The 70,669-nt window shown below is 39.2% G+C and overlaps 3 protein-coding genes across 4 annotated transcripts; all 3 read right to left on the reverse strand.

Moving 5' to 3' along the window:
* Positions 1 to 966: 966 nt before the first annotated feature.
* On the reverse strand, positions 967 to 24,709 carry DSN1 (DSN1 component of MIS12 kinetochore complex). Its single transcript, XM_033083693.1, has 12 exons — positions 24,548 to 24,709; positions 24,420 to 24,465; positions 21,838 to 22,131; positions 20,232 to 20,305; positions 16,157 to 16,229; positions 15,414 to 15,501; positions 12,864 to 12,923; positions 11,752 to 11,823; positions 11,213 to 11,352; positions 9,081 to 9,167; positions 4,682 to 4,811; positions 967 to 970 (listed from the first exon to the last, which is right to left on the reverse strand). The coding sequence occupies exons 1-12, from the start codon at positions 24,707 to 24,709 to the stop codon at positions 967 to 969; spliced, it is 1,230 nt and encodes a 409-aa protein (XP_032939584.1).
* A 1,448-nt stretch (positions 24,710 to 26,157) lies between these two features.
* On the reverse strand, positions 26,158 to 50,085 carry LOC117009577 (pre-B-cell leukemia transcription factor 4-like). Of its 2 annotated transcripts, none has more exons than XM_033083830.2 (10): positions 49,782 to 50,085; positions 45,463 to 45,536; positions 43,203 to 43,555; positions 41,671 to 41,781; positions 41,221 to 41,300; positions 33,183 to 33,318; positions 30,680 to 30,833; positions 28,771 to 28,862; positions 27,740 to 27,808; positions 26,158 to 26,956 (listed from the first exon to the last, which is right to left on the reverse strand). In XM_033083830.2, the coding sequence occupies exons 1-10, from the start codon at positions 49,988 to 49,990 to the stop codon at positions 26,864 to 26,866; spliced, it is 1,371 nt and encodes a 456-aa protein (XP_032939721.1). In that variant the 5' UTR covers positions 49,991 to 50,085; the 3' UTR covers positions 26,158 to 26,863. The 2 variants fall into 2 exon arrangements, with proteins under 2 accessions (XP_032939721.1, XP_032939722.1); XM_033083831.2 differs by having other exon boundaries at positions 41,221 to 41,285; positions 41,656 to 41,781.
* Positions 50,086 to 54,265: 4,180 nt separating this feature from the next.
* Positions 54,266 to 59,620, reverse strand: LPAR2 (lysophosphatidic acid receptor 2). Its single transcript, XM_033083803.1, has 2 exons — positions 58,888 to 59,620; positions 54,266 to 54,546 (listed from the first exon to the last, which is right to left on the reverse strand). Exons 1-2 carry the CDS (start codon positions 59,618 to 59,620, stop codon positions 54,266 to 54,268), a joined length of 1,014 nt encoding a protein of 337 aa, XP_032939694.1.
* Between the last annotated feature and the right edge of the window lie 11,049 nt (positions 59,621 to 70,669).

Genomic DNA, 70,669 nt, shown 5'->3' on the forward strand with positions numbered 1-70,669 from the left:
TGGCACCACAAGGACACAGAGGGGACACGGAGGGGACACCACGGAGACTTGGGGACACCGAGGGTGGCGCCGTGGGAACATGAAGGGGACACCATGGAGACTTGGGGACACTGAGGGACACGGAAGGGACTTGGGGACATCGAGGGTGGCACTGTGGGGACTTGGGGACACTGAGGGTGGCACCATGGGCACATGAAGGGGACATGGGGACAGCGAGAGTGGCACCACAGGGACACTGTGGGAACTTGAGGACACGAAAGGGACACGGAAGGGACTTGGGGACACCAAGGGTGGCACTGTGAGAACTTGGGGACACAAGAGGGACATGGAAGGGACATGAAGGGGACCTGGGGACACCGAGGGGCACAAAAGGGACCTGGAGGGGACTTGGAGACACCAAGAGTGGCACCGTGGGAACTTGGGGACACCGAGGGACACAGAAGGGACACTGAGGGGACTTGGGGACACCAAGGGTGGCACTGTGAGGACATGGAGGGGACACAGTGAGGACTTGGGGACACCAAGAGTGGCACCACAGGGACACAAAGGCGACTTGGGGACATCGAGGGACACAGAAGGGACCTGGGGACACCGAGGGTGGCATCATGGGGACATGAAGGGGACTTGGGGACGTCGAGAGTGACACCGTGGGGACATGGAGGGGACACAATGAGGACTTGGGGACACCGAGGGTGGCACTGTGGGGACACGGAGGGGACACCACGGAGACTTGGGGACACTGAGGGACACAAAGGGGACTTGGGGACACCAAGGGGTGGCACTGTGAGGACATGGAGGGGACACCATGGGGACTTGGGGACACCGAGGGACACAGAAGGGACACAGAAGGGACTTGGGGACACCGCGGGTGCCACCGCGGCGACACTTTGGGGACATGGCGGTGTGGGTGGGGGAGGGGCTGTGGCCGTTCCCATTCCCATTCCCAGCCCGGCCGGTCCGACTGGTTCAACTGGGAGTGGGGGAGGGGCGGGCTGGTTAAACTGGGAGTGGGGGAGGGGCGGGCGGGGCGCGCCCGGGCTGGGGGAGGGGAGGGGAGGGAGGGGAAGGTGGGGGAGGGGCAGCGCCCCCCGCCCCTCCCCCCACCCCCCCTTTGTTAATCCGCGGCCTCCGGGCCTCTTAAGAGGCCTTAAAACGAACCCGAGGGGGGGGGAGGGGTGGGAATTTGGGAGCCGCCCCTCCCCCACCCCAAATTCCCGCCCCTCCCCCACCCCCACCCCCCAATTTCCCCTCCCCCCACCACAACAAAAAGCCCTCCCCCTCTTTTTTCTCTCCCCGGAATTTATTTGGCCAGATGTTGGGGAGGGGGGAATCCAGATGTTGAAGGGGGGGAGGGGCTGCCCCTCCCCCTCCCCCCGCGCTGGAGCCTGGTCCAGATGTTTTTATTGTGGGGGGGGGTCCCTCCCTCGCTGGGCCAGGCCCCTCATCCAGATGTTGGGGGCGCCATCCAGATGTTGGGGTCCTCACACGAATTTCAGTGCCCCCCCCCCATCCAAATCCAGATGTTTTGGGGGGGTCCCATCACCCCCACAGGGTCCTATCCCACATTTTGGGGTCCATTCCAGATGTTGGGGTCCATTCCAGATGTTGAGGTCCTCATCCAGATGTGGAGGTGTCCCTCCCCCCATTCCAAAATCCCCATTCCAGATGTTGGGGTCTCCATTCTGACCTTTGTCTTCCCATCCAGATGTTGGGGGGGGGGGATCCCCATCACCCCCCCCAGGGTCCTTCCCCAGATGTTGGGGTCCCCATCCAGATGTTGGGGCTCCACATTTCCAGTTCCCTGTTCCAGATGTTGGGGTCCCCAATCCCAACTTTAGGATCCCTGTCCAGATGTTGGGGGCTCCACCCTGACCTTTGTTTTCCCATCCAGATGTTGGGAGGGTCCCATCAGCCCCCCCCAGGGTCCTTCCCCAGATGTTGGGTCCCCATCCAGATGTTGGGGTCCCCCCCACCCTGACTTTGGGGTCCCCATCCAGATGTTGGCCCCCACATTTCCAGTTCCCTGTTCCAGATGTTGGGCCCATTCCAGATGTTGGGACCCCCACCCTGACCTTTGCCTTCCCATCCAGATGTTGGGAGGGTCCCCATCACCCCCTCAGGGTCCTCCCCCAGATGTTGGGGTCCCCATCCAGATGTTGGGGCTCCACATTTCCAGTTCCCTGTTCCAGATGTTGGAGTCCATTCCAGATGTTGGGGGCTCCATCCTGACCTTTGCCTTCCCATCCAGATGTTGGGGGTCCTCCCCCCCCCCCTCCAGGATCCTTCCCCAGATGTTCGAGTCAATTCCAGATGTTGGGGTCCCCATCCAGATGTTGAGGGCCCCTCCCATAATTCCAGTTCCCTGTTCCAGATGTTGCCCCCCAAAAAAAATAAAACACCCAAACCAAAAATTCTATTAAAAAATGGAAAAAATTCCAAAAATCCCCCAAAATTAAAAAAAAACACCTTAAAAATCCCCAAAAGTCCCCTCAAAAATCCCAAAAAATTAAAGAAAAATCCCCCTAAAACTTCCCAAAAATCCCTACAAAACCTCCCAAAAAACCCCAAAATATTAAAAAAATCCTAAACATTCCCCAAAAATCCCTCAAAACTCCTAAACAAACCCCCCCCAGAATTCCAAAAAATTCCCAAAAACTCCAAAAAATCCCAACCCCCCACCAAAATCCCTAAAAAAACCCCCCCAAAAATTCCCCAAAAAGCCCCCAACAAATTCAAAAAATTCCAAAAAATTTCAAAAAAATCCCCCAAACCCCCCAAAATCCCCCCTAAAAATTCCTGAAAATCCCCCCAAAAATTCCAAAAATATCCCAAAAAACCCCAAAAAATCCCCAAAGAAATACCCCAAAAAACCCCAAAAACCTTCCCAAAAATTCCAAAATAACACTTAAAATCCCCAAAATTCAAAAAACCCCCCTCAAAAATCCTCATAAAATTCCAAAAAATCCCCAAAAATGCCCCCAAAAACCCCAAAATTCCAAAAAAAAATCCCAAAAAATCCCAAAAAATCCCAAAAAAATCCCAAAAAAATCCCCAAAAAACCCCCTAAAAATTCCCCCAAACCCAAAGACCCCAAACCTCCCTCCCCAAAAATCCTAAAAAACAAAAAAAACCCCCTCAAACTTCCCTAAAAGAACCCAAAAAATTCCAAAAAATTCCAAAAACCCCCCCCAAAAACCCTAAAAACCCCCAAAAAAATCCCAAAAAAACCCAAAAAATTCCAAAATAACCCCAAAAAAACCCCCAAAAAATCCCAAAAAACCCTAAAAGATTCCCAAAAAACCCCAAAAAATTCAAAAAATCCCAAAAAAATCCCAAAAAAACCCCAAATAACCCCCCAAAAATTCCAAAAAAAATCCCAAAAAATTCCAAAAGAACCCAAAAAATTCCAAAAAACCCCCAAAAATTAACAAAAAAAATCCCCAAAAAACCCCAAAAAATTAAAAAAAAAAAATCCCAAAAAAATCCCCAAAAATCCCAAAAAAATCCCAAAAAACCCTAAAAAAAATCCCAAAAAAATCCCAAAAAATTAAAAAAAAAACCCAAAAAAATCCCGAAAAACCCAAAAAAAATCCCAAAAATCCCAAAAATTCCAAAATAACCGCAAAAAATACAAAAACAAACTCCAAAAAAAATCCCCCAAAAAATCCCAAAAAATAAAAAAAAAATCCCAAAAAAATTCCTAAAAAACCTCAAAAAATCCCCCAAAAAATCCAAAAAATCCCAAAAATCCCCAAAAACCCTCAAAAATTCCAAAAAAACCCCCAAAAAATCCCAAAAAAATCCCCAAAAATTCCCAAAATAACCCCCAAAAAATCCCAAAAAAACTCCCCAAAAAACCCCCAAAATAACCCAAAAAAACCCCCAAAAAAACCCCAAAAAACCCCCAAAAATTAAAAAAAATTACCAAAAAACTCCCAAAAATTCCAAAATAACCCCAAAAATTAAAAAAAATCCCCAAAAAAAATCCCAAAAAATCCCAAAACCCCCAAAAAAATCCAAAAAACCCCCCAAAAAATTCCCCAAAACCCTCAAAAAACCCCCTTAGAAATCCCCAAAAATTCCCTAAAAAACCTCAAAAAATTCCAAAAAAAATCTCCAAAAAATCCAAAATAATCCAAAAAAAACCCCCAAAAAATTCCAAAAAAACCCCCAAATTCCAAAATAACCCCAAAAAAAATCCCAACCCCCCTCCCAAAAATCCCAAAAAAACCCCCAAAAATTTAAAAAAAAATTTCAAAATACCCCCAAAAATTCCAAAAAAATCCCCAAAAAATAAAAAAAAATCCCAAAAAATCCCAAAAAAAACCCCAAAAAACCTCCATAAAATCCCCAAAAATTCCCTAAAAAACCTCAACAAATTCCAAAAAAATCCCCCAAAATCCCAAAAATTCCCCCAAAAAAATCCCCAAAAAAATCCCCAAAAAAATCCCCAAAAAAATCCCCAAAAAAATCCCCCAAAAAATTCAAAAAAAATCCCAAAAAAACCCCAAAATTCCAAAATAACCCCAAAAAAATCCCAAAAACCCCCAAAAAATTCAAAAAAAAATCCCCAAAAAAAATCCCAAAAAATCCCCAAAAAATCCCCAAAAATTCCAAAAAAAAATCCCAAAATATTAAAAAACAAAATCCCAAAAAAATCCCCAAAATTCCCCAAACAAACCCAATCTCCCAGGTGTGGGTGTTTGGAATTTGGGTTTTTATTCCCCGCCCGGGCTCCGGCTCCCGGCGCCGTTTCCTCTCCAGCAGGCGCCGCGCGGGGGAACTCGGCAGCTTCCGGAACGTTCTGGAGGCTGGGAGAAAAATCCTGAATTGAACACAAAAACCTCAGAGGCTGGGAAAATTTGGGGGAATTTTGGAAATTTTTGGGAGATTTTGGGAGATTTTGGGGGATTTTTTGGGAAAGGTTTTGGAGGATTTTGGGGAAATTTGGGAAAATTTTGGGGGAATTTTGAGAAAATTTTGGGGGATTTTGGGGAGGATTTTTGGGGGAATTTTTGGGAATTTTGGGAAGATTTTGAGGAGATTTTGGGAAAATTTGGGGGATTTTGGGGGAATTTTGGGGAAATTTTGTAAATTTTTGGGAGATTTTTTGAGGATTTTGGGGGAATTTTGGGATTTTTTTGGGGAGATTTTTGGGAAAATTTTGGGAAAATTTGGGGAGATTTTGGGAAAATTTTTGGAGGATTTTGGCAAAATTTTGGGGGATTTTGGGGAAATTTTTGGAAATTTTGGGAGATTTTTGGAGGATTTTGGGAAAATTTTGGGAGATTTTGGGGGATTTTTTGGGAGATTTTTGGAGGAATTTTGGAAATTTTTGGGAGATTTTTGTAAGATTTTTGGGGAATTTTGGGGGGATTTTAGGGAAAATTTTGTGAGGGATTTTGGGGGATTTTTAGAAGTTTTTTGGGGGGATTTTTGGAAAATTTTGGGGAGATTTTGGGAGGATTTTGAGAAAATTTTGGGAGGATTTTGGAAATTTTGGGAAAAATTTGGGGAGATTTTGGGAAAATTTTTGGAGAATTTTGGCAAAATTTTGGGGGGATTTTGGGAAGATTTTTGGGGAAATTTTTGGGGGATTTTTGGAAGAATTTTTGGGAAATTTTGGGGGAATTTTGGAAATTTTTTTGGGAGATTTTAGAGGATTTCGGGAAATTTTTGGGGGATTTTTTGTGAGAATTTTGGGGGGATTTTGGAGAAATTTTGGGAAAAATTTGGGGAGATTTTGGGGGAATTTTGGAAATTTTTTGGGAGATTTTTGGAGGATTTTAAGGGAATTTTGGGGGATTATTGTGAGGGATTTTGGGGGAATTTTGGGGAGATTTTTGGGGGAATTTGGGAAAAATTTGGGGAGATTTTGGGAAAATTTTTGGAGGATTTTGGGAAAATTTTGGGAAATTTTTGGGGGAATTTTTGGAAATTTTGGGAAATTTTTGGGGGATTTTGGGGGAAATTTTTGGGAATTTTGGGAAGATTTTGAGGAGATTTTGGGGGGATTTTGGGGGAATTTTGGGGCATTTTTGGAGGAATTTTGGGGATATTTTTGGGGGGAATTTTGGGAATTTTTTGTGAGATTTTTTGAGGATTTTGGGGGGAATTTTTGAAAATTTTGAGGAAATTTTTGGAGAATTTTGGGAAGATATTGGGGGGATTGGGGAAGATTTTAGGAAAATTTTTTTGGGGAATTTTTGGGGGATTTTTGGGAATTTTTTGGAAGATTTTTGGGGGAATTTTGGAAATTTTGGGAGATTTTTGTAAGATTTTGGGGAATTTTGGGAAGATTTTAGGAAAATGTTGTGGGGATATTGGGGGATTTTTGTGAGGATTTGGGGGAATTTTGGGATTTTTTTGGGGGGATTTTTGGAAAATTTTGGGGAGATTTTGGGAGGATTTTGAGAAAATTTTGGCAGGATTTTGGAAATTTTTGGGAAAATTTGGGGAAATTTTGGAAAATTTGGGGAAATTTTGGGAAAATTTTGGAGGATTTGGGGAAAATTTTGGGGGATTTTGGGAAGATTTTGGGGAATTTTTGGGGATTTTTGGAGGAATTTTTGGGAAATTTCGGGGGGAATTTTGGAAATTTTTTGGGAGATTTTTGGAGGATTTCGGGACATTTTTGGGGGATTTTTGTGAGAATTTTGGGGGGATTTTGGAGAAATTTGGGAAAAATTTGGGGAGATTTTGGGGGAATTTTGGGAAATTTTTGGGAGATTTTTGGAGGATTTTAAGGGAATTTTGGGGGGATTATTGTGAGGAATTTTGGGGGAATTTTGAGAAGATTTTGGGAAAATTTGGAGGGCATTTTGGGGGATTTTTGGAGGAATTTTGGGAAATCCTGGGGGGAATTTTGGAAATTTTTTGGGAGATTTTTGGAGAATTTTGGGGGAATTTTCGAAAATTTTGAGGAAATTTTTGGAGAATTTTGGAAGATATTGGGGGGATTTGGGGAAGATTTTAGGAAAATTTTGTGGGGAATTTTGGGGGATTTTTGTGAGAATTTTGGGGGAATTTTGGGGGAATTTTGGGAAAAATTTGGGGGATTTTGGGGAGGATTTTTGGGGGAATTTTTGGGAATGTTGGGAAGATTTTTGGAGGATTTCTGGAAAATTTTGGGAAAAATTTGGGGAGATTTTCGGGAATTTTGGAAATTTTTGGGGAGATTTTTGGAGGATTTTAAGGGAATTTTGGGGGATTATTGAGAGGATTTTGGGGGAATTTTGGGAAGATTTTGAGGAGATTTTGGGAAAATTTGGGGGATTTTGGGAGGAATTTTGGAAATTTTTGAGGGAATTTTGGAAAATTTTTGGGAGATTTTTGGAGGATTTGGGGGGAATTTTGGGAAAATTTTGGGAAAATTTTTGGAGGATTTTGGGAAAAGTTTGGGGGAATTTTGGAAATTTTTTGGAAATTTTTGGGGGATTTTGGGGAGGATTTTTTGGAAATTTTTGGGAAGATTTTGAGGAGATTTTGGGAAAATTTGGAGGGGATTTTGGGGGATTTTTGGAGGAATTTTAGGAAAATTTTTTTGGGAATTTTGGGAATTTTTTGGGAGATTTTTGGAGGATTTTGGGGGAATTTTGGGATTTTTTTGGGGAGATTTTTGGGAAAATTTTGGGAAAATTTGGGGAGATTTTGGGGGATTTTTGGAGGAATTTTGGAAATTTTTGAGGGAATTTTGGAAAATTTTAGGAGATTTTTGGAGGATTTTGGGGGGAATTTTGGGGGATTTTATTTGGAGAGATTTTTGGGGAGATTTTGGGGGAATTTTGGAAATTTTTGGGGAGATTTTTGGAGGATTTTAAGGGAATTTTGGGGGATTATCACGAGGATTTTGGGGGAATTTTGGGGAGATTTTGGGGGAATTTGGGAAAAATTTGGGGAGATTTTGGGAAAAATTTTGGAGGATTTGGGGAAAAATTTGGGAAATTTTTGGGGGAATTTTTGGAAATTTTTGGGAAATTTTTGGGGGATTTTGGGGAGGATTTTTGGGGGAATTTTTGGGAATTTTGGGAAGATTTTGAGGAGATTTTGGGAAAATTTGGGGGATTTTGGGGGAATTTTGGGGAAATTTTGGAATTTTTTTTGGGAGATTTTAGAGGATTTCGGGAAATTTTTGGGGGATTTTTGTGAGAATTTTGGGGGAATTTTGGGAAAAATTTGGGGAATTTTAGAGAGATTTTTGAGGGAATTTTGGAAATTTTTGGGAGATTTTTGGAGGATTTTTGGGGAATTTTGGGAAGATTTTAGGAAAATGTTTGTGGGGGATTTTGGGGGATTTTTGTGAGGATTTTGGAGGAATTTTGGAATTTTTTGGGGGAATTTTGGGGAATTTTGGAAATTTTTGGGGAGATTTTGGGGGAAATTTGGAAATTTTTGGGAGATTTTTGGGAGGATTTTAAGGGAATTTTGGGGATTATTGTGAGGATTTTGGGGGAATTTTGGGAAGATTTTGAGGAGATTTTGGGAAAATTTGGGGGGATTTTGGGGGATTTTTTGGTGGAATTTTGGGGAAATTTTGGGGGGAATTTTGGAAATTTTTAGGAGATTTTTGGAGGATTTGGGGGGAATTTGGGGATTTTTTTTGGGAGATTTTTGGGGAATTTTAGGAAAATTTTGGGAAATTTTTGGGGGATTTTGTGGAGGATTTTTGGGGGAATTTTTGGGAATTTTGGGAAGATTTTGAGGAGATTTTGGGAAAATTTGGAGGGGATTTTGGGGAATTTTTGGGGAGGATTTTGTGGAGATTTTGTGGGAATTTGGGGAATTTTTTGGGAGATTTTTGGGGAATTTCGGGGAAATCTTGGGAGGATTTTGGGGGATTTTTGGGGAAATTCTTGGAGAATTTTGGGAAAAATTGGGGGAGACTTTGAGGGAATTTTGGGAGGATTTTGGGGGTATTTTGGGGGTATTTTGTGGGAATTTTGGCAGGAATTTTGGGATGATTTTGGGAGTTTTTTTGGGGGTATTTTGTGGGAATTTTGGGGTGATTTTATGAGGATTTTTTGGGTATCTGGGGAGGTTTTTTGGGGTAATTTTTGGGTATTTTTGGGTTATTTCCTGACCCATGTGCCCCGAGAGCTCCCTGAGGAAATCCGGCTCTCCCGGTGCAGCTCCAGCGCCAGCGCCCCGGCCTGACGGGCCCCGTCCACCTGGGAGAGAAAATAATCATTAAACACCCAAAAAATATCCTAAAATACTCATTAAACACCCCAAAAATATCCCCAAAATGTCCTCATTAAACATCCAAAAACACCCCAAAATTCCTCAATAAACAGCCCAAAAAAATCCAAAAAATATCCCAAATAGCCCCAAAAAATCCTCATTAAACACCTCAAAATATCCTAAAAATCCTCATTTAAAACCTCCCAAAAATCCTCATTAAACACCTCAAAATATCCTCATTAAACATCTCCAAAATATCCCAAAAATCCGAATTAAACAGCCCAAAAAATTCCCTAAAAATCCCCAAAAATAAAAAAAAATTCCTAAAAAATCCCCCCAAAAATCCCCCAAAATAAAAAAAAAAAATTTCCCAAAAAACCCTCCAAAATTCCCAAAAACCCCCCCAAAATCCCTCCAAAATTCCCAAAAATCCCCAAAAAATCCTCCAAAAATCCCTCAAAAATCCCCAAAAAAATCCCAAACCCCCCAAAAAAAGCCAAAAAAATTAAAAAAAAAAACCCCCAAAATTCCCCCAAAAAATAAAAAATCCCAAAAAATTCCCCAAAATTGCCAAAAAACCCCAAAAATCCTCAAAATCCCCCAAAAATCCCCCAAAAAATCCCCAAAAATTAAAAAAAAATCCCCTCAAAATTCCTAAAAAAAAAAAATCTCCAAAAAATTCCAAAAATCCCCAAAAAAATCCCAAAAATTCCCCAATAATCCCCCAAAAAATCCCCAAAAAAATTCCCAAAAACCCCAAAATCCCAAATCCCCAATTTTTTCCCCTAGAACTCCTCACCAGCAGCTGTAGGGATTGCAAAAATCTCCCAAAAATTACCCAAAAATTCCCAAAAAAACCCAAAAAAATTCCTAAAACCCCCCCAAAAAATTCCCAAAAAAATCCCCAAAAATCCCCAAACCCCCCAAAAAAATCCCCCAAAAAACCACAAAAATTAAAAAAATTCCCAAAAAATAAAAAAAAAATCCAAAAATCTCCCCAAAATCTCCCAAAAATGTCCAAAATCCCCCAAAAATAAAAAAATCCCCCAAAATTAAAAAAACCCAAAAAAAATCCCCCAAAAATTCCCCAAAATCCCTAAAAAAAATCCCCAAAATTACCAAAAAATCAAAAAAAAAAATCCCCAAACCCCCCTAAAAAAACCCCAAAAAAACTCCCAAAAAAACCCTGAAAAAATCCCCCAAAAATTCCCAAAAATTAAAAAAACATCCCAAAAAAACCCCAAAAATCCCCCCAAACCCCCCCAAAAAAATTCAAAAAAATCCCAAAAAATTGCCAAGAAAATCCCCAAAAATTCCCCAAATCTCCAAAATCCCAAATCCTCGATTTTTATCCCCAGAACTCCTCACCAGCAGCCGCAGGGATTGCAAAAATCCCCCAAAAATTCCAAAAAAATTCCCCCCCCAAAAAAATAAATCCCTAAAAAATAATCCCAAAAAATTCCCAAAAATTTAAAAAAATCCCAATAATTCCTCAAAAAATTCCCCAAAATCCCCCTAAAAAATCCCCAAAAATCCAAAATTTTCCCAAAAATCCCTCAAAAATCCCCAAAAAATCCCCCAAAAAATCCCAAAAATCCCTGAAAAAATCCCAAAAAAATCCCCCAAAAAATCCCAGTCCCCCCAAGAAAGCCCAAAAAATTTAAAAAATCCCCCAAAAATTCCCAAAAATTGCCAAAACCCCCCCAAAAATCCCCCAAAAAATCACCCCAAGAGCCCCCAAAATCCCCAAAAAAATTTTAAAAAAACCCAAAAAATTTTTAAAAATCCCCAAAAATTCCTGAAAAAACCCCCCAAAAAATAAAAAAAATCCCCTAAAAAATTCCTAAAAATCAAAAAAAGCTCCAAAAATCTCCCAAAAAATCCCCAAAAACCCCCCAAAAACCCAAAAAAATTAAAAAAAATCCCAAAAAATTCCCCAAAAAACCCAAAAAAACCCCAAAAAAATCCCAAAAAATTCCCAAAAATCCCCAAAACCCCAAATCCTCGATTTTTATCCCCAGAACCTCCTCACCAGCAGCCTCAGGGACTGCAGCACCTGCCCCTGCTGGGCCAGGATCTCTCCGTAGTCGGGTTTGGAATCCCACAATTTGGGATTTGGGGATCGGGGAGGGGCCCAGGGGGGGGAGCCCAGCCCGGAGCTGCTCCAGGGTCCTGGGAGGGGAAAAAAATGGGAATTTGGGGGGAATTTGGGAATTTTGGGGGATTTTAGGAATTGTAGGGGAGAATTTTGGGCGAGAATTTGGGGATTTTGGGGGGGAATTTTGGGTGAGAATTTGGGGATTTTGGGGGGGAATTTGGGGATTGCAGGTGGGAATTGGGAATGTTGGTGAGAATTTGGGAATTTTGGGGGGAGAATTTGGGGATTTTGGGGGGATTGGGATTTTGGGTGGGAATTTGGGAATCCAGGTGGGAATTTGGGAATTTGGGGGGAATTTGGGAATTTTGGGGGAATTTGGGAATTTTGGGTGGGAATTTGGGAATTTTGGGGGGGAATTTGGGAATTTTGGGGGGAATTTGGGAATCCAGGTGGGAATTTGGGGACATTCTCACCTGGAGGCCTCCTGGGAGTGCTGCAGGTGCTGCTGCAGGAGCTGATCCCAGGCCTGGAGCTCCCCAGAGAAACTGGGGGGGACAGGGGGGGACAGGGGGGGACAGGTGAGGGGACAGGGGGGGGACAGTGAGGCTCAGGTGTCCCCAGGTGTGCTCCATCTCTGTCCAGATGTCCCCTCTGTTCTCCAGGTGTGTCCCAGATGTCTCCAGATCCCCCCCAGGTGTCCCCAGATTTGTCCCAGGTGTCCCCAGGTGTCCCCAGGTGTGTCCCAGGTGTGTCCCAGGTGTGCCTCAGGTGTGTTTTGATGTCCCCAGCTGTGTCCCAGATGTCACCTCCCCACTCCAGGTGTGTCCCCAGGTATCTCCAGGTGTCCCCAGGTGTGTCCCAGATGTTTCCAGATCCCCCCAGGTGTCCCCAGATTTGTCCCAGGTGTGTTTTGATGTCCCCAGGTGTCACCTCCCCACTCCAGGTGTGTCCCAGGTGTCCCCAAATTTGTCCAGATGTCACCTCCCCACTCCAGGTGTGTCCCAGATGTACCTCAGGTGTGTTTTGATGTCCTCAGGGTGTGGCCCAGGTGTCCCCAGGTGTGTCCCAGGTGTGCTTTGATGTCCCCAGGTGTGTCCCAGGTCCCCCCAGGTGTGTCCCCAGGTGTCTCCAGGTGTCCCTCCCACTCTCCAAATGTGCCCAGGTGTCCCCAGATTTGTCCCAGGTCCCCCCAGGTGTGTGCCAGGTGTGTTTTGCTGTCCCCAGGTGTCCCCAGGTGTGTCCCAGGTGTGTTTTGATGTCCCCAGGTGTGTCCCAGATGTCACCTCCCCACTCCAGGTGTGTCCCAGATGTGTCCCAGGTGTGACATCCCCACTCCAGGTGTGTCCCAGGTGTGTCTCAGTTGTGTTTGATGTCCCCAGGCGTGTCCCAGATGTCTCCAGATCCCCCCAGGTGTCCCCAGATTTGTCCCAGGTCCCCCCAGGTGTGTCCCTGGTGTCACCTCCCCACTCCAGGTGTGTCCCAGGTGTGTTTTTGCTGTCCCCAGGTGTCCACCAGGTGTCCCCAGGTGTCCCCAGGTGTCCCAGGTGTGTCCCAGGTGTCCCCAGGTGTCCCCAGGTGTGCTCACCTGGCCATGAGCAGCTTCACCTGAGCCACAGATTCCTCCAGGGCCGGATCCAGGCAATCCCTGCAGGAAAAGGATCCAAATTCACCAAAAATCCTCAAATTTGGGGACAAATTCAGTGAAAATCCAAAAAAAAATCCCAAATTTTGGGCAAATCCAGTGAAAATAAAAAAAAATTCCCATTTTTTTTTGGCAAATCCAGTGGAAAATTACAAAAAAAAATCCCAAATTTTGGGGCAAATCCAGTGAAAATCCAAAAAAATCCCAAATTTTGGGGCAAATTCAGTGAAAATCTCCAAAAAAATCCAAAATTTTGGGCAAATCCAATGAAAATCCCCCAAAAATCCCAAATTTTGGGGCAAATTCAGTGAAAATCCCCCAAAAATCCCAATTTTTGGGGCAAATCCAATGAAATTTTTTTTTAAATTCCCAAATTTTGCGGCAATTCCAGTGAAAATCCCCCCAAAAATCCCAAATTTTGGGCAAATCCAGTGAAAATCCCCAAAAAAATCCCAATTTTTGGGGCAAATCCAATGAAAATCTCCAAAAAAATCCAAAAATTTTTGAGCAAATTCAGTGAAAATTACAAAAAAAATCCCAAATTTTGGGCAAATCCAGTGAAAATCTCCAAAAAAATCCAAAATTTTGGGGCAAATCCAATGAAAATCCCAAAAAAAAATCCCAATTTTTGGGGCAAATCCAATGAAATTTTTTTTTAATTCCCAAATTTTGGGGCAATTCCAGTGAAAATCTCCAAAAAAATCCCAATTTTTTTGGCAAATCCAGTGAAAATCCCCCCAAAAATCCAAAATTTTGGGGCAAATCCAGTGAAAATCCAAAAAAATCCCAAATTTTGGGGCAAATCCAGTGAAAATCTAAAAAAAAAATCCAAATTTTGGGGCAAAATCCAGTGAAAATTCCCCCAAAAATCCAAAATTTTTGGGCAAATCCAATGAAATTACAAAAAAAATCCCAAATTTTGGGCAAATCCAGTGAAAATCTCCAAAAAAATCCAAAATTTTGGGGCAAATCCAATGAAATTTTTTTTTTTAATTCCCAAATTTTGGGGCAATTCCAGTGAAAATCCAAAAAAAATCCCAAATTTTGGGCAAATCCAGTGAAAATAAAAAAAAAATCCCAAATTTTGGGGCAAATCCAATGAAAATTACAAAAAAAATCCCAAATTTTGGGGCAATTCCAGTGAAAATCTCCAAAACAAATCCCAAATTTTTTAGCAATTTCAGTGAAAATCCAAAAAACAATCCAAAATTTTGGGGGAAATCCAATGAAATTTTTTTTAAATTCCCAAATTTTGGGGCAAGTCCAGTGAAAATCCCCAAAAAAATCCCAAATTTTTGGGGCAAATTCAGTGAAAATCCAAAAAAAAACTCCAAAATTTTGGGGGCAATTCCAGTGAAAATCCCCCAAAAAAATCCAAAATTTTGGGGCAAATTCAGTGAAAATCCAAAAAAACAATTCAAAATTTTGGGGCAAATCCAATGAAATTTTTTTTAAATTCCCAAATTTTGGTGGCAATTCCAGTGAAAAATCTAAAAAAAAATCCAAATTTTGGGGCAAATTCAATGAAAAATTTTTTTTTAATTCCCAAATTTTGGGGCAAATCCAGTGAAAAATTTTTTTTTAATTCCCAAATTTTGGGGCAATTCCAGTGAAAATCCCAAAAAAAATCCCAATTTTTGGGGCAAATCCAATGAAAATTTTTTTTTATTCCCAAATTTTGGGCAATTCCAGTGAAAATCCCAAAAAAAATCCCAAATTTTGGGGCAAATTCAGTGAAAATCCCAAAAAAATCCCAAATTTTGGGGCAAATCCAGTGAAAATCCAAAAAAATCAAAATTTTGGGCAAATCCAGTGAAAATTTTTTTTAATTCCCAAATTTTGGGGCAATTCCTGCCAAAATTCCCAAAAATTCCCACGTGACAAATTAAGAAAATTCTGGAATTAAAAAATTCTGGAATTTTTGGTGATTTCCATGGATGGAAATCCCCAAAATTGACCTAAAATCCCTGGAATTAACCCCAAAATCCTGGAATTAACCCAAAATCTTGGATTTTTTTGGGCACTTCCAGGGCATTAAAATCCAAAAAATTCAAAATTTTCAAGGTTGGAACAACCTCAAATTCCCCCAAATCCAATTTTTTAAAAGATTTTTGTGGATTTTGGCCCCTCCCAAGGTGAAAATTCCAAATTTTTTTTTTATTTTTGTGGAGTTTGGCCCCTCCCAGGCTGAAAATTCCAATTTTTTTTTTTTATTTTTGTGGATTTTGGCCCCTCCTATTCTGGAAATTCCAAATTTTTTTTTATTTTTGTGCATTTTGGCCCTTCCTATCCTGAAAATTCCAAATTTTTTTGTGATTTTTGTGGATTTTGGCCCCTCCCAGGCTGAAATTCTCAATTTTTTTTTTTATTTTTGTGGATTTTGGCCTCTCCCAGGCTGAAAATTCCAAATTTTTTTTTTATTTTTGTGGATTTTGGCCCCTCCCAAGTTGGAATTTCCCAATTTTGGTTTTTTTTTTTACCCCAAATTCTCACCCTGGGGGTTGCTCCAGGCAATTCCCAAGGGTCCCATCCTGGAGCAGCCTCTGGAGCAACCTCTGGAATTCCTCAGAGCTCACCTGGACTGGAGAAAAAAAAGAGAAAAAAAAATGAGATTAAAAACCACCCTGGACTTAATTAATTACTAATTATTAATTAATTTTTTTTTTTTTGGTGGAATTTAAAGATTTTTTGTCATTTTTTCTGATTATTTTTACCCAAATTCCCAAATTTTTGAAGGTTCAGGAACATCCAGGAATCCCTCAGGAATTTTTTTTTTCATCCTTCATCAGTTAATTATTTGTTGATAATTAAAAAATTATTGGTTAATTATTGATTAATTCAATTTTTTCCCATTTTTTTAACCCAAATTCCTGATTTTTTTTTGAGTATCAGGAACATCCAGGAATTCCTCAGAATCCTTTTTTATCATCCCACAAATAATTATTAATTAACTATTAATTAATTCCATTTTTAATGGGATTTAGCTCCTCCATTTCAGGTCATTTTCCTGATTTTTAAAAAAAAAAAACCCCAAATTTCACAATTTTGGGAGGAATCAGGAAGACCCAAAAATCCTTCAGGACTTTTTTTGATCACCCTAAAATTAATTATCAATTAATTCTTAATTAATTCCCCAATTTTTGAGGTCTCAACCTCTTTGAAAATTTGGAAATTTGGGATTTTTGAGGGGAAAAAAAATCCCAAATTTGGGGAATTTTGGAAATTTCAATCCTCACCTTTGGCAGCAAAAGCCTCAGGGTCGAATCCTTCAGATTCCTCCAGGACCTGCTTCAACTTCTGGGCTGAAAACTGAGGGAAAAAATGGGAAAAATCCAACAAAAAATGGAAAAAATGGGAATTATCCAACAAAAAATGGGAATTATCCAACCAAAAAATGGGAAAAAATGAGAATTATCCAACAAAAACCGGGAAAATTTTGGTTTTTATTCTGATTTTCTGGGGTTTAAAACAAAGATTTGGGAGGGAAAAGGAGCCCAAAATTCTTTTTGTGTTTGAGGAGTCAGGGAAATGAAATTTTTGGGGGGGAAATTCCAGGATTTTGGTGAATTTTAAAATTTTAGGAGCTGTTTCATTCCTGGAAATGCCAAAAAATTCCAGGATTTGGGGTAAATTCCAAGATTTTGGTTTAATTTAAATTTTTAGAGCTGTTTCATCCCTGGAATGACAAAAAAATTCCAAGATTTGGGGTAAATTCCAAGATTTTGGTTTAATTTAAGATTTTCAGGAGCTGTTCCATCCCTGGAAATGACAAAAAAATTCCAGGATTTGGGGGAAATTCCAAGATTTTGGTGTGAATTTCAAAATTTTGGTTTAATTTAAAATTTTTAGGAGCTGTTTCATCCCTGGAAATGCCAAAAAAATTCCAAGATTTGGGGTAAATTCCAAGATTTTGGGTGAATTTCAAAATTTTGGTTTAATTTAAGATTTTTAGGAGCTGTTTCATCCTGGAAATGCCAAAAAATTCCAGGATTTGGGATAAAATCCAAGATTTTGGTTTAATTTAAAATTTTTTGGAGCTGTTCCATCCTTGGAAATGACAAAAAAATCCCAAGATTTTGGTTTAATTTAAGATTTTTAGGAGCTGTTTCATCACTGGAAATACCAAATAAATTCCAAGATTTTGGATGAATTCCAAGATTTTGGTTTAATTTAAGATTTTTAGGAGCTGTTCCATCTCTGGAAATGCCAAAAAAATTCCAAGATTTTGGGTTAATTCCAAGATTTTGGTTTAATTTAAGATTTTTAGGAGTTGTTCCAGCTCTGGAAATGCCAAAAAAATTCCAATATTTTGGTTTATTTTAAAATTTTTAGGAGCTGTTTCATCCCTGGAAATGCCAAAAAAATTCCAAGATTTTGGGTGAATTTCAAAATTTTGGTTTTAATTTAAAATTTTTAGGAGCTGTTCCATCCCTGGAAATGACAAAAAAAAATCCAGGATTTGGGGTAAATTCCAAGATTTTGGTTGAATTTCAAAATTTTGATTTAATTTAAAATTTTTAGGAGCTGTTCCATCACTGGAATGACCAAAAAATTCAGGATTTGGGGTAAATTTCAAATTTTGGTTTAATTTAAAATTTTTAGGAGCTGTTCCATCCCTGGAAAAGCCAAAAAAATTCCAAGATTTTTGGTGAATTCCAGGATTTTGGGTGAATTTCAAAATTTTGGTTTAATTTAAAATTTTTAGGAGCTGTTCCATCCTTGGAAATGCCAAAAAAAATCCAAGATTTGGGGTAAATTCCAAGATTTTGGTTTAATTTAAAATTTTTAGGAGCTCTTCCATCCATGGAATGACCAAAAAATTCCAAGATTTTGGGTGAATTCCAAGATTTGGGGTAAAATCCAAGATTTTGGTTTAATTTAAAATTTTTAGGAGCTGTTCCATTCCTGGAATGCCAAAAAAATTTCCAAGATTTTGGGTGAATTCCAAGATTTTGGTTTAATTTAAGATTTTTTAGAGCTGTTTCATCCCTGGAAATGCAAAAAAAATTCCAAGATTTGGGGTAAATTCCAAGATTTTGGTTTAATTTAAAATTTTTAGAGCTGTTTCATCCTGGAAATGCCAAAAAAATTCCAGGATTTGGGGTAAAATCCAAGATTTTGGTTTAATTTAAATTTTTAGGAGCTGTTCCATCCCTGGAAATGCCAAAAAAATTCCAGGATTTGGGGGAAATTCCAGGATTTTGGGTGAATTCCAAGATTTTGGTTTAATTTAAGATTTTTAGGAGCTGTTCCATCCCTGGAAATACCAAAAAAAATTCAAGATTTTGGTTTATTTTAAAATTTTTAGGAGCTGTTTCATTCCTGGAAATGACAAAAAAAATTCCAAGATTTTGGGTGAATTCCAAGATTTTGATTTAATTAAGATTTTTAGAGCTGTTCCATTCCTGGAATGACAAAAAAATTCCAAGATTTTGGGTGAATTCCAAGATTTTGGTTTAATTTAAATTTTTAGGAGCTGTTCCATCCTGGAAATGCCAAATAAATTCCAGGATTTGGGAGAAATTCCAAGATTTTGGTTTAATTTAAGATTTTTAGAGCTGGTTCATCCTGGAAATGCCAAAAAAATTCCAGGATTTGGGATAAAATCCAAGATTTTGGTTTAATTTAAGATTTTTAGAGCTTGTTTCATCTCTGGAAATACCAAAAAAAATTCAAGATTTTGGTTTATTTTAAAATTTTTAGGAGCTGTTTCATTCCTGGAATGCCAAAAAAATTCCAAGATTTTGATTTAATTTAAGATTTTTCGGAGCTGTTCCATTCCTGGAAATGCCAAAAAAATTCCAGGATTTGGGGTAAATTCCAAGATTTTGGTTTAATTTAAAATTTTTTGGAGTTGTTCCATCCCTGGAAATGCCAAAAAATTCCAAGATTTTGGTTTAATTTAAAATTTTTAGGAGCTGTTTCATCCCTGGAAATACCAAAAAAATTTCAAGATTTTGGTTTATTTTAAAATTTTTAGGAGCTGTTCCATTCCTGGAAATGCCAAAAAAATTCCAGGATTTGGGGTAAATTCCAAGATTTTGGTTTAATTCAAGATTTTTAGGAGCTGTTCCATCCCTGGAAATACCACAAAAAATTCAAGATTTTGGGTGAATTCCAAGATTTTGGGTGAATTTCAAGATTTTGGTTTAATTTAAAATTTTTAGGAGCTGTTCCATCCATGGAAATGCAAAAAAAATTCCAGATTTGGGGTGGAATTCCAAGATTTTGGTTTAATTTAAGATTTTTAGAGCTGTTTCATCACTGGAAATGCAAAAAAAATTCCAGGATTTGGGGGAAATTCCAAGATTTTGGGTGAATTTAAAATTTTTAGGAGCTGTTTCATCCGTGGAAATACCAAAAAAATTCCAAGATTTTGGGGTAAATTCCAAGATTTTGGTTTAATTTAAGATTTTTAGAGCTGTTTCATCCCTGGAAATACCAAAAAAAAATTCAAGATTTTGGTTTATTTTAAAATTTTTAGGAGTTGTTCCATCCCTGGAAATGCCAAAAAAATTCCAGGATTTGGGGTAAATTTCAAAATTTTGGTTTAATTTAAATTTTCAGGAGCTGTTTTCATCCCTGGAAATGCCAAAAAAATTCCAGGATTTGGGGTAAATTCCAAGATTTAGGTTTAATTAAGATTTTTAGAGCTGTTTCATCCCTGGAAATACCAAAAAAAATTCAAGATTTTGGTTTATTTAAAATTTTTAGGAGCTGTTTCATTCCTGGAAATGCAAAAAAAAATCCAAGATTTTGGTTGAATCCCAAGATTTTGGTTTAATTTAGAATTTTTAGGAGCTGTTCCATCCCTGGAAATACCAAAAAAATTCCAGGATTTGGGGTAAATTCCAAGATTTTGGTTTAATTTAAAATTTTAGGAGCTGTTCCATCCCTGGAAATGCCAAAAAAATTCCAAGATTTGGGTAAATTCCAGGATTTTGGGTGAATTTCAAAATTTTGGTTTAATTTAAAATTTTTAGAGCTGTTTCATCCCTGGAAATGCAAAAACAATTCCAAGATTTTGGGTGAATTTAAAATTTTTAGGAGCTGTTCCATCACTGGAAATACCAAAAAAAATTCCAAGATTTGGGGTAAATTCCAAGATTTTGGTTTAATTTAAGATTTTTAGGAGCTGTTTCATCCCTGGAAATGCCCAAAAAATTCCAGGATTTGGGATAAAATCCAAGATTTTGGTTTAATTTAAAATTTTTTGGAGTTGTTCCATCCCTGGAAAATACCAAAAAAATTCCAGGATTTGGGGGAAATTCCAGGATTTTGGGTGAATTCCAAGATTTTGGGTGAATTTACCTGGAAACTGGAGAGGAGGAGGAGGGAGAGCCGTTGGATTTCAGGGAGTTCCAGGCTGATGGATTTGCTCAATTCTAAAAAAAAAAAAAAAAAAAGGTTAAAAATGGTGAAATTCCCCAAAAATCAGCTGGGGGTTGGGAAGGGTGTGGGAAAAGCAGGAAAAAAAGGAGGAAAAATTAAATTTAAGGAGGAAAATGGGGGAAAGGAAAGAGGAAAAATTGAATTTAAGGGGGGAATTGGGAAAATAAAGAGGAAAAGTCACATTTAGGGATCAAAAATTGGGGGAAAATGTGAAAAAATTCCAAATTTAAGGATTAAAAGTGGGGGGAAATAGAAAAAAAAATCACATTTAAGGGACAAGAAGAGGGAAAATTTGAAATAGGAGGAGGAGAAGTCACATTTAAGGATCAAGAGGACAAAAAAGTTAAATTTAGGGGTCAAAAATGAGGAAACATGGAAAAAATTAAGGGGAAAAATCACATTTAAAGAGAAAAATAGGGAAAAGAAAGAGGAAAAGTCACATTTAAGGGGAAAAAATGGGAAAAGGAAGAGAAAAAATAACATTTAGGGGGGAAAATGGGAAAAGAAAGAGGAAAAATCACATTTAGGGGAAAAATGGAAAAACAAAGAGGAAAATTCACATTTAGGGGAAAAATGGGAAGAGAAAAAATCACATTTAGGGGGAAAATGGAAATAGGAAAAGTCACATTTAGGAAAAAAATGGGAAAAGAAAGAGAAAAACATCACATTTAGAGGGGAAAAATGGAAAGAGAAAAAGTCACATTTAGGAGAAAAATGGGGAAAAGAAAGAGGAAAAGTCACATTTAGGGGGAAAAATGGAAATAGGAAAAGTCCACACATAGAGGGAAAATAGGAAAAGAAAAAGCCACATTAGGGGGGAAAAATATAAAGAAGAAAAGTCCCACTTAGGAAAAAAAATGGGAAAAGTAAAGAGAAAAGTCACATTTAGGGGAAAATGGAAATTAGGAAAAGTCACATTTAAAGGGAGAAAAATGGGGAAAAGAAAGAAAAAAAATCACATTTAAGGGGAAAAATGGAAAATAAAGAGAAAAAGCCACATTTAGGGGAAAAATGGAGATAGGAAAAGTCACATTTAGGAAAAAATAAGAGAAAAAGCCACATTTAAAGGGGGAAAACAGGAAAACAAAGAGGAAAAGTCACATTAGGAAAAAAAAGAGGGAAAAGAAAGAGGAAAAATTCACTATTTAAGGGGAAAAATGGGAAAATAAAGAGAAAAAGCCACATTTAAAGGGAGAAAAATGGGAAAAGAAAGAAAGAGAAAAAGTCACATTTAGGGGAAAAAAATGGAAAGAGGAAAAGTCCCACATAAGGGAAAATGGGAAAAGAAACAGGAAAAATCACATGTAGGGGAAAAATATAAAGAGGAAAATTCCCACTTAGGGAAAAAACTGGTAGAAAAAAGAGCAAAAGCTACATTTAAAGGGAGAAAACAGAAAAAAAAGATCAAAACTCAAGGCAAAAAAAGGCAGAAACTGCACAACCCTCACTGACACGAGTCTCAGAGCGCCCCCTGCAGCTCCCAAAAATAATTTTAATTAAAAGCAGCCTAAAAAAAACCCCTCACCAGCCACGTCCTGGTGCACGGGGGGCAGCGATTTGCGGCGGGATCGCCTCCCCTTGAGGCTGCAGCGGCGCCAGGAGCGGCGGCGGCCCCCGGGGGTGGCGACAATCGGGGACAAACTGAAGGAATTGGCCGGAGGCTCCTTCTCGCTGCTGCTCGGGGGTTTTTTCTTCTTGCTGGATGAACTCGGGGTTTTTTTCTTCTTGCTGGATGAACTCGGGGTTTTTTTCTTCCTGCTGGATGAGCTCGGGGTTTGTTTTGAGTTGGGAGGCTGAAAAATCTCCTCAGAGCCGGGAGCTGAGGGGAAAAGAGATTTGGTGATTCTCGAGTTGGTTAAAATACAATTTTGTGAGAGGGAATTGTTTTTTTTTTTCCAAGGGTTTCACAGTGATTTTATGGTTTTGTTCTAAATGCGTGATATATTTATTGTTGGTTTTTTGCAACTGTATGTATAACGTTAAAATAGCTTTCCTATATAAATATAAGCTCTTTTTTTCTAATAACAAAAGTTAAATGTAAGATTTTTAAAAATTAAAATAACACCTTGTAAACGTTTTATAGGAGCCCTACAAGTAACACAACAATTATCAACACTAACCGACTGCAAAAAGACAAAACCACCACCCAAATTAAAAAATAATAATAATAAAAAAATTAAAACCACAAGCCACGAAACACGCATGCTTTAAAAAACAAACGCAAAATGTAGCCATGCTAAACAGTTCCTAAAAAATTTTATTATACATAAAAACATACAACAGGTTAATATATTATAAAGTATATTTTAAAAAGCGTTCCCAAAACAACCGTGTGCTCTTGGCAGCTTACCAAACACTCGGCCGTTTTAACACTTTGCTTTTTATTTTAATTTTTATTAAACCTTTTTAAATTTTAGCAAAACAGTGAAACGTGTTTTGCACAAATTGGATTTTAAGCGGGAGGAACAGGGGAGCTGAGGGGGAAAGGAGCGCTGAGGGAAAAGGAAAGGAGAGCTGAGGGAAAAGGAGCGCTGAGGGGAAAGGAAAGGAGAGCTGAGGGGAAAGGAAAGGAGCGCTGAGGGGAAAAGGAAAGGAGAGCTGACGGGAAAGGAAAGGAGAGCTGAGGGGAAAGGAGAGCTGAGGCTGAAGGAGAGCTGAGGGGAAGGAAAGGAGTGCTGAGGGGAAAGGAGCGCTGAGGGGAAAGGAAGGAGCGCTGAGGGGAAAAGGAGCGCTGAGGGGAAAGGAAAAGGAGCGCTGAGGGGGATGGAGAGCTGAGGGGAAAGGAGCGCTGAGGGGAAAAGGAGCGCTGAGGGAAAAGGAGAGCTGAGGCTGAAGGAGAGCTGAGGGGAAAGGAAAGGAGAGCTGAGGGGAAATGGAGCGCTGAGGGAAAGGAAAGGAGAGCTGAGGGGGAAGGAGAGCTGAGGGGAAAGGAAAGGAGCGCTGAGGGGGAAGGAGAGCTGAGGGGAAAAGGAGCGCTGAGGGGGAAGGAGCGCTGAGGGGAAAGGAGAGCTGAGGGAAAGAAGAGCTGAGGGGAAAGGAGCGCTGAGGGAAAGGAGAGCTGAGGGGGAAAGGAAGGAGCGCTGAGGGGAAATGGAGCGCTGAGGGGAAAGGAGAGCTGAGGGAAAGGAGAGCTGAGGGGAAAGGAGAGCTGAGGGGAAAGGAGGCGCTGAGGGAAAGGAAGGAGCACTGAGGGAAAAGGAGAGCTGAGGGGAAAGGAGAGCTGAGGGGGAAGGAAGGAGAGCTGAGTGGAAAAGGAGCGCTGAGGGGGAAGGAAAGGAGAGCTGAGGGGAAAGGAGAGCTGAGGGGAAAGGAAAGGAGAGCTGAGGGGAAAGGAAAGGAGCGCTGAGGGGAAAAGGAAAGGAAAGCTGAGGGGGAAGGAAAGGAGCGCTGAGGGAAAGGAAGGAGAGCTGAAGGAAAAGGATCACTGAGGGGAAAGGAGAGCTGAGGGGAAAGGAGCGCTGAAAGAAAAAGGAAAGGAGCGCTTGAGGGAAAGGAGAGCTGAGGGAAAAGGAGCGCTGAGGGAAAAGCAGCGCTGAGGGGGAAAAGGAGCGCTGAGGGAAAGGAAGGAGAGCTGAGGGGAAAGGAGTGCTGAGGGGAAAAAGGAAGGGGAGCTGACGGGAAAGGAGCACTGAGGGGGAAGGAAGGAGAGCTGAGGGGAAAGGAGTGCTGAGGGGAAAAGGAGCGCTGAGGGGAAAAGGAAAGGAGAGCTGAGGGGAAAAGGAGCACTGAGGGGAAAAGGAAAGGAGAGCTGAGGGGAAAAGGAGCACTGAGGGGAAAAGGAAAGGAGAGCTGAAGGGAAAAGGAGCACTGAGGGGAAAAGGAAAGGAGAGCTGAGGGGAAAAGGAGCCCTGAGGGGAAAAGGAAAGGAGAGCTGAGGGGAAAAGGAGCCCTGAGGGGAAAAGGAAAGGAGAGCTGAGGGGAAAAGGAGCACTGAGGGGAAAAGGAAAGGAGAGCTGAGGGGGAAGGAAGGAGAGCTGAGGGGAAAAGGAGCGCTGAGGGGGAAGGAAGCAGCACTGAGGGGATCTGAGAGCCATCCCCATCTCCCAAACCCCAAACAGCCCAACCAACTCCTCCCCACAGAGCAGCAATTCCCTTCCCCGCCCTTACCTGGCGCCGCCCCTCCTCTCTCAGGGCAGGCTCCGCCGGGCTGTGGCTGAGGGGAAAAATCATTACCGGGCTGGAAGCGCGGCCGCCCCGCGGCTCCCCCAGCCGGGCCGAACCCCTCCGGCGCTCACCTCGTTCTGCTGCGGCCCGGCCGAGCCCCGCGGGGACGGAGCAGCGGCCGGGCCGGGGGAGCCGCCGGCTCCCGCTCCAATCTCCGCCATGGCGCTTTCCCGCCGCTTTCCTGCCCTCAGAGCCTCGCTCATGCGCGGAGCGCGCTGCGGCTTCGGCGCCATCACAGCGCAGGCGCGGGGCGGCTCTGCCCTCACAGCGGTTCCCGCCCCTCACGATGCTCCTTGTTGTAAGCGAAAAACGCGTTTAGCTGTTTTGGTAAAATTTGAAAGATTTAATAAAAAGACAATAGGAGACACACATAAAGCGAAGGGTTAAAACGGCCGGGTGTTTGGTAAGCTGCCAAGAGCACACCGTTGCTTCGGGAACGCTTCTTTAAATACACATTAACTTGTTGAATATTCATGGTCTCTCATGTTTAATAAAAAGTTGTGGGAACTGTTTAGCATGGCCACTCCTTGGGTCCGCCTTTTTAGAGCGTGTTTCGTGGCTTGTGGTTTTAATCCTCTTCTTATCTTTTAATTTGGGTGGGGGTCCCGGCCTTTTGCAGTCGGCGAGTGTTGATAGTTGTGTTAGCTGTAGGGTTTTTATTACACATTTTCGGGCTGTTTAAGCATATATTATTTCACAAAAACTTATTTTGAACTTCCGCTATTAGAAGAAAGGAAAAGAAAAAAGTTTATATTCATACAGAAAAGCTATTTTAATATTATACATATAGCATTTATCTTAATAGTTGCAAAAAGCCAACAACGTGTTATGCACTTACTGTGTTATAAGTGCATGACATATTACTGGCTTTTTGCAACTATTGGGATAAATGCTACATGTATAATGTTAAAATAGCTTTTTTATATGAATATAAGTTTTTTTTTCTAATAGCAAAAGTTAAACATAAGGTTTTTAAAAATAATATATGCTTAAACTACACGCTTAGTTAAAAAAACAGCCCATAAACGTGTAATAAAAACCTTACCGCTAACACAACAATTATCAACACTCACCGGCTGCAAAAAGCCCAAACCACCACCCAAATTAAAAAGTAATAAAAAAAAATTAAAACCACAAGCTACAAAACACACATGCTCTAAAAAGGCAGACCCAAGGAGCGGCCATGCTAAACAGTTCCCCAGAAAAATTTGACTACACATAAAAAACTACAAATATGCAACAAGTTAATATGTTGTAAAACATATTTTAAAAAGCATTCCCTCATGCTCTTGGCAGCTTGCCCTCACCCTCTTCCCACCTTTTGTGTCCCTCACGTCGTTCCCGTTATGTCTCAGTACCTTCCCCTCACACCATTTGTGCACTTTTGCTGCCCCTCACGTTCTTCCCGCCCTTTTCCCACCCCTCATGATTTTCCTGCCCTTTTTCCCATCCTCATGATTTTCCTGCCCTTTTCCCACCCCTCATGATCTTCCCGCCCTTTTCTCACCCCTCATGATCTTCCCTCCATTTTCTCACCCCTCACGATCTTCCCTCCATTTTCCCACCCCTCATGATCTTCCCTCCATTTTCCCACCCCCTCACAAACCTCCCGCTGAGCCCAAACCTGAGAGAAAAAAAAATCAGAATAAAGTGTGAATAAAAATTTAAGAAAAAAAAAAAAAAGGCTTTGGAAGTTTATTTTCTTTGATAAAATCTCAACTGAAAGGGGCGGACTCTGTGAGCAGAATGGCACAAATCCCCATGGGGAAATTCGGCGTTTTGGCGGTTCTGTGGAAAATTTGGGGTTTACCTTTTAGATTTTTTTTTTCACTTTTTCATCAGAAAAAGCAAAGCTGTGGAATTTTCCGATGCGAAATCCCTTGGAATGACACCAGTGCAAGGTCCGACCTGCGAGCGGCGCCCAGCGAGAAGTTTGGTAAAGCAACATTCCCGTTAATTAACTAAATTAGTTAAGAAAGAGCTGAATTCCCTATACAAAATTACAATACAGAGAACAAACCATTACAGTATTGGGGATTTTTAACTGGAACTATTCACCTAGAACAGAAATCCCAGCGTAAAAAACCAGACAGAAACGAAAATAAATCCATTTTCTTCCGCTGTAAAACTGGAGATAAATGCCAAGACTTTTCCTTTTCTTCTTCAGGTTTTTAGTGTAAAATCCGTGGGGTTTTTCCCTTAAAAAAACGGAATTTGCTGAGGCGAAATGAAGTTTATTATAAATAATTTCAGGTCCCGGCGGGGCGATGAGAGGTAGAGGTGTCGCTGCCATCACAATCTATTGGCTTCTTCTGAGGTAATTAATTAACTGTGAGTCAATAATTGATTAATTAATGATAATTGACCTCTCTCCTCTCAAAACATCTTTAATTGGAGGCGTCGGAGTTGACGCTGCCCGGGTCTCCGGCGGGGGAGGTGATGGATGAGGGGGTGGCGGCGTCCTGCCAGCTGCCATTGGCCTGTGGGGACATTAAAATGCAATTAATTAACATTTCATTAATTAAAACTGCAAGAAATTACATGCTAATTAAGTGTTATTATTCAATATTATTGTTATTAAATAATAATCACGTGTTTGGAATGATGGTGGTTTTAAAAGGAAGTAGAACAGTCTGTGGTTATCCCCATAAAAACCTTTTTCTCTATTTGTATATTTATAATTTAATAGAAATACAAAGGAAATACAATTTCTATAAATATAAGTAATATAATGTAATTATAGATACAAATATAAGTATAAATATAGACGTATTATATTTATATTACGTGTATTTTACACGTTATCTATGTTATATATATTCTATATATAAACACATACAACAAATATATATAGTATATGTAATATAATTCATAACATATAATACACATTTTATATACTAAATTAATATACTATAAATCTGCACACTTATTTGATGTATATTATTAATGTATAACATAAAACATTATTAAGCATATTTTTGTAATTTACACATTTCAATCTAAATTTCTATATTTTATTTAATGCATTTAATGTATATTAGTTATTTAGAACATAAAATATATTTTTAAAAATACTTAAAATATTGAATACTTTAAACATTTGAAAGTAAATTGATTAAATTCCATTTTTCCAGCTTTTTCCCCATCCCAACTTTGGCGATATTGGGGAAAATTAAAAAAAAAATTAAAAAAATAAAAATTGAAATAAAAATGGAAATAAATGTGAAAAATAACATTATTTTAGGAAAGAAATGCCAACTCACATCGAGGCGCTGCGTGGAGTACAAAGGGTTCCCCACAAGGGGGTGCAGGACGTGGTGCAGGGAATCCATCTGAAAACCACAAAAAAACGAGGAAAAAAGATAGGAAAAAGGTTAAAAAATTTATGAAATGGAAATTTTTCAGTCAGAGTTTCCACAGGAATAAATAATTGAAGGAACTGAAATTTATTAAAAATTGATATATTTATTATAATATATACATGTAAAATATATGTAAATTACATGTAAATAATATATAAATAATATATAAATTATATAAAAATTATATATAAAATTATATAAATTTATAAATTTATTATAAAAGTTTCAGTGGGAATTTCAAGTAAGAGCAGTGAATTTATGGATTTAAGAATAAGAATTTCAATAGGAATTTTGGTGGGAATTTAAATGCAAATTTCAGTGAGAATTTTTGAATTTTAGTGGGAATTTCAGGTAAAATTTTAAAGATAATTTCAGTGGGAATTTCACTGAGAATTTTGCAGATAATTTTAGAAGTCTACTGAGAATTTCAGAATTTCACTCAGAATTTCAGTGAGAATTTTTGGAATTTCAACTGGAATTCCACTAAGAATTTATTTAAGAATTTAATCTCTAATTCCAACAGGAATTTCAGCAAGAATTTCAGATTTTCAGTGGAAATTTCAGTGAGAATTTTTGAATTTCAACTGGAATTCCATTAAAAATTAAAGAATTTATTTTATAATTTCACCCCGAATTCCAACAGGAATTTCAGCAAGAATTTCAGATTTTCAGTGGGAATTTCAGTGAGAATTTTAGAATTTTAGTTGGAATTTCACAAAGAATTTGAGAATTTAATGAAGAATTTAATTCCTAATTCCAACAGGAATTTCAGAGAGAATTTCAGCTTTTCAGTAAAACCAGAAATTTAAACAATAACAAAATTTTAATTAGCCATTAAAATTGAAATAAGCATCAGAATGAATGAATTCTTTTGGACTTCAGGGCAGAAATTTGGGATTTTTTTCCCATTTTTTCTGCTTTTTCTCACTGACCTGAACGTTGGGAGGGCTCTGGTAGGAAGTCAAGGACTGCAGGTTGAGGAAGGAATCCCCTGAATTCGTCATCTTAAAAGACCCAGAGGAAACTGGAAAAAAAAATTAAAATAACCTCAAAAAATTAAATTTAAAAAAGGAATTTTTAGGAGTAATAAACCCACCCAAAATGGTTCTTCAAGTGAGATAAAAATGGAATAAAAAGGGGAATAAAATTGGAATAAAAGGAAATAAAATGGATTTTAAAAGGAAGTAAAACAGAATGAAAGAGAGAATAAAAGGAAATAAAATGGATTTTTTAAAGGGAATAAAGGGGAATAAAAAAGAGACTAAAAGAAAATAAAATGGATTTTAAAAGGAATAAAACAGAATAAAAAAGGGAATAAAAGGAAATAAATGGAAATTGATATAAATGGAAATGAAAACAAATAAATGGAAATAAATGGAACTAAAAGGACCTCAAAAAGGAAATGAAAGGAAATAAAATAATTGGAAATAAAATGAAATATAAAGGAAATAAAGGGAAATAAACAAAAATTAAATGAATGAAAATAAAAAAACATTCAAAGGAAATCAAAGAAATAAAAATGAAATAAACCAAATGAAATAAATGGAAATGAAAGGACACTCCAAGAAAATTAAAGGAAATAAAAATGAAATAAAATAAATGAAGAAACGAAAATGAAATGACATTCAAAGGAAATTAAAGGAAATAAAAATTAATTTAATAAATTAAATCAGTGGAAATGAAAGGACATTCAAAGGAAATTAAATTGAAATAAAAATGAAATAAACCAAAATGAAATAAATGAAAATGAAAGGACACTCAAAGGAAATTAAAGAAATAAAAATTAAATAAATTAAATTAAATAAATAAAAATTAAATAAATTAAATTAAATAAATGAAAATGAAAGGACACTCAAAGGCAATTAAAGGAAACAAAAATGAAATGAAATAAATGAAATAAGTGAAAATTAAAGGACACTCAAAGGAAATAAAATGAAATAAGCCAAAATTAAAAAATGTTTTAAAAATTAAAGAAATAAAAATGAAATCAATCAAAATTAAATAAGTGAAAATGAAAGAACACTCAAAGGAAATTAAAGAAATAAAAATGAAATAAAATACATGAAATAAATGAAAATGAAAGGGTGCTCAAATTAAATTAAAGAAATAAAAATTAAATAAACCCAAATGAAATAAATGAAAATAAAGGACATTCAAAGGAAATTAAAGAAATAAAACAAATGAAAATAAAAAACACATTCAAAGGAAATTAAAGAGATAAAATTAAATAAAATTAATGAAATCAATGGAAATGAAAGGACACTCAAAGGAAATTAAAGGAAATAAAAATGAAAGAAAATAAATGAAAGAAATGAAAAATGAAATGACATTCAAAGGAAATTAACGGAAATAAATGAAAATTAAAAACATTCAAAGGAAATTAAAGAAATAAAAACGAAAGAAATTAATTAAATTAATGAAAATGAAAGGATACTCAAAGGAAATTAAAGGAAATAAAAATGAAATAAAATAAATGAAAATAAAAGGACACTCAAAGGAAATTAAATTGAAATAAATAAAGGAAATCAACGGAAATGAAAGGACACTCAAAGGAAATTAAATTGAAATAAAATAAAGGAAATCAATGGAAATGAAAGGACACTCAAAGGAAATTAAATTGAAATAAAATAAAGGAAATCAATGGAAATGAAAGGACACTCAAAGGAAATTAAAGGCAATAAAAATTAAATAAAATAAACAAAATAAATGAAAATAAAAGGACACTGAAAGAAAATTAAAGGTAATAAATTGAAATAAATAAATGAAATTACACAGAAATAAACAGAAAAAAAAGGAAATCACAGGTGTTAATTCCCCCTGGGTTCATTGGGATTGGCTGACCGGAAGTGGGCGTGCCGGGGCGGAGCCGTGCTGATTTCCCGCGGTGGGCCGCGGCGTCGGCGGCGCTCCTGGCGGCGTAGATGTTCGCCTCCTCCTGGAACTTGCCCATGTTCTTCTTGTAGCGGATCCGCTTGTTCCCAAACCAGTTGGAAACCTGGGAAAAGCCAAAAATAAAGGAAAAATCCAGTCAGGATGGGATTTTATATAAAATTTGGAGGTTTTGGGGGGTTAAAATGGGGTGTTTTCGACAAAATTTGGAATTTTTTGGGGTTAAAATGAACTGTTTTCTACAAAATTTGGAATATTTTGGGTTTAAAATGAGCATTTTCCACAAAATTTGGAATATTTTGGGTTAAAATGAGATGTTTTCCACAATATTTGGAATTTTCTTGGGTTAAAATGAGTTTTTTTTCCCAAAATATTTGGATTTTCATGGGTTAAAATGAGATGTTTTCAACAAAATTGGAGGTTTTTTGGGTTAAAATGAGCTGTTTTCTACAAAATTTGGACTATTTTGGGTTAAAATGAGCATTTTCCACAAAATTTGGATTTTCTTGGGTTAAAATGAGATGTTTTCCACAATATTTTGAATTTTTCTTGGGTTAAAATGAGCTGTTTTCAACAAAATTTGGAATTTTTTTGGGTAAAACGAGTTTTTTTTCCCAAAATATTTGGATTTTCTTGGGTTAAAATGAGATGTTTTCTATAAAATTGGAGGTTTTTTGGGTTGAAACGAGCTGTTTTCTACAAAATTTAGAATTTGGAGGTTAAAAATGAGCTGTTTTCTCACAAAAATTGAAAAATTTTGGGTTAAAACCAGGCTTTGTTCCAAAATATTTGGATTTTCTTGGGTTAAAATGAGATGTTTTCCACAATATTTGGAATATTTTTTGGGTTAAAATGAGCTGTTTTCTACAAAATTTTGGAATTTTTGGGGTTAAAATGAGGTGTTTTCAACAAAATTTGGAATTTTGGGGTCAAAACAAGCTTTTTTCCCAAAATATTTGGATTTTCTTGGGTTAAAATGAGATGTTTTCAACAAAACTTGGAATTTTTTGGGGTTAAAGCGAGCTTTTTTCCCCAAATATTTGGAATATTTGGGTTAAAATGAGATGTTTTCTACAAATTCCACAGAGAATTTCTGGTAGAAATTTCCAAATTTCATTGAGAAATTTCCAAATTTCACTGAAAATTTTAGAATTTCACTGATAATATCTCCAGAAATTTCCAAATTTCACCGATAATTTTAAAATTCCACTGATAATTTCTCCAGAAATTTCCAAATTTCACCGATAATTTTAAAATTCCGCTGATAATTTCTCCAGAAATTTCCAAACTTCATTGAGAATTTCCAAATTTCACTGAAAATTTTAGAATTTCACTGATAATATCTCCAGAAATTTCCAAATTTCACACGATAATTTTAAAATTCCGCTGATAATTTCTCTCCAAAAATGTCCAAATTTCACTGATAATTTAAAAATTCTGCTGATAATTTCTCCAGAAATTTCCAAATTTCACTGAAAATTTTAGAATTTCACTGATAATTTCTCCAGAAATTTCCAAATTTAACTGATAATTTTAAAATTCCACTGAGAATGTCTGTCAAAATTTCCAAATTTCATTGAGAATTTCCAAATTTCACTGAAAATTTTCGGATTTCACTGATAATATCTCCAGAAATTTCCAAATTTCACCGATAATTTTAAAAATTCCACTGAGAATTTCTCCAGAAATTTCCAAATTTCACTGAGAATTTCCAAATTTCACTGAAAATTTTAGAATTCCATTGAAAATATCTCCAGAAATTTCCAAATTTCACCGATAATTTAAAAATTCTGCTGATAATTTCTCCAGAAATTTCCAAATTTCACTGATAATTTAAAAAATTCCACTGATAATTTCTCCAGAAATTTCCAAATTTCACCGATAATTTTAGGAATTTCACTAAAAATATCTCCAGAAATTTCCAAATTTCACTGATAATTTTAGAATTCCACTGATAATTTTCTCCAGAAATTTCCAGATTTCATTGAGAATTTCACTGAAAATATCTCCAGAAATTTCCAAATTTAACTGATAATTTTAAAATTCCACTGATAATTTCTGTCAAAAATTCCAAATTTCATTGAGAATTTCCAAAGTTCACTGAAAATTTTAGAATTTCACTGAAAATATCTCCAGAAATTTCCAAATTTCACCGATAATTTAAAAATTCCGCTGATAATTTCTCCAAAAATTTCCAAATTTCACTGAAAATTTTAGAATTTCACTAAAAATATCTCCAGAAATTTCAAATTTCACCGATAATTTTAGAATTCCACTGATAATTTCTCCAAAAATTTCCAAATTTCACCGATAATTCCAGTACCAATCCCTCCAATTCCAGAAATACAAAAAATACCAAAAATTACTGCTAAAATTCAAAATTTTTTTTTTTAATCCAGTTTTTTTTCTTTGAAGGGGACAAAAATTTGCCCAAAACTTGGGGAATTTGCCCCACCTGGGACACGGTGATGCCGCCTTTCTTGGCGAGCTCCTCTTTGGCCTCTTCGCTGGGGTAGGGGTTGCTCAGGTGGGAATAAAAATATTCATTCAGCACCTCGGTGGCCTGCTTGCTGAAATTGCGCCGTTTCCGCCTAAAAACGGGGAAAAAATCAAATTATTTGGGGTTAAAATATTAATGTACTAAAATATATTAAATATATAAATTAATATTGAAAATACTAATTTTTAAATGGTGTTGTTATGCCTAAAAATGGAAAAAAAAAATCAAATTATTAGGGGTTAAAATATTAAAAACTAATGTATTAATACTTATTAAATATATTAATATTATACAAAATACTATTTTTAAATGGTGTTGTTACACCTAAAAATGGTCCAAAAATCAAATTATTTGGGGTTAAAATATTAATGTATTGAAACATATTAAATATAAAAATTAATATTGAAAATACTAATTTTTAAATGGTGTTGTTACACCTAAAAACGGGGAAAAAAATCAAATTATTTGGGGTTAAAATATTAAATATTAATGTATTAACATTTACTAAATATATTAATATTATACAAAATAGTAATTTTTATATTGTGTTGTTACACCTAAAAATGGTCAAAAAATCAATTATTTGGGGTTAAAATATTAAATATAAATGTATTAAAATAGATTAAATATATTAATCAATGTTATATAAAACATTGATTTTAAATGGTGTTGCTGCGCCTAAAAATGGAGAAAAAATAAAATTATTTTGAGTTAAAATATTAATTGTTAATGTATTAAAATATATTAATATATTAATTAATATTATGTAAAATAGTCATTTTTAAATTGTGATGTTACACCTAAAAATGGAGGAAAAAGCAAATTATTTGGGGTTAAAAATATTAAAAACTAATGTATTAACATATATTAAATATATTAAATAATATTAGATAAAATAGTAATTTTAAAATTGTGTTGTTACACCTAAATATGGGGGAAAAAGCAAATTATTTGGGGGTTAAAATATTAATGTATTAAAATATATTAAATATAAAAATTAATATTAAAAATACTAATTTTTAATGGTGTTGTTACACCTAAAAATGGGGGGGGAAATCAAATTATTTAGGGTGAAAATATTAAATATTATCACCTAAAAATATAGTTAATATATTAAATAAATACTATGTAAAATAGTAATTTTTAAATTGTGTTGTTACAACCTAAAAATGGTCAAAAAATCAAATTATTTGGGGTTAAAATATTAAATATTAACGTATTAAAATATATTAAAATATATTAAATAATACTAGACAAAATAGTAATTTTAAAATTGTGTTGTTATGCCTAAAAATGGGGGAAAAAGCAAATTATTTAGGGTTAAAATATTAAATATTAACACATCAAAATACAGTAAATATATTAATTAATATTATGTAAAAGTAATTTTAAAATGGTGTTGTTACACCTAAAAATAGGGGAAAAATAAAATTATTTGGGGTTAAAATATTAAATATAAATGTATTAAAATATATTAAATATATTAATCAATGTTATATAAAATATTGATTTTTAAATGGTGTTGGTGCGCCTAAAAATGGAGAAAAAATAAAATTATTTTGAGTTGAAATATTAATTGTTAATGTATTAAAATATATTAAATATATTAATTAATATTATGTAAAATAGTCATTTTTAAATTGTGATGTTTACACCTAAAAATGGGGAAAAATCGAATATTAGGGTTAAAATATTAAATATTAATGTATTAACATATATTAAATATATTAATATTAGATTAAAATAGTAATTTTTAAATTGTGTTGTTACACCTAAATATGGGGGAAAAAGCAAATTATTTGGGGTTAAAAATATTAATGTATTAAAATATATTAAATATATAAATTAATAGTAAAAATACTAATTTTTAAATGGTGTTGTTACACCTAAAATAGGGGAAAAATCAAATTATTTGGGGTTAAAAATATTAATATAAATGTATTAAAATATATTAAATATATTAATCAATGTTATATAAAACATTGATTTTTAAATGGTGTTGGTGCGCCTAAAAATGGAGAAAAAATAAAATTATTTTGAGTTGAAATATTAATTCTTAATGTATTAAAATATATTAAATATATTAAATAATATTAGATAAAATAGTAATTTTAAAATTGTGTTGTTATGCCTAAAAATGGGGGGAAACCAAATTATTTAGGATTCAGTGGGGTTATAATATTTAATATTAACATTATGTATACATAATTTATATATTTTTATACCTATAAAGTATGTATAACATATACTAATATTTTAAATTATATTTTACATTTTATTTTTATTAATATTTTTCTATCAGAACCCACGTTTCCACACCAAAAATAAGGGTATTTTCCCACCAAAAAACCACACATTCCAACCAAAATATCAGAATTTTTCACAAAAAATCCGTATTTTTCACCAAAATATCAATATTTTTCACCAAAAATCTGTATTTTTTCCCCAAATTGGCTCATGTGGTGTCAAGGAACCTGGACCTGAGGATCAGAGCTTGGGCTCTGGTTGAGCTGAACTTACCGTGGATGATGCCCACCCAAAAATATCCGTATTTTTCACCAAAAATCCATATTTTCACCAAAAATATCAATATTTTTCACCAAAAATCCGTATTTTTTTCCCAAGATTTGCTCACCTGAAAACAAAAACCTGGACCTGAGGATCAGAGCTCGGGCTCTGCTTGAGCTGAAACTTACCGTGGATGACGCCCACCCAAAATATCCGTATTTTCCACAAAAAATCAATATTTTTCCACCAAAAAATATCAATTTTTCACCAAAAATCTGTATTTTTTCCCAAAATTGGCTCATGTGGTGTCAAGGAACCTGGAGCTGAGGATCAGAGCTCGGGCTCTGCTTGAGCTGAACTTACCATGCATGACGCCCAACGAAAAATATCCGTATTCTTCATTAAAAATTCATATTTTTCACCAAAAATCCATTTTTTTACCCAAATTGGCTCACCTGGCATCGAGGAACCTGGACCTGAGGATCACAACAGGTTTGCAGGTCTTTACTTGAGTTAAACTCAGAATGGATGACACCCATCCAAAATATCCGTATTTTCCACCAAAAAATCCATATTTTTCACCAAAAATATCCATATTTTTCACCAAAATCCATATTTTTTCCCAAGATTTGCTCACTTGAAAACAAAACCTGGGGCTGAGGATCAGAGCTCGGGCTCTGCTTGAGCTGAACTTGGAATGGATGACGCCCACCCAAAAATATCCATATTTTCCACCAAAAATCCATTTTTCACCAAAATATCAATATTTTTCACCAAAAATCCATATTTTTTCCCCAGATTGGCTCACCTGTTGTTGAGGAACCTGGATCTGAGGATCACAACGGCCTCGCAGTCTCTGCTTGAATTAAACTTAGAATGGAGGACGTCCACCCAAAAATGTCCATATTTTCCACAAAAAATCCGCATTTTTCACCAAAATATCAATATTTTCACCAAAAATCTGTATTTTTTCCCAAAATTGGCTCATGTGGTGTCAAGGAACCTGGACCTGAGGATCAGAACTTGGGCTCTGCTTGAGCTGAACTTAGAATGGATGACGCCACCCAAAATATCCGTATTTTCCACCAAAAATCTGTATTTTCACCAAAAATATCCATATTTTCCACCAAAAATTTGTATTTTTTCCCAAAATTTGCTCACCTGAAAACAAAAACCTGGACCTGAGGATCAGAGCTCGGGCTCTGCTTGAGTTGAGCTTAGAATGGATGACGCCCACCAAAAATATCCGTATTTTCACAAAAATATCCGTATTTTCCACAAAATATCTCTATTATTCACCAAAAATATCAATATTTCATCAAAAATCTGTATTTTTTCCCAAATTGGCTCACACCTGGTGTTGAGGAACTGGACCTGAGGATCAGAGCTTGGGCTCTGCTTGAGCTGAACTTACCGTGGATGACGCCCACCAAAAAAAATCCGTATTTTTCACAAAAAAATCCGTATTTTTCACAGAAAATCATATTTTTCACCAAAAATCTGGGTTTTTTCCCCAAATTCCTCACCTGGCATCGAGGAAACCTGGACCTGAGGATCATGACGGCCTCGCAGGTGCTCTGCTTGAGCTGCACCTGGATGGAGCTGAACTTGGATGTGTCATCCAACAACCATGGATGACGCCCACCCCACAATATCCATATTTTTCACCAAAATCCATATTTTTCACCAAAAATATCAATATTTTTCACCAAAAATCCATATTTTTTCCCAAGATTTGCTCACCTGAAAACAAAAACCTGGAGCTGAGGATCAGAGCTCGGGCTCTGCTTGAGCTGAACTTACCGTGGATGACGCTCACCCAAAATATCCGTATTTTTCCACCAAAAATCCGTATTTTTCACAAAATACCTCTATTATTCACCAAAAATATCAATATTTTTCACCAAAAATCTGTATTTTTCCCAAAATTGGCTCATGTGGTGTCAAGGAACCTGGAGCTGAGGATCAGAGCTTGGGCTCTGCTTGAGCTGAACTTACCATGGATGACGCCCCGAAAAATATCCGTATTCTTCATTAAAAATTCATATTTTTCACCAAAAATCCATTTTTTTTACCCAAATTGCTCACCTGGCATCGAGGAACCTGAACCTGAGGATCACAACGGCCTTGCAGGTCTCTGCTTGAATTAAACTTAGAATGGATGACGGCCAATGAAAAATATCCGTATTTTTCACCAAAAATCCATATTTTTACCAAAAATCCATTTTTTTCTCAAGATTTGCTCACCTGAAAACAAAAAACCTGGAGCTGAGGATCAGAGCTTGGGCTCTGCTTGAGCTGAACTTACATGGATGACGCCCACCAAAAAAATCCGTATTTTCACAAATATCATATTTTCCACAAAATATCTCTATTTTTCACCAAAAATATCAATATTTTTCACCAAAAATCTGTATTTTTTCCCAAAATGGCTCATGTGGTGTCAAGGAACCTGGAGCTGAGGATCAGAGCTGGGCTCTGCTTGAGATGAACTTAGAATGGATGACACCCACCCAAAAATATCAATATTTTCCACCAAAAATCCATATTTTCACCAAAAAATCCATATTTTCCACCAAAAATCCATTTTTTTTCGCCAAATTGGTCACTGGCATTGAGGAACCTGGACCTGAGGATCACAACGGCCATCGCAGGTCTCTGCTTGAATTAAACTTAGAATGGATGATGCCCACCCAAAATATCCGTATTTTTCACCAAAATATCAATATTTTCATCAAAAATCTGTATTTTTCCCAAAATTGGCTCATGTGTGTCAAGGAACCTGGAGCTGAGGATCAGAGCTTGGGCTCTGCTTGAGCTGAACTTACCGTGGATGACGCCCAACGAAAAATATCCGTATTTTTCACCAAAAATCCATATTTTTCACAAAAATATCAATATTTTCATCAAAAATCACATATTTTTTCCCAAGATTTGCTCACCTGAAAATAAAAACCTGGAGCTGAGGATCAGAGCTCGGGCTCTGCTTGAGCTGAACTTAAAATGGATGACACCCACCCAAAAATATCAATATTTTTCACCAAAAATCCATATTTTTCCCCAAATTGGCTCACCTGGAATCGAGGAACCTGGACCTGAGGATCACAACGGCCTTGCATGTCTCTGCTTGAGTTAAACTTTGAAATGGATGACGCTCAACGAAAAATATCCGTATTTTCCACCAAAAATCTGTATTTTTCACCAAAATATCATATTTTTCACCAAAAATCCACATTTTTTCCCCAAATGGTTCACCTGTGTTGAGGAACCTGGACCTGAGGATCACGACGGCCTCGCATGTCTCTGCTTGAATTAACTTAGAATGGATGACGCCCAGCGAAAAATATCCGTATTTTCACCAAAAATCCATATTTTTCACCAAAAATAAATATTTTTCACAAATATCCATATTTCCACAAAAATATCAATTTCATCAAAAATCCGTATTTTTTCCCAAAATTGGCTCATGTGGTGTCAAGGAACCTGAACTGAGGATCAGAGCTCGGGCTCTGCTTGAGCTGAACTTACCGTGGATGACGCCCAACGAAAAAATATCCGTATTCTTCATTAAAAATTCATATTTTTTACCAAAAACCCGTTTTTTTTCCCCAGATTCCCTCACCTGGCATCGAGGAACCGGACCTGAGGATCATGACGGCCTCGCAGGTGCTCTGCTTGAGCTGCACCTGGATGGAGCTGAATTGGATGTGTCATCCAACCCATGGATGACGCCCACCCAACAATATCCATATTTTTCACCAAAAATCCATATTTTTCACCAAAAATATCCATATTTTCCACCAAAAATTAATATTTTCCATCAAAAAATCAATATTTTCCACCAAAAATCCATATTTTTTCCCCAAATTGGTCACCTGGTGTTGAGGAACCTGGACCTGAGGATCACAACGGCCTCGCAGATCTCTGCTTGAGTTAAACTTAGAATGGATGACGCCCAACGAAATATCCATATTTTTCACCAAAATATCAATATTTTTCACCAAAAATCTGTATTTTTTCCCAAAATTGGATCATGTGGTGTCAAGGAAACCTGGAGCTGAGGATCAGATCTCGGGCTCTGCTTGAGCTGAACTTACATGGATGATGCCCACCCAAATATCCGTATTTTCCACCAAAATCCATATTTTTCACCAAAATATCAGTATTTTTTACTAAAATCCATATTTTTTCCCCAGATTGGCTCACCTGGTGTTGAGGAACCTGGACCTGAAGATCACAACGGCCTCGCAGGTCTCTGCTTGAGTTAAACTTAGAATGGATGATGCCCACGAAAAATATCTGTATTTTTCACCAAAAATCCATATTTTTCACAAAAATATCAATATTTTTCACCAAAAATCTGTATTTTTTCCCAAAAATTGGCTCATGTGGTGTCAAGGAACCTGGACCTGAGGATCAGAGCTCGGGCTCTGCTTGAGATGAACTTACCATGGATGACGCCCACCAAAAAAAAATCTGTATTTTTCACAAAAAATCAATATTTTTCACCAAAATATCAATACTTTCATCAAAAAATCTGTATTTTTCACCAAAATTGGCTCATGTGGTGTCAAGGAACCTGGAGCTGAGGATCAGAGCTTGGGCTCTGCTTGAGCTGAACTTACCGTGGACGACGCTCACCAAAAAAAAATCCATATTTTCCACCAAAAATCCGTATTTTTTCACCAAAAATATCCATATTTTCCACCAAAAATCCATATTTTTTCCCAAGATTTGCTCACCTGAAACAAAAACCTGGAGCTGAAGATCAGAGCTCGGGCTCTGTTTGAGCTGAACTTACCATGGATGACGCCCACCAAAAAAAATCCGTATTTTTCACAAAATATTGATATTTTCCACAAAAACATCTCTGTTATTCACCAAAAATATCAATATTTTTCATCAAAAATCTGTATTTTTTCCCAAAATTGGCTCATGTGGTGTCAAGGAACCTGGAGCTGAGGATCAGAGCTCGGGCTCTGCTTGAGCTGAACTTACCATGCATGACGCCCAATGAAAAATATCCGTATTTTCACAAAAAATATCCATATTTTTCACCAAAAGTATCAATATTTTTTACCCAAAAATTTGTATTTTTTCCCCAAATTGGCTCACCTGAAACAAAAACCTGGACTTGAGGATCAGAGCTCGGGCTCTTCTTGAGCTGAACTTACCGTGGATGACGCCCACCAAAAAAAAATCCGTATTTTTCACAAAAATATCCATATTTTTCCACAAAATATCTCTATTATTCACCAAAAATATCAATATTTTTCACCAAAATCTGTATTTTTTCCCAAAATTGGCTCATGTGGTGTCAAGGAACCTGGAGCTGAGGATCAGAGCTTGGGCTCTGCTTGAGCTGAACTTACCATAGATGACGCCTACCAAAAAAATCCGTATTTTTCACAAAAAATCCGTATTTTTCACAGAAAAACAATATTTTTCACCAAAAATCTGGGTTTTTTTCCCCAGATTCCCTCACCTGGCATCGAGGAACCTGGACCTGAGGATCATGACGGCCTCGCAGGTGCTCTGCTTGAGCTGCACCTGGATGGAGCTGAACTTGGATGTGTCATCCAACAACCATGGATGACGCCCACCCAACAATATCCATATTTTTCACCAAAAATCCATATTTTTCACCAAAAATATCAATATTTTTCACCAAAAATCCATATTTTTTCCCAAGATTTGCTCACCTGAAAACAAAAACCTGGACCTGAGGATCAGAGCTCAGGCTCTGCTTGAGCTGAACTTAGAATGGATGACGCCCACCCAAAATATCCGTATTTTTCCACCAAAATCTGTATTTTTCACCAAAAATCTGTTTTTTTTTCCCCAAATTCCCTCACCTGGCATCGAGGAACCTGGACCTGAGGATCATGACGGCCTCGCAGGTGCTCTGCTTGAGCTGCACCTGGATGGAGCTGAACTTGCCGTGGATGACGCCCACCATGCGCTCGATCTCCTTGGGCGCGATCGGCCGCGTGCGGCTCTGCTCCCGCAGCAGGTTCAGCACGTGCGTGGTGAACTCGCTGCACGCCTGGGGAGCCCCAAAAAAACGGGATTTTAGGGGGGGGAAAATGGGGTGGAAAAGGGTTTTTTGGGGTGGTGGGGGAAAAAAATGGCTCGAAAATGGGATTGGAAAGGGAAAAATTGGCGGCAAAAATGGGATTGTAGACTTAAAATGAGGGGGAAAGTTTGAATTGCCTTTGGGTTTTTTAAAATTTAATTCATTTTTTTAGAATTTATTTGATTTTTTAAAATTTCCTTTGATTTTTTTTCTGTAATTCCCTTGTTGTTTTCCTTTAAAGCCTTTTGTTTTTTTTTTTATTGTCCATTTATATTTTCTTTAATTTCTGTGGATTTTTCCCTCAAATTCCCTTAAATTTTTTCCTTTAATTCCCTTGGATTTTTCCAGCACTGCCCTTTGATTTTTTAATTTAATGTCCATTTATATTTTTTTTAATTTCTGTGGATTTTTCCTCAAATTCCTTTTGATTTTCCTCAAATTCCCATAAATTTTTTCCTTCAATTCCCTTGGATTTTTTCCATTAGTGCCTTTTGATTTTTTTTCTTTCATGTCCCTTGATATTCTCTTTAGTTTTCTTTAGATTTTCTTTAATTTCTGTGAATGTTTCCTTAAATTCTCTTTGATTTATTAAAATTTATTTTGATTTCTAAGATTTTTTCTTAAAAACTTCTTTCAAGAAATTTTTCTTATGATTTCCTTCGGTTTTTTTCTCAATTTCTTTGATTTTTTCCTTGAATTTATTTTGATTTTTCCTTTAATTTCCTTTAATTTTTTCCCTTAATTCCCTTTAACTTTTCCTTAAATTCCCTTGGATTTTTCCTTTAATTTCCTGCCATTTTTTCCTTCATTCCCTTTAACTTTTCCTTTAATTCCCTTGAACTTTTCCTTTAAATCCCTTTAATTTTTCCTTTGATCCCCTTGAACTTTTCCTTTAAATTCCTTTAATTTTCCTTTGATCCCCTTGAATTTTCCTTAAATTCCCACAGATTTTTCCATTAATTTCCTGCCATTTTTTTCCTTAAATTCCCTTTATTTTTCCCTTAACTTCCCACGGATTTTTCCTTTAATCCCCTTTAATTTTTCCTTTAATTCCCTTTAATTTTTTTCCTTAAATCCTTTTAATTTTTTTCTCGAATCCCCTTCTTTTTCCCTTTATTTTTTTCCTTAATCCCTTTCTTTTTCCTTTTAAATTTTTTCCTCAAATCCCCTTCTTTTTCCCTTTATTTTTTTTCTAATCCCCATTTTTTCCCTTTATTTTTTTTCCTCTTTTCTTTTCTTTTCCCTTTATTTTTTTAAAATTCCCTTCAATTTTTCCCTTTAACCCCTTTAATTCTCCCCTCAATTCCCCTCCAACAAACCCCAAAATTCCCACCAAAACACCCCAAAAAAATCCCCAAATTTTTAATTTTAAATTTTTTTTAGAAAATCACCTGGTCATACTTCTCCAGCTCCGAGTGGAAAATCTGCCGGATCTGCGCCAGCTTGGCTCGGTAATCCGAGTGCTCGATCCCGTGATCGTGGGGACACCCCCCGATTTTTCCAGAATTTTCCACCATTTTCCCGGAAGTTTCCGCCATTTTGCCGGAAGTTTCCGCCATTTTCCCGGAAATTTCTGCCATTTTCCCGGAAATTTCCGCGGGGTTTTCCGGAAGTTTCCCGGATTTGTGGCGGAGCCTGGCGGCGCGGTCGGGGCCGGCCACGCCCTCGGCCAGCAGCATGTTGTCCAGGCGCAGCAGCTGCGCGTCCGGAGGGTCGTTGTCGGGAGGGCTGCGCACGCTGAGGGCTGGGGGAATGAGGGAGAGTCAGGGGAAAATGGGAAAAATGGGGGAAATGGGGGGAAAAAATGGGGGAAAATGGGGGAAAAATGGGGGAAAACGGGAGGGAAATGGGGAAAAATGGGGGGAAATGGGAAAATGGAGGAAAATGGGGATAAACAACAGGAAAAAATAGGGAAAAATGGGGAAAAATGGGGAAAAATGGGGATAAACAACAGGAAAAAATGGGGAAAATGGGGAAAAAAATGGGGGGAAATGGGGGAAAAAATGGGGAAAAATGGGGAAAAATGGGGAAAAATGGGAAAAATGGGGAAAAATATGGGCGGGGAAATGGGGGAAAAAATGGGGAAAAATGGGGAAAAATGGGGGGGAAATGGGGAAAAATGGGGAAAATGGGGATAAACAACAGGAAAAAATGGGGAAAAATGGGGAAAAATGGGGAAAAAATGGGGGGAAATGGGGGAAAGGGGGGGAATGGGCAAAGAAACAGGGAAATGGGGAAAAATGGGGGAAATGGGGGAAAAACTGGGGAAATGGGGGGGAAATGGGGGAAAATGGGGGCAAAAACGGGGGAAAGCAGGAAAAATGGAAAAAAAATGGGGAAAAAATGGGGGGAAATGGGAAAAAATGGGGGAAAAACTAGGGGAAATGGGGGGGAAATGGGGGAAAAATGGCCAAAAATATGGGGAAAAATGGGAAAAAATGGGGAAAAAGGGAAAAAATGGGGCAAAAATGGGGGGAAAATGGGGGAAAACTGGAAAAAACGGGGAAAATGGCAAAAAAAATGGGGAAAATGGGAAAAAATGGGGGAAAACGGGGAAAAAATGGGCAAAAAATGGGGGGAGATGGGGGAAAATGGGGGGAAACGGGGAGAAAATGGGGAAAAATGAGGGGAAACAGGAAAAAAAACAGGAAAATATGGGGGAAAATGGGGAGAAATGGGAAAAAAATGGGGGAAAATGGGCAAAAAAAAACAGGGAAAATGGGGGAAATGGGGGAAAATGGGAAAAAATCCAGGGGGATAATGGGGAAAAAGGGCCAAAAAAAATGGAGAGAAACAGGGAAAAATGGCCAAAAAACCAGGAAAAAATGGGGGAAATGGGGAAAAAATGGGGGAAAACAGTGGAAAAATGGGCAAAAAAAAGGGGAAAAATGGGCAAAAAAATGGAGGGAAACGGGGGACAATGGGGGGAAATAGGAAAAAAACGGGGGAAATGGGGAAAAAACAGGAAAGATGGGGGAAAAATGGGGGGAAAATGGGGAAAAATGGGGGGAAATGGGGAGAAATGGGGGGAAAATGGGAAAAAATGAGAAAAAATGGGGAAAAATGGGAAAAATCCAGGGGGAAATGGGAAAAAATGGGGAAAAAAATGGGGAAAAATGGGGTCAAATAGGGGAAAAATTGGAGAAAACATGAGGGAAACAGGGAGAAAATGGTGAAAACGGGGAAAAAAGAGAAAAACGGGGGGAAAGGGGAAAAAAAGCAGGAGATGATGGGGGAGAATGGAAAAAAAAACAGGAAAAAAAAAGGGGAAAATGGGCAAAAATGGAGAAAAATGGGGAAAAACGGGAAATAACGGGCAAAAACAGGCAAAAAAATGGGAAAAAATTGGGAAGAAATGGGTGGGCAAAAAAAATGGAGGATTTGTTGTTCTGAGAAGGAATTTGGGATTTGTTTCAGGTGGATGTTAAACACTGGTGAGAGAAATGAAAAAAAATGGGAAAAATTAGGAAAACGGGAAAAACAAGGGAAAATGGGCAAAAATTCAAATTTCAGCCTAAAAAATTTCAATAAAAAAAAAATTTAAATGGAGAATCCATGAAGGAAAATTGGGATAAAGTGGAAAGGAGGGGGAAATCTAGGAGAAAAGTGAGATTTGAGGGAAAAATGGGAATAAAAAGGAGAAATCCAGACCTGTTTTTTCCTTGATTTCACAGAGGACACTGAACAGTGCCGGCTTCATCCTGTGGCAGTTCAGGGCGTGTTTCCTGCAATAAAAAAAAGGAAAAATCTGCCCCAAAATCCATGGAAAAAATCCCAAATTTGGGTCACACACTGTTGGAAGAACAGGTGAGTAAGGAAAATCCTGGAAAAAATGGGAAAATCTGGGGGAAAATGGGAATTTGGGGTTTTTTTTGGGGGGTTTAATCTCATTTTTCTCGGAAGGAAAATAGGGTGGAAATGGCCAAAATGCCAAATTTGGGGGAATTTTGGAAAATTTGGGAGCTGGAAGCACCACCAAGAGTTGTTTCTTCCATGGAATTCGATTTTTAAGGGATGTAAAAATTACAAATGGAAATAAAAATAAGGATATGAAAGTTTAGGGAGAAAAAAATCTCATTTTTAAGAGAAAAAAAAATCTCATTTTTGAGGCAAAACATCCCCAAAAAAATCCAGGAATTTCCTCACTTGTGGAACCAACAAATTCCCACCAGAATTTATCTTTTTTTTTTTTTTAAGCTTTCTCTTTTTTTTTCCTGAGACTTTCCCAGATTTTCCCCCCCATTTTTTTCCAGGAATAACAATTTGAATCCAACCAAAACCACAAATTCCATCCTAAAATCCAAAGAATTTCAGCTTTTCTCTCCCAAAATCCAAAAAAATCCAGGGAATTTCAGTTTTTCTGACCCCAAAACCTCTCCCAGGTGAGGCAGAGTTGTGGATTATCCCAAAATAATTCCCAATTTTTCTGCAATTTTGGGGCTAAATTCCACAAAAAATGGGAGAAAATCCACCTCAAAATATCTTTTTTTTTTTCTTATTTTGAACCCTTTTTTACCTCAGAAAAATCAATTTAAAGATGAATTTCCTGGATTTTAAAATATATATATTCCCAAAATTCCCCAGTTTTGGGCCCAAATACCACTAGGAAAAATCCCGTGCAGAATCCCCCTTAAATTCCACTTTTTTGCTGGTTTTTAGCCCTTTTTCCCCCCTCAAAAAATCCATTAAAAAATCAAATTTTAATTTAAATTTTTAATTTAATTTTTAATTTTTAATTATTTAAAATCCCGATTTTCCCGCCCTCAGCCACGCCCCCAAATCCCGGGATTTTCCCCCCTCAGAACCTCGCGGGTTTTTGGCCCCTCAAAAAATTCGGAATTTTGCCCTAAAAAAAAAAAACACAAAAAAACTGCGGGAATTTCTAGCAGGAAAAAGAAAAAAAAAAAAAAAGAAAAAAGAAAAAAAGGGGGAAAAAAAAGAAAAAAACCCGGAGCCGCGGCGGGAGAACAAAGGCCGCTCCGATCCCATTGTCCTCAAAAAAACCGAAAACGTGAGGGAAAAAATTCACCCAAACCCCCCCATTTTGGGGCTAAAACCTTCGATTTAGGTCCCCGAAAGCAGCTCTGGTTAATTAAGGTAATAATAATTAATGAATGATTAATTATTAATTAATTAAACCCCGCGCGGCTCCTCCCCTGCCGGCTCCTTTCGGCGCTTCCCGCCCTGAGCTCGGATTTTTAAAATTCGCAATTTTGGGAGTTTAAAAAGGTCTGGAAAACCTCTGAAATTTGTATTTTTAATTTTAAAAATATTAATTAATCCCTAATTAATTGGTGTAAAAGCCTGAATTGAAACAAACTTCGCGGCCAAGTGGATTTTTCCAGGAAAAAAATTCTGGAAAATTGGGAGGGAGAGCGGCGGGTTTGGGTTAATACTGAAGGAATTTGGGTTAAAAAAAGCTCATTCCTCAATTTCTGGGAATTAAAACTCCCGGAAAACTCAAAATTATTCTGAATATCCCAAATTTTTCCTCAGTATTCCATAAAATCCACATTTACGGAATCCCTACAGGAGCCGCAGGTGAGGAATGCCCAAAACAACGCCGGGAAAGGGCAAAAAAAATTTTAATTTTTTTTGCAAAATTGACAATTCCACCTCAAAAAACAACCCAAAAAATGAGTTTAACCCTAAATTTTGAGGGTTTGGATGGAAAACTCTTCTTGAAATTCCGAATAATCCATGGAAACAGCTGGAATTCACACCCAAAAGGGACCAAATTTTGGGGTGAGATAAGGAAAAAACGGAGACTTTTATCAGCCCCTCCCAGCTCCCCAAAAACCGCTGAAAATAACCCAAAAAAGAAAATCCCCATTTTTGTGTCATTTGAGGCATTTCCCTCCCGGAGCACCAGCTAATGAGGCTTTAATTACCCGCAGTTAATTAAAGAATTCATTCAAATTCCAAAATTCCTGGAATTCTGCTCATTCCCAGCGCTGCTTTTCCCTAAAATTCAGGAATTCCTGGAGAATTTATTCCAAATTATCCCAGACTGGGGGGTCCCAATCTCTCCTGGCCAAAATTCCAGCTCCAGTTTTCCCATTCCTGAGGTTTTTTCCCCCATTCCTGAGTTTTTTTTCCCAATTCCCGAGGGATTTTCCTCATTCCCAGTGGGATTTTTTTCCATTCCCAGTATTTTTTCCCCTATTTCCAGTGATTTTTTTCCCCATTCCCAGCAGGTTTTCCCCCATTCCAGCTGGGTTTTTTCCCATTCCCAGAGATTTTTCCTCCATTCCAAGCAATTTTTCCCTCATTCCCAATGTTTATTTCCCATTTCCAGTGGTTTTTTTTTCCATTCCCGTTTTTTTCCATCAGTTTTGCCCCATTCCCAGTCAGATTTTCCTCTTTCCTTTAGGGTTTTCTCCATTCCCAGTGAGTTTTCCCATATTCCCAGTGGGGTTTTCCCAATTCCCAGTGGGTTTTTCATATTCCTGGATTTTTTTTCCCCCATTCCCAATGATTTTTCATCCCATTACTGGGGTTTTTCCAACATTCCTGGGTTTTTTTCCCATTCCCAGCAATTCTGTCCTGCCTGACACCCTCGGGAATGGGGCAAAACTGCTGGGAATGGGACAAAAATCACTGTGAATGGGGCAAAAATCACTGGGAATGGGGCAAAAATCACTGGGAATGGGGCAAAAATCAATGGGAATGGGGCAAAAATCACTGGAAATGGGGCAAAAATCACTGGGAATGGGGAAAATCCCACAGGGAATGGGGCAAAACCTGCTGGGAATGGGGAAAAAATCTCTGGGAATGGGAAAAACTTGCTGGGAACTGAGGAAAAAACCTTGGGAATTGGGAAAAATTCATTGGGAATGTGGAAAATCCTGCTGGGAATGGGGAAAACTTGCCAGGAATAGGGCAAAACTATTGAGAATAGGAAAAATTCACCAGGAATGGGGAAAAAAAAATCGGGAATGGGGCAAAAACCACCAGGAATGGGGCAAAACTTCTGGGGATAGGGTAAAACTGATGGGAATGGGGTAAAAACACTGGGAGTGGCGCAAAACACACTGGAATTCAGGGGAAAAAAACACTGGGAATGGGGCAAAAACCACCAAGAATGAGGCAAAAAAAATCGGGAATGGGGTAAAAACCACCAGAAATGGGGCAAAACCACTGGGAATGAAGGAAAACTCCCTTGGAGTGGGGCAAAAAATATTGGGAATGGGGCAAAACCCACTGGGAATGGGGCAAAAAATATTGGGAATGGGGCAAAACCTACTGAGAATGGGGGAAAAACCCACTGGGAATAAAGGAAAAAGCATCGGGAATGGGGCAAAACCGCTGGGAATAAGGGAAAATCCAACTGGGAATGGGGCAAAAAACATTGGGAATGGGGCAAAAAACATTGGGAATGAGGGAAAACCACCAGGAATGGGGCAAAACCACCGGGAATTAGGGAAAACTCCTTGGGAATGGGGCAAAACCCACCGGGAATGAGGGAAAATCCCCTGGGAATGGGGCAAAACCACCGGGCATGGGGCAAAAACTGCTGGGAATGGGGCAAAAAACATCGGGAATGGGGCAAAACCCATTGGGAATGGGGTAAAAAACATCGGGAATGGGGCAAAAAACATCGGGAATGGGGCAAAACCCATTGGGAATGGGGCAAAAAACATCGGGAATGGGGCAAAAAACATCGGGAATGAGGGAAAACCTCACTGGGAATGGGGCAAAAAGACCAAGAATGGGGCAAAAAACATCGGGAATGGGGCAGAATCCCCGGGAATTGTCCCCAGACCGGGCAGCAGGCGGGGAACGCTCGGTGAGAAGCGGGAAAAGCCGGGAATAGCGGGGAAGTTCCCCCATCAAAGCCCTGTCGGTGTCCCCTCAGTGTCCCCATGGTGTCCCCTCGGTGTCCCCGCGCTGTCCCCGCGCTGTCCCCGCGCTGAGTCACGGCGGTCCCGCTGTCCCCGCTCCCCGTGGCCGCTGTCCCCTGCCCGTACCTGGCCTGGGCCTCATCCAAGCTCTGGTCGGTGATGGCCATGATCTGCTGCAGGACATCGCCGGTGTCGTGCTGCGGTGGCCCCGCTGGTGGCCCCGAGGGTGGCCCTGAGGGTGGCGGGTCCCCGCTGGTGGCAGCAGCGGGGGGAGGTGCTGGCGGAAGAGACCCCGGCAGGCCCACCCCGGGCATCAACCGCGGCGCGGCCTCCATGGGCGGGCCTGGAGGCGCGGGCCTGACGCGACAGAGCGCGACAGGGCGCGACAAATCGCGACAGAGCGCCACAGGACCCGCGGCCAGACAGCGACCCCCCCCGGCCCCCCCCGCGCTGCCGCCGTTGTGGTCACGCCCAGATCTGGCCACGCCCCCTTCTCGCCGCGCCCACAGGCCCCGCCCCTCTATGAGGGGACGCCCTTCCCGCCATCGCGGTGGCCACGCCCCCATTCCGACCACGCCCCTTCCATTGATCCCGCCCAAATTTGGTCACGCCCTCCCTGACCACGCCTCCATCTAGCTATTAACCACACCCACAACGTCATGACGTCACATCGGTAGCAAAAGCCACGCCCACCCCTCATTAGGCCACGCCCCCAACGATTTTTCTTTTTTCTTTTTTTTTTTTTTTTCCTATTTTCCCCTTTTTCCACCCAAAAATTTGGGAATTTTTTGATGCCCACAGCCCCGTTTTGGGCCATTTTGAGGCTACAGGGTTGAATCCCAACAAAGCAGAGCTTTGATGCCATTTTTGGGATAAAAACAGAGGGAAAAATGAAGGAATTAAAGGGAAAAATGAAGGAATTAATAAGAAAAATGAAGGAAATAAAGGGGAAAATGAAGGAATTTCAGCTTAAAATTCCCACTGGGAGAAATTCCTGTTTCGGAGGAAATTCTGGGCTCCGGGTTTGGGTGTTTAACCTCAGTTTTGCCTGGAAAAATCCCGTGGAATCCTGAAAAATCCAATTTTATCCAAGGAATTGTGCAGCCAAGGTGGGAAAATTCTCCTGGCTCTGCTCCAGGGATCCCTTGGAATTCCCAGAACTTGCATGGAAGTTTTCCAGGATCAGGGAAAAAAGAGGGAAAAAAAGAGGGAAAAAAAGAGGGAAAATTTGGCTTTTTCTCAGAGCTTTTCCAGGGAAAATCCCCCCTCAGAATACCCAAATCCTGAGGGATTCCAGGGGAAAATTTCCCCTCAGAATTCCCAAATCTTGCCATCAAAATTCCTGAATTCTGGGGAATTTCGGGGAAAAATTCCCCCACAGAATTCCCAAAACCTTGGGAATTTCTGAGCCTTTTCCAGGAAAAATCCTCACCTCAGAATTCCCAAATTCTGGAATATTCCAGGAAAAAATCCCCCCACAGAATTCCCAAATCTTTGGGAATTTCTGAGTATTTTCCAGGAAAAATTCCGCTCTCAGAATTCCCAAATTCTGGAAGATTCCAGGGAAAATTCCATCTCAGAATTCCCAAATCCTGTCCTGAGAATTCCCAAATCCTGAGGGATTCCAGGGAAAATTTTCGCCTCAGAATTCCCAAATTCTGGAAGATTCCAGGGAAAAATTCCCCCACAGAATTCCCAAATCCTTGGGAATTTCTCAACCTTTTCCAGAGAAAATTCTGCCTCAGAATTCCCAAATTCTGGAAGATTCCAGGGAAAAATTTCCCCATTGAATTCCCAAATCCTTGGGAATTTCTGAACATTTTCCAGGGAAAACCCTGTCCTGAGAATTCCCAAATTCCTCCCTCAGAATTCCCAAATTCTGGGGAATTTCTCAGCTTTTTCCAGAGAAAATTCCGCCTCAGAATTCCCACATCCTGCCCTCAGAATTCCCAAATTCTGGAAGATTCCAGAGAAAATTTTCCCCTCAGAATTCACAAATCCTGTCCTGAGAATTCCCAAATTCTGGAAGATTCCAGTGAAAATTTCGTCCTCAGAATTCCCAAATCCCACCCTCACCATTCCCAAATCCCCTCTCAGAATTCCTGAATTCTGGAAGATTCCAGAGAAAATTTTCCCCTCAGAATTCCCAAATCCCGCCCTCACAATTACCAAATCCTGGAATATTCCAGGAAAAAATCCCCTCACAGAATTCCCAAATCCTGGGGAATTTCTCAGCTTTTTCCAGGGAAAATTCCGCCTCAGAATTCCCAAATTCTGGAATATTCCAGGGAAAAATTTCCCCATTGAATTCCCAAATCTTTGGGAATTTCTGAGCTTTTTCCAGGGAAAATCCCACCCTCAGAATTCGCAAATTCTGGAAGATTCCAGGGAAAAATTTCCCCATAGAATTCACAAATCCTTGGGAAATTCTGAGCTTTTTCCAGGAAAAATTCCCCCTCAGAATTCCCAAATCTTGCCCTCAGAATTCCCAAATTCTGGAAGATTCCAGAGAAAATTTTCCCCTCAGAATTCCCAAATCCCGCCCTCACAATTACCAAATTCCGGAATATTCCAGGAAAAAATCCCCTCACAGAATTCCCAAATCCTGAGGTATTCCAGAGAAAATTTTGTCCTCAGAATTCCCAAATCCCTTCCTCAGAATTCCCGAATTCTGGAAGATTCCAGAGAAAATTTTCCCCTCAGAATTCCCAAATCCCACCCTCAGAATTCCCCAATTCTGGAAGATTCCAGGGAAAAATTCCACCCTCAGAATTCCCAAATCCTGTCCTGAGAATTCCCAAATCCTGAGGGATTCCAGAGAAAATTTTTCCCTCAGAATTCACAAATCCTGTCCTGAGAATTCCCAAATTCTGGAAGATTCCAAGGAAAAATTTAACCATAGAATTCCCAAATCCTTGGAATTTCTGAACCTTTTCCAGGGAAAATCCTGTCCTGAGAATTCCCAAATTCCTCCCTCAGAATTCCCAAATTCTGGGAGATTCCTGAACCTTTTCCAAGGAAAAACAACTCCAGTTAAAACCAGTCTTTAATGGGAATTCTGCTCCGAGAAAACCCCGAGGTTTCCATGGAATAAATCCAGCCTGGAGTTCCCAAAAATCCAAAATTCTCCCAAATCCCAGAAAATAAATTTAATCCTCAATCCACCAGGAGTTTTCCAAGGAAATTTTCAATTCTGGAATCCAAAATTCTTCTCAATCCTTGATCCACCAGGAGTTTTCCAGGAAAATTTTTAATTCTGGAGCCCTTCAAGCCTCCAAAATTCTCCCAAATCCCAAAAAAAAAAAAATTTCATCCTCGATCCACCCAGAGTTTTCCAAGGAAATTTTGATGCTGGATGCTCCCAAATCCCAAAAAATGAATTTTCCCCTTGGTCCACCAGGAGTTTTTCAGGAAAATTTCCACACTGGAGCACCCCAAAAATCCGGAATTCTCCCAAATCCCAAAAAAAAAAAAAAATTCATCCTTGATCCATCAGGAGTTTTCCAGGAAAATTTCAATTCTGGAATCCCTCAGGAATCCAAAATTCTTCTCAGTCCTCGATCCACCAGGAGTTTTCCAAGGAATTTTGATGCTGGAATATTCCAAGTCTCCAAAATGCTCCCAAATCTCAAAAAAAATAATTTCATTTTTGATCCACCAGTTTTTCAGGAAAATTTTCAGTTCTGGAATCCCTCAGGACTCCAAAATTCTTGTCAATCCTTGACCCACCAGTTTTCCAGGAAAATTTCCAGGTTTGAAAAGGTGTAAGAAAAAAAAAACACCAAAAAAAAAAAAAATCTAAAAAAAAATTTAAAAAACTAAAAAAAAATTAAAAACTAAAAAAAATTAAAATCTCAAAAAAATTTCTCAAAAATAAAATTAAAAAGAAAAAAAATCTCAAAAAATTCTCAATAAAATAAACTAAAAATCTTTAAAAAGAAATCTCAAAAAAATCTCAAAAATAAAATTAAAAAAGAAAAAAATCTCAAAAAATAAAAAATAATAAAAAATAACAAAAAAATCTTTAGAAATCTGAAAAAAAAATCTCAAAAACATCTCAAAAATAAAACTAAAAAACAAAAAAGTATTTTTAAAAAATCTAAAAAAATCTAAACAATAATTAAAATCTCAAAAAAAATCTCAAAAATAAAACTAAAAAAACCCTCAAAAAAATCGAAAAAATCTAAAAAATAATTAAAATCTAAAAAAACCTCAAAAATGAAACAAAAAAACCCTTAAAAAATCCCAAAAATAACAAAAAAATCTAAAAAACCCCAAAAAAATTAAAATCTCAAAAAAAATCTCAAAAATAAAACTAAAAAACCCTCAAAAAATCCCAACAATAACAAAAAAATCTAAAAAACCCGAAAAAATAGTTAAAATCTCAAAAAAATCTCAAAAATAAACAAAAAAGAAAATTAAACAAAAATCTAAAGAAAATCTAAACAATAATTAAAATATAAAAAAAAATATCAAAAACAAAACAAAAAATCTTAAAAAAAATCCCCAAAACAACAAAAAAATCTAAAAAAACACCCAAAAAACCCTTAAAAAATAAAAAAAAAATTTAAATTTTTTTTTTAAAAATCCCATAAAATTTTCCCAAACTCCTAAATGGAAGAATCGACGGTGAAGTGGCCGTTGTGGGAGCCGAGGCCGCGCTCGGGGGCGGCGTATTTGGAATTGCGGAGGCAGGGGAAGCAGAGCAGGCGGCGGAAGGTGCTCCTCATCTCGTTATCGCGCCACGAATAAACGATGGCGTTAATTAGGGAGTTAATTTCGGCCAGCAGCAGCACGTACTTCTCCACGGCCAGCACGTCGCAGCTCTGGCAGCCCAGCCCGTCCAGCAGCAGAACAACCTGGCCCGGCGTCCAGCACACCACGAAGGCGCCTGGGAACGGGGAAAATGGGAAAAAAATTGGGAAAAATGGGGGAAAAATGGGAAAAATTGGAGGGAAAATGGGGAAAATTGGGGGGAAATGGGGGAAAATGGGAAAAAATGGGAAAAATGGGGAAAAAATGGGGAAAAAATGGGAAAAATGGGGGAAAATGGGGGAAAAATGGGGGGAAATTGGGAAAAAATTGGAATTAGAAGAGTCGGAATGAGAAAAAATGGGGGGAAATGGGAAAAAATTGGGGGAAAATTGGGAAAAAATGGGGGGAAATGGGAAAAAAAATGGGAAAAAATTGGAATTAGAAGGGTTGGAATGGGAAAAAATGGGGAGAAATGGGAAAAAAATGGGGGGAAATGGGGATTGGAGGGGTTGGAATGATAAAATATGGGGGGAAATCGGAAAAAAATGGGAAAAATTGGAATTAGAAGGGTTGGAATGGGAAAAAATGGGGGGAAATGGGAAAAAAATGGGAAAAAAATTGAATTAGAAGGGTTGGAATGGGAAAAAATGGGGGGAAATGGGAAAAAAATGGGGGAAATTGGGAAAAAATGGGGGGAAATGGGAAAAAATGGGAAAATTGGAATTAGAAGGGTTGGAATGGGAAAAAATGGGGAGAAATGGGAAAAAATGGGGGAAAATGGGGATTGGAGGGGTTGGAATGGGAAAAAATGGGGGGAAATGGGAAAAAATGGGAAAAAATTGGAATTAGAAGGGTTGGAATGGGAAAAAATGGGGAGAAATGGGAAAAAAATGGGGGAAAATGGGGATTGGAGGGGTTGGAATGGGAAAAAATGGGGAGAAATGGGAAAAAATGGGGGAAAATGGGGATTGGAGGGGTTGGAATGGGAAAATATGGGGGGAAATGGGGGGAAATTGGGAAAAAATTGGAATTAGAAGGGTTGGAATGGGAAAAAATGGGGGGAAATGGGAAAAAATTGGGGGGAAATTGGGAAAAAATGGGGAAAAATGGGAAAAAAATGGGGGAAAATGGGGATTGGAGGGGTTGGAATGGGAAAAATGGGGGGAAATGGGAAAAAATGGGAAAAAATTGGAATTAGAAGGGTTGGAATGAGAAAAAATGGGGGGAAATGGGAAAAAAATGGGAAAAATTGGAATTAGAAGGGTTGGAATGGGAAAAAATGGGGAGAAATGGGAAAAAATGGGGAAAATGGGGATTGGAGGGTTGGAATAATAAAATATGGGGGGAAATGGGAAAAAAAATGGGAAAAATTGGAATTAGAAGGGTTGGAATGAGAAAAAATGGGGGGAAATGGGGGGAAATCGGGAAAAAATTGGAATTAGAAGAGTTGGAATGAGAAAAAATGGGGGGAAATGGGAAAAAATGGGAAAAAATTGGAATTAGAAGGGTTGGAATGGGAAAAAATGGGGGCAAATGGGAAAAAATTGGAAAAAATTGGAATTAGAAGGGTTGGAATGGGAAAAAATGGGGAGAAATGGGAAAAAATGGGGGAAAATGGGGATTGAAGGGGTTGGAATGGGAAAATATGGGGGGAAATGGGGGGAAATTGGGAAAAAATTGGAATTAGAAGGGTTGGAATGGGAAAAAATGGGGGGAAATGGGAAAAAATTGGGGGAAAATTGGGAAAAAATGGGGGAAATGGGAAAAAATGGGAAAAAATTGGAATTAGAAGGGTTGGAATGAGAAAAAATGGGGAGAAATGGGAAAAAATTGGGGGAAAATTGGGAAAAAATGGGGGGAAATGGGAAAAAATGGGGGGAAATGGGGATTTGAGGGGTTGGAATGGGAAAAAATGGGGAGAAATGGGAAAAAATGGGGGAAAATGGGGATTGAAGGGGTTGGAATGGGAAAAAAATGGGGAGAAATGGGGGAAAAATGGGGGAAAATGGGGATTGGAGGGGTTGGAATGGGAAAAATTGGGGAAATTGGGGGAAATGGGGGGAAAATGGGGGGAAATGGGAAAAAATTGGGGAGAGATGGGGGGAAATGGGAATTGGAGGGGTTGGAATGGAAATAAATGGGGGGAAATGGGGGAAATTGGGGAAATGGGAAAAAAATGGGGGAAAATTGAAAAAAATTGTCATCCATGACAATAACCAACACACCATGGTTGATGATGTCCAACCAACTCAATTAACCCCTAATTACCCCTAATTAACCACTCCCCAAGGACGACAATAATCAACTCACCAAGGACGATGATGACCGACACACCATGGTTGATGATGACCAACCAGTCCAATCAATCCCTAATTAACCTCTAATTAACCACCAACCCAGAATGACGATGACCAATCCACCATGGATGACGATGACCAACCCAACATGGACAACAATAACCAACCAACACAATTCACCCCTAATTACCCCTAATTAAGCACCTACCCAGCATGATGGTGACGGTCTTGATCAGCGCCAGCACGGTGTCGCAGTGCCATGGGTGTTACCCCCTAATTAGCAACTAATTAACCCCTCACTGAGGATGATGATGACCAACTCATCACGGATGATGATGACCAACCAACCCAATTAACCCCTAATTACCCCTCTAATGACCCACCCAAGATGACAATGACCAACTCACCCAGGATGACAACAACCAATCCATCACGGATGCCAATGACCAACCCACCAATGATGACCATGACCCACCCAATTAACCCCTAATTACCTCTAATTAACCACCAACCCAGGATGACGACGACCAATCCACCATGGATGACAATGACCAACACACCAAGGACGATGATGACCAATGCACCAACACCAACGATGACCAACCAACCCAATCAATCCCTAATTAACCACCAACCCAGGATGACGATGACCAGTACTCCAAGGACGATGACGACCAACTCACCATGGACAACAGTAACCAACCAACCCAATTAACCCCTAATTACCCTGCTAATGACCCACCCAGCAGAATGGTGACGGTCTTGACCAGCGCCAGCAGGGTGTCGCGGTGCCGCGGGTGTTACCCCCTAATTAACCACTAATTAAGCCCTCACTGAGATTGACGATAACCAACACACCAAGGATGACAATGACCAACACAACAAGGACGATGATGACTAATGCACCATGGACAACGATGACCAACCAACCCAATCAATCCCTAATTACCTCTAATTAACAACCCACCCAGCATGATGATGACCAACCCACCATGGATGATGATGACCAATACACCAAGGATGACCATCACCCACTCAATTAACCCCTAATTATCACTAATTAACCACCAACCCCGGATGACCAATCCGCCATGGATGCCAATGACCAACTCACCAATGATGACCATGACCCACCCAATTAACCCCTAATTACCAATAATTAACCACCAACCCAGGATGACAATGACCAACACACCAAGGATGAAGACGACCAATGCACCATGGACAACGATGACCAACCAACCCAATCAATCCCTAATTACCTCCAATTAACCACCCAGCCAGCATGACGATGACCAACCCACCATGGATGATGATGACCAACCCACCACGGACAACAATAACCAACCAACACAATTAACCCCTAATTACCATGTTAATGACCCACCCAGCACAATGGTGACGGTCTTGACCAATGCCAGCATGGTGTCACAGTGCCATGGGTGTTACCCCCTAATTAGCAACTAATTAACCCCTCACTGAGGATGATGATGACCAACTCATCACGGATGATGATGACCAACCAACCCAATTAACCCCTAATTACCCCTCTAATGACCCACCCAAGATGACAATGACCAACTCACTCAGGATGACGACAACCAACCCATCATGGATGCCAATGACCAACCCACCAATGATGACCATGACCCACCCAATTAACCCCTAATTACCACTAATTAACCACCAACCCCAGACGATGACCAATCCACCATGGATGACAATGACCAACACACCAAGGACGATGATGACCAACCAACCTAATTAAGCCCTTATTACCCTGACCAACTCACCAAGGATGATGATGACCAACGCATGATGGACAATGATGACCAACCAACCCAATTAACACCCAATTAACCTCTAATTAACCACTCACCCAGGACGACAATGACCAACGCACCATGGATGATGATGACCAACCCATCATGGACAATGATGACCAACCAACCTAATTAACCTCTAATTAACCACCAACCCAGGATGACGATGACCAATACTCCAAGGACAACGATGACCAACCCACCATGGACAACGATGACCAACCAAACCAATTAACCCCTAATTAACCACTCACCCAGGACAACAATGACCAACCCACCATGTATGATGATGACCAACCCACCATGGACAACGATGACCAACCCAATTAACCCCTAATTACCACGTTAATGACCCACCCAACACGATGGTGACGGTCTTGACCAGCGCCAGCACGGTGTCGCGGTGCCGCGGGTGCGCGCCCGTGTGCCGCGCCATGCGCGCCATCCTCCTCCTGACGTAGAGGAAGATGTGGCCGTAGACCAGCACCATGATCAGGAACACGGCCAGGTTGGACACGGCCCAGAAGGTCAGGTAGCTGCGGCTGTAGAGCGGCGCCATCCTGGAGCAGCTCTCCAGCGAGCACAGGCAGTGCCAACCGTAGGACGGGATCAACCCCAACAGCAACGCCGCGGCCCAGATGGAGAAGATCAACCCCACCACGCGCTGCGCCGACATCTCGCTGTGCAGCTGCATGGTCAGCACCGTGCGGTGCCGCTCCACCGCGATGGCCAGCAGGTTGACCACCGAGGCGGTCAGGCTGGTGTCCAGCAGGCTCTGCCGGATGAACCAAGTCTTGAGCGACAACTGGGCGGTTCTAGGCCCGGTGTGGAACATCAAGAACATGTAGGCCACGCCGGCGAAGAGGTCGGCGGCCGCCAGGTTGGCCAGCAGGTAGTAGATGGGGTAGTGGAAGCGGCGGTTGGTGGCCACGGCGGCGATGACCAGCAGGTTGGTCAGCAGCACCACGGCGCTGACCGCCAGCCCCAGGGCGACCACCAGCACGTCCTTGGGCCGCCAGTGCGCGCTCAGCTCCTTGCGGCTGTTGTTGTAGAAGAAGCCGACGGTCTCGTTGTAGAAGCAGTGCTTCATGGCGGGGGGCCTGAGGGGGAAAATGGGGGGAAAATCAGGATTTTGGGGAAAAATATGGGGGAAATGGGGAAAAATTGGGGGGGAATGGGGAAAAAATGGGGGGAAATGGGATTTTGGGGAAAAAATTGGGGGGAAATGGGAAAAATATGGGGAAATAATGGAGGAAAATGGGGAAAATATGGGGAAAATATGGGGGAATGGGAAAATATGGGGGGAAATGGGGGAAAAAAGGAGGAAATGGGGTGAAAAATGAGGATTTTGGGAAAAAATGGGGGGAATGGGGAAAATATGGGGAAGAAATGGGGGAAATGGGGAAAAAATGGGGGGAAATGGGGATTTTGGGGAAAATATGGGGGAAATGGGGAAAATATGGGGAAAAATTGGGGGAAATGGGGGAAAAATGGGAAAAAATTGGGGGAAATGGGAAAAATATAGGGAAATAATCGGGGAAATTGGGGAAAATATGGGGAAAATATGGGGGGAATGGGGAAAAAAAGGAGGAAATGGGATGAAAAATGAGAATTTTGGGAAAAAATTGGAGGAATGGGAAAATATGGGGAAAAAATGGGGGGAATGGGGAAAAATTGGGGGAAAATGGGGGAATGGGGAAAATATGGGGGAAATGGGGAAAATATGGGGAAAAATTAGGGGGAAATGGGAAAAAATTGGGAAAAAATTGGGGGAAATGGGAAAAAATTGGGAAAAATTGGGGAAATGGGGAAAAATGGGGGGAAATGGGGAAAAAATGGGGAAAAATTGGGGGAAATGGGGGAAAAAAGGAGGAAATTGGGTGAAAAATGAGGATTTTGGGAAAAAATGGGGGGAATGGGGGAAAATGGGGAAAAATTGGGAAAAAATTGGGGGAAATGGGGGGAAATGGGGCAGAATGGGGAAAAATTGGGGAAAAAAACGAGGGGAAATGGGGAAAAAATGGGAAAAAATTGGAGGGGAAGTGAGGATTTGGGGGGAAATGGGGGAATGGGGAAAAATTGGGGGGAAAAATTGGGAGGAAAATGAGGATTTTGGGAAAAATGGGAGGAAATGGGGAAAAATTGGGGGGAATGGGGGGAAATGGGGAAAATTTGGGGGAAATGGGGGAAAAATGGGAAAAAAAATGGGGGAAATGGGAAAAATATAGGGAAATAATTGGGGAAATTGGGGGAAAATATGGGGAAAATATGGGGGGAATGGGGAAAAAAGGAGGAAATGGGGTGAAAAATGAGAATTTTGGGAAAAAATTGGAGGAATGGGAAAATATGGGGAAAAAAATGGGGGGGAATGGGGAAAAAATGTGTGAAATGGGGAAAAATTGGGAAAAATATGGGGAAAATGGGGGAAATGAGGATTTTGGGAAAAAATGGGGGGTAAATGGGGAAAACGTGGGGAAAAAATGAGGGAAATGTGGAAAAAATGAGGGGAATGGGGAAAATATGGGGAAAAATTGGGGGAAATGGGGAAAAAAAATGGGGGAATGGGGAAAAATTGGGGGGAAAATGAGGATTTTGGGAAAAGATTGGGGGGAAATGGGGAAAAATTGGGGGGAATGGGGGGAAACGGGGAAAACTGTGGGGAAAATGGGGGGACATGGGAAAATGGGGAAAAATTGGGGAAAATTAGGATTTTGAGAAAAAATGGGGGGAAAATAGGGAAAAAATGGGGAAAATTGGGAGAAATGGGGAAAAAATTGGGGGGGAAATGAGGATTTGGGGAAAAAATGGGAGGAAAATGGGGAAAATGGGGAAAAATTGGGAAAAAACCTCCAAAATGAGAAAAAATCCCCCAAATTTGGAGGAAAAAAATCCCCAAAATTGGAAAAAAATCTTCCAAAACTGGGGGTGGAAAAAACAAAAATTGGGGAAAATCCCCCAAAATTTGGGGGCAAAAACCCCAAAATTTGAGAAAAACCCCAAAAATTGCGAAAAAATTCCCAAATCCTGGCTCAGCTTTGCTGCCCTGAATCCCAAATTCGGGAATTTTTTTGGATTTTCTCATCCTGAATTTTATTTTCTTCCCAGAATTTTTTTATTCCAGAATTTCCGGGTGGTTTCTCCTCCTTGGGCAAACAAATCCCTGGAGCTGAGAAATTCCTGAGGAATTTTTATTGCTCTTCAAGATGGACTTTGGATTTTGGGAGTGGAAAATCTGGGATAATCCCCCCAAAATTGGGGAAAATTAAAAAAAGGGGGAAAAACCAATCCAAAATCAGGGAAAAAAAACCCAAACAAAAAATTTTGGGAAAAATACGGGAATTTTTAGGAATTTTTTAAGGAAAAAAATGAGGAAATGAGGTTGCTCCACGTGGTTTTTTCCCACTTTTTTTTTGGTATGTTTGGATCTGAATTTGTTGATCCCAAAATTTGGGAATTGATGGGAAGGAAATTTGGGAGGAATTCTCAGATTTTGGGTGGATTTGGGGAATTTTCAGGGTGGGAATTCCTTAAAAATCTCATTTAAATCCTGATTTTTTTTTTTTCCCCCATTTCCTGGAATTGCTTTTGGAATGTGCTGGGAGCTGGAAATTTTGGTATTCCCAGATTTTTTTTTTGTGGGGGGGGAAAGGAGTTTTTAATTCCATCCCAATTACACCCAAAAAATCCAGAAAAAAAATTCAAAAAAATCCAGAAAAAATCCCTGAAAAATTCCAAAAAAATTCCCTAAAAATCTCAGAAAAATTTTCCCTAAAATTCCAGAAAAATTACAGCAAAATCCCTAAAAATCCCAGAAAAAATTCCCCCAAAATCCAGAAAAATCCCTAAAAATCCCAGAAAATCCCTTTAAAATCACTAGAAATTCCATCCCAAATTTCTCTGCCCTGGAATCCCAAAAAAAACCTTGGAAAAACCCCAAAATCCCAGAAAAAAATAAAAAAACCCCAAATTTCTCTCTCCCCACAGCTTTTCCCAACATTCCTGACCTTGGAATTCCTGAGGGAAACAAAACAATTCCAGGAGAAAAAAAAGCAAAATAAAATTTAAAAAATGTATTTAAAAAAACACCCCAAATTCCCCAAAATTTAAATTTAAATTTAAATAAAATTCCAGCAGCTGCAGGAATTTCTTTGTTCCCAAAATTCTGGGAAAAATGGAATTTTCTGCTTTTTTTTCCTGTTTTTCCAACTTTTTTTTGGTCTTTTCCAGCAGCTCTGTGAAAAATTCTGGGATGGGGCCGGGAATTCTGGATGGATTTTGGGATTTTTTTTCTCCTGGAATTTTGGGATTTTTTTTTTTTTTCCCTGGATTTTGGGTTTTTCTTTTTTTTTTTCTTTTTTTTTCCACTGGATTTTGGGGTTTTTTCTCCTGGAATTTGGGGCTTTATCCTGGAATTTTTAGGTTTTTTTCCCTGCATTTGGGATTTTTTCCCTTGGATTTTGGGATTTTTTCCCCTGGATTTGGGGATTTTCCTTGGATTTGGGATTTTTTTCTCCTGGAATTTTGGGATTTTTTTTTCCTTGGATTTTGGGTTTTTCCTGGTTTTTTTCTTTTTTTTTTTCCTCTGGAATTTGGGATTTTTTTCCCTTGGATTTTGGGATTTTTTTTCCCCTGGATTTTGGGTTCTCCCCTGTTTTTTCTTTTTTTTTTTTTCCACCGGATTTTGGGTTTTTTTTCCCTGGAATTTGGGGCTTTATCCTGGAATTTTTGGGATTTTTCCCCCTGGATTTTGGGATTTTTTTCCCCTGGATTTGGGGATTTTCCTTGGATTTGGGATTTTTTTTTCTCCTGGAATTTTGGGATTTTTTTGCCCCTGGATTTTGGTTTTTTTCCTTGTTTTTTCTTTTTTTTTCCACTGGATTTTGGGGTTTTTTCCCTTGGATTTTGTTGTTTTTTTTTTTTTTTTTCCCTGGATTTTGACAGTTTTACCCCTGGAATTTTTGGGTTTTTCCCTGGATTTGGGGTTTTTTTGCTTGGATTTAGGATATTTTTTCCCTTGGATTTTGGTTTTTTTTTTTTTCCCTACATTTGGGATTTTTTTTCCTGGAATTTGACAGTTTTTTCCCTGGAATTTTGGGCTTTATCCTGAAATTTTTGGGATTTTCCCCCTGGATTTGGGATTTTTTTTTCTCCTGGAATTTTTGGGGTTTTTTTCCCTGGATTTGGGGTTTTTTTGCTTGGATTTAGGATTTTTTTTCCCTTGGATTTTGTTTTTTGTTTTTTTTTTTTCCCTACATTTGGGATTTTTTTCCTGGATTTTGACAGTTTTTTCCCTTGAATTTTGGGCTTTATCCTGGAATTTTTGGGTTTTTTCCCCTGGATTTGGGATTTTTTTTTTTTCTCCTGGAATTTGGGGGTTTTTTTCCCCTTGGATTTTGATTTTTTCCTTGTTTTTTCTTTTTTTTTCCACTGGATTTTGGGTTTTTTTTCCCTGGAATTTGGGGCTTTATCCTGGAATTTTTGGGATTTTTCCCCCTGGATTTGGGATTTTTTTTTCTCCTGGAATTTTGGGGTTTTTTCCCTGGATTTGGGGTTTTTTTGCTTGGGTTTAGGATTTTTTTTCCCTTGGATTTTGGGGTTTTTTTTCCCTACATTTGGGATTTTTTTCCTGGATTTTGACAGTTTTTTCCCTGGAATTTTGGGCTTTATCCTGGAATTTTTGGGATTTTTCCCCTGGATTTGGGATTTTTTTTTTCTCCTGGAATTTGGGGTTTTTTTTCCCCCTGGATTTTGGTTTTTTCCTTGTTTTTCTTTTTTTTTCCACTGGATTTTGGGTTTTTTTTCCCTGGAATTTGGGGCTTTATCCTGGAATTTTTGGGATTTTTCCCCCTGGATTTGGGATTTTTTTTTTCTCCTGGAATTTTTGGGATTTTTCCCCTGTATTTGGGATTTTTTTTCTTCTGGAATTTTTGGGGTTTTTTCCCCTGAATTTAGGGTTTTTCCTTGGATTTCTTTTTTTTTTTTTCCCCTGGAATTTGGGATTTTTCCCCCTGGATTTTGGGATCTTTTTCCCCCTGGATTTTGGGATTTTTCCCTAAAATTCTGGGATTTTATCCCCCCCTAGATTTGGGATTTTTTTTCCCCTGGATTTTGACAATTTTACCCCTGGAATTTTGGGTTTTTTTCCCTGGATTTGGGTGTTTTTTGCTTGGATTTAGGATTTTTTTTCCCTTGGATTTTGTTTTTTTTTTCCCCTACATTTGGGATTTTTTTCCTAGATTTTGACAGTTTTTTCCCTGGAATTTTGGGGTTTTTCCTCGAATTTGGAAATTTTTTCCCACTGGATTCGGGGCTTTTTTAGTTGATTTGAGGAATTTTTTTTCCCTTGGATTTGGGTTTTTCCCCCTTGATTTTGGGATTTTTCCCTAAAATTCTGGGATTTTTTTCCCCCCCTAGATTTAGGATTTTTTTTTCCCTGGATTTTGACAATTTTACCCCTGGAATTTTGGGGTTTTTTTCCCTGGATTTGGGGTTTTTTTGCTTGGGTTTAGGATTTTTTTTCCCTTGGATTTTGGGTTTTTTTCCTGGAATTTTGGGATTTTTATCCCCTTGATTTTGGTTTTTTCCCCCTGGATTTTGGGATCTTTTCCCCCTTGATTTTGGGTTTTTTTTTCCTAGGATTTGGGATTTTTTTTTTCCCCTGGACTTTGACAGTTTTCCCCCTGAAATTTTGGGAATTTTTTTCATGGATTTGGGGATTTTCGTCCTTTGGCTCAATTTTTTTCCTTGTATTTGGGGTTTTTTGCCCTGGATTTGGGATTTTTTTCCCCTTTGATTTGGGATTTTTTTCCCCTTTGATTTGGGATTTTTTTCCCCCTGGATTTGGGATTTTTCCCCCCTGGATTTGGGATTTTTCCCCCTGGATTTGGGATTTTTCCCCCCTGAATTTTGGGGTTTTCCTCCTGGATTTGGGATTTTTTTTCTCTTTGATTTAGGATTGTTTTTCCCCCTGGATTTGGGATTTTCCCCCTGAATTTGGGAATTTTTTTCCCCTTGAATTTTGGGGTTTTCCCCCTGGATTTGGGAATTTTTTTTCCCTTTGATTTGGGATTTTTCCCTCTGGATTTGGGTTTTTTTTTGTCTAGATTTGGGATTTTTTCCCCTGGATTTTGGGATTTCCCCCCCCCACCGAATTTGGGGTTTTATTTCCCCTGGATTTGGGATTTTCCCCTCTGGATTTGTTTTTTTTTTCCCCTGATATTTTTGATTTTTCTCCAGATTTTTATTTTTTTTCCTCCTGGATTTGCAGTTTTTCCCATTGTATTTGGGATTTTTTCCCTCAAGGAATTTCCCTTTTCCCGGGATTTTCCCTCCCCTTTGGGAATTCCCCTCCCCCTCCCCCCTCAGCAGCTCCTTCCCTCCCCAAACCCCTTAAAAATCACTTTTAAACCCCTTAAAAATCACTTTTTTTCCATAAAAAAACCCAGGAAGGGCCTCCCCCACTCCTCCCTAGGCCCGCACAGATTTGGGGAAAAAAAATCCCGGAATTCTCCCGGAATTCTACTCCCAAAAAATCCCCAAAATCCCTAAAAACCGCTCCATAAAAACCCAAAAAATCACTTTTTAAATTTTATTTTTTCTTTTTTTTTCCTCCTTCTGGATTTCCCCCCTCCCCCATTTTGAAGGAATTTCGGGAATTCTCACCTGGGATCAGCACGCGGCGCTCCAGGGGGGAAATTCCCATTTCCAGTGAGGAAAAAAAATCCAAAAAAATTCAAATTATTTTAAATTTTTTATGGGGATGAAGCAGGAAAAAGTTCGGAGGCTCCCGGAGAAACTCGGGAAGGGGAAAATTCCTCGGAGGAGCCTCGGGAGCCGCCCCCGGGCGGGGCCTGAAACTCGATCCGAGCCCAAAATCCCGAACTGGGAGAGAAATCCGGGCAGGGAGCCGGAACTGGGACCAGTTTAACTCCTGAACTGGGACCAGTTCAATTCCCGAACTGGGAGAGAAATCCGGGCAGGGAGCCGGAACTGGGACCAGTTTAACTCCTGAACTGGGACCAGTTTAACTTCTGAACTGGGACCAGTTTGACTCCTGAACTGGGACCAGTTTAACGCCTCAACTGGGACCAGTTTAACACCTGAACTGGGACCAGTTTAATGCCCGAACTGGGACCAGTTCAATTCCTTAACTGGGACTGGTTTAACTCCCGAACTGGGACCAGTTTAACACCTGAACTGGGGCAGGTTCAGTCCCCAAAGTGGGACCAGTTTAACTCCTCAACTGGGACCGGTTCAATTCCCAAACTGGGACCAGTTTAACTCCTCAACTGGGACCGGTTCAATTCCCAAACTGGGACCAGTTTAACTCTCAAACTGGGACCAGTTTAACTCCTGAATTGGGACCAGTTTAACTCCTGAACTGGGACCAGTTTAACACCTGAACTGGGACCGGTTTTATTCTCAAATTGGAAGAGGCTTAATTCCCTAACTGGGAGAGTTCAATTCCCAAACTGGGACCAGTTTTACTCCCAAACTGGGACCAGTTTGACTCCTGAACTGGGACCAGTTTAACACCTGAACTGGGACCAGTTTGACTCCTGAAATGGGATCAGTTTAACACCTGAACTGGGACCGGTTCAGACCCCAGACTGGGACCAGTTCAATTCCCAAACTGGGACCAGTTTAATTCTCAAACTGGGACCAGTTTGACTCCCAAACTGGGACCAGTTTAACACCTGAACTGGCACTGGTTAAACATCCGAACTGGGGCTGGTTCAATTCCCAAACTGGGACCAGTTTAACACCTGAACTGGGATCAGTTTAACTCCCTAACTGGGACCAGTTTAATTCTCAAAATGGGACCAGTTTAATTCCTGAACTGGGACCAGTTTAACTCCTGAACTGGGACTGGTTTAACAACTGAACTGGGACCAGTTTAACACCTGAACTGGGATCAGTTTAACTCCGAACTGGGAGCAGTTTGACTCCTGAACTGGGACCGGTTTAACACCTGAACTGGGACTGGTTTAACTCCTGAACTGGGACTGGTTCAGTCCCCAAACTGGGACCAGTACAATTCCTGAACTGGGACCAGTTTGACTCCTGAACTGGGACCAGTTTATTTCCTGAACTGGGATCAGTTTAACACCTGAACTGGGACAGGTTCAGTCCCCAAACTGGGACCAGTTTAACTCCTGAATTGGGACCAGTTTAACTCCTGAACTGGGACCGGTTCAATTCCCGAACTGGGACCAGTTTAACATCTGAACTGGGACCGGTTTAACACCTGAACTGGGACTGGTTTTATTCTCAAATTGGAAGAGGCTTAATTCCCTAACTGGGAGAGTTCAATTCCTTAACTGGGACCAGTTTGACTCCCAAACTGGGACAGGTTCAATTCCCGAACTGGGACCAGTTTGACTCCTGAACTGGGACCAGTTTAATTCCCAAACTGGGACCAGTTCAATTCCTGAACTGGGACTGGTTTAACTCCCAAACTGGGAGTGGTTTAATTTCTGAACTGGGACCAGTTTATTTGCTGAACTGGGTCCAGTTTAACACCTGAACTGGGACCAGTTAAATTCCATAACTGGGACTGGTTTAACTCCCGAACTGGGACTGGTTTAACTCCTGGACCAGTTTAACCTCCCAAACTGGGACCAGTTTAACTCCCAAACTGGGACTGGTTAAACATCCGAACTGGGGCTGGTTCAATTCCCGAACTGGGACCAGTTTAACTACTGAACTGGGACCAGTTTTATTCTCAAACTGGGACAGGTTTAATTCTAATACTGGGACCAGTTTAACACCTGAACTGGGACCAGTTTAACTCCTGAACTGGGACCAGTTTAACTCCTGAACTGGGACTGGTTTAACAACTGAACTGGGACCAGTTTAACACCTGAACTGGGACCAGTTTAATTCCTGAACTGGGACAGGTTTAACACCTGAACTGGGACCAGTTTGACTCCTGAACTGGGACCAGTTTAATTCCCGAACTGGGACCAGTTTAACTCCTGAACTGGGATCAGTTCAAGTCCCCAACTGGGACCAGTTTGACTCCAGTACTGGGACCAGTTTAATTCCCAAACTGGGACCAGTTTGACTCTTGAACTGGGACTGGTTAAACATCCGAACTGGGGCTGGTTCAATTCTCGGACTGAGACCAGTTTAACTCCCATACTGGGACCAGTTTAATTGGATTAAAATTGGAATTAATTGGATTAAAATGTGAATCAGGTTGATTAAAATTGGGATAAATTGAATTAAGATGGGATTAAATTGGATTAAATGGGAATAAATTGGAAATAAATTGGATTAAAATGGGAATTAATTGGATAAAAATGTGAATAAATTGGATTAAAATAGGAATTAATTGGATTAAAATTGGAATTAATTGGATTAAAACGGGAATTAATTTGATTAAATGGTAATTAATTAGAAATAAATTTGATTAAAACGGGAATTAATTGAATAAAAATGGGTATAAATTGAATTAAAATGGGAATAAATTGGGGTAAAATGGGAATAAATTGAATTAAGACGGGAATAAATTGGATTAATTAACTTCCATTAATTATTTTTAATGATTTCATTGATTTTTCCAGGTGGGAAAAAAGCGGGATTTGGGATTGGCCTCGAAGAATTCCCGGGTTTATTTTGGGAAATCCGAATTTGGGGCAGAATTCTCCAAAATCACCGTTCCCGGTTCCGTCCTGGAGTCCTGAAATCTTCCTCTTCCTCCTCTTCCTCCTCTTCCTCCTCATCTTCCTCTTCCTCTTCCTCCTCCTCTTCCTCTTCCCTCATTTTTTTGGGAAAATTATCGGGATTTTGGGACTCATCTCGCTACTCCTTCTGCTCTTCCTCTTCCTCCTCCTCCTCCTCCTCTCTATTTTTTTTGGGAGAACCGAGGGGATTTGGGATCCATCCCGCTACTCCTCTTCCTCCTGCTCCTCCCTCATTTTTTTGGGGAAAATTATCAGGATTTTGGGATTCTTCCCACTACTCCTTCTGCTCTTTCTCCACCTCTTCCTCCTCCTCTCTATTTTTTTTGGGAAAACTGAGGGGATTTGGGATCCATCCCGCTACTCCTCTTCTTCCTCCTCCCCTTCCCTCATTTTTTTGGGGAAAATTATCGGGATTTTGGGACTCATCTCGCTACTCCTTCTGCTGCTCCTCCTCCTCTTCCCTCATTTTTTTGGGAAAACTGATGGAATTTTGGGATCCCTCCTTCCTCTTCTTCCTCTTCCTCCTCCTCTACCTCTTCCCCTATTTTTTTTGGGAAAACCGATGGAATTTTGGGATCCAGCCTGCTCCTCTTCCTCCTCCTCCTTCTCCTCCTCTTCCCTCATTTTTTTGGGGAACATTATCGGGATTTTGGGACTCATCTCGCTACTCCTTCTGCTCTTCCTCTTCCTCCTCCTTTTCCTCTTCCTCTTCTTCTCTCATTTTTTTGGGAAAACCGATGGAATTTTGGGTGGAATTCCTCAACATCGCCATGGTTCTTCCTCTTCCTTTTCCTCCTCTTTTTCCCTCTTTTTTTTTTTTTTTGGGAAAATTTAGGGGATTTTGGGATCCATCCTTCCTCCTTCTGCTCTTCTTCTTCCTCTTCCTCCTCCTCTCTCATTTTTTTGGGAAAACCGACGGAATTTTGGGTGGATTCCTCCAACATCGCCATTCCCAGTTGGATCCATCCTAGAATCCTAAACTCGCCTTCCTCTTCCTCTTCCTCTTCATCCTCTTCCACTTCTTCCTCCTTTTCCTCCTCCTCTTCCTCCTCTTTTCTCATTTTTTTGGGAAAACCGATGGAATTTTGGGTGGAATTCCTCAACATCGTCATCGCTCTTCCTCTTCCTTTTCCTCCTCTTCTTCCCTCTTTTTTTTTTTTTTTGGGAAAATTTAGGGGATTTTGGGATCCATCCTTCCTCCTTTTGCTCTTCCTCTTCCTCCTCCTCTCTCATTTTTTTGGGAAAACCGATGGAATTTTGGGTGGATTCCTCCAACATCACCATTCCCAGTTGGATCCATCCTGGAATCCTTAACTCCTCTTCCTCCTCCTCTTCCTCTTCCTCCTCTTCTTCCTTTTCTTCTCTCATTTTTTTTGGGAAAATTATTGGGATTTTGGGTCTCATCCCAATACTCCTCCTGCTCTTCCTCTTCCTCTTCCTCTTCTTCTTCC

This window comes from Catharus ustulatus, chromosome 33, assembly GCF_009819885.2.
Source record: "Catharus ustulatus isolate bCatUst1 chromosome 33, bCatUst1.pri.v2, whole genome shotgun sequence".
NCBI lineage: Eukaryota > Metazoa > Chordata > Aves > Passeriformes > Turdidae > Catharus > Catharus ustulatus.

What these genes read in the sequence shown, in the direction of transcription:
- DSN1 (XM_033083693.1), bottom strand. Translation starts at nt 24,709, where the DNA reads ATGGCGCCGAAGCCGCAGCGCGCTCCGCGCATGAGCGAGGCTCTGAGG. An exon ending in CGTGCACCAGGACGTGGCTG is followed by an intron (nt 20,306 to 21,837) that starts GTGAGGGGTTTT and finishes TTTTTTTTTTAG; the next exon opens with AATTGAGCAAATCCATCAGC. An exon ending in TGCAGTCCCTGAGGCTGCTG is followed by an intron (nt 9,168 to 11,212) that starts GTGAGGAGGTTC and finishes TTTCTCTCCCAG; the next exon opens with GTGGACGGGGCCCGTCAGGC.
- LOC117009577 (XM_033083830.2), bottom strand. Translation starts at nt 49,990, where the DNA reads ATGGAGGCCGCGCCGCGGTTGATGCCCGGGGTGGGCCTGCCGGGGTCT. An exon ending in TGAAATCAAGGAAAAAACAG is followed by an intron (nt 43,556 to 45,462) that starts GTCTGGATTTCT and finishes TCATTCCCCCAG; the next exon opens with CCCTCAGCGTGCGCAGCCCT. An exon ending in TGGGCGTCATCCACGGCAAG is followed by an intron (nt 41,301 to 41,670) that starts TTCAGCTCCATC and finishes GACACATCCAAG; the next exon opens with TTCAGCTCCATCCAGGTGCA.
- LPAR2 (XM_033083803.1), bottom strand. Translation starts at nt 59,620, where the DNA reads ATGAAGCACTGCTTCTACAACGAGACCGTCGGCTTCTTCTACAACAAC. An exon ending in GACCGTCACCATCGTGTTGG is followed by an intron (nt 54,547 to 58,887) that starts GTGGGTCATTAA and finishes CCCCGTTCCCAG; the next exon opens with GCGCCTTCGTGGTGTGCTGG.